At 39.7% G+C, this 72,089-nt stretch overlaps 1 protein-coding gene across 1 annotated transcript; it reads left to right on the plus strand.

The window, feature by feature from the left end:
- The first annotated feature begins 7,200 nt into the window (after positions 1-7,200).
- Positions 7,201-58,204, plus strand: LOC136872292 (probable cytochrome P450 49a1). Its single transcript, XM_068227521.1, has 12 exons — positions 7,201-7,312; positions 9,066-9,260; positions 11,294-11,427; positions 18,876-18,988; positions 20,139-20,255; positions 25,608-25,684; positions 25,774-25,975; positions 36,023-36,185; positions 44,127-44,296; positions 49,631-49,709; positions 56,570-56,776; positions 57,996-58,204. Exons 2-12 carry the CDS (start codon positions 9,077-9,079, stop codon positions 58,101-58,103), a joined length of 1,554 nt encoding a protein of 517 aa, XP_068083622.1. The 5' UTR covers positions 7,201-7,312; positions 9,066-9,076; the 3' UTR covers positions 58,104-58,204.
- Positions 58,205-72,089: the final 13,885 nt, after the last annotated feature.

The following is a 72,089-nucleotide window of genomic DNA, read 5'->3' on the forward strand; positions in this document are numbered from 1 at the left end:
TTAGAAGAACTCTCGCCAGATTCTTTATTAGGATGTTTTGTTGACGCCATACTAGACCGGACTCAGGTAGATACAGGAAAGGTCTTCACACGGCCAACTGCCGTCAAACACTGCCATAGACGTTCAAACACCTTGTCAAGCAGAGAGTGTTGCGCAAATTATTTCGGTCTCTCCTCATTTGTTTCAAACAGGTGTGCCACTAGTTAATTCGTGCCATACACCATCAACATGTTTTGTGCAAAATCCTTTGTTGCGGAAATTGCTTGATCGTGTATGGGTGTCTTATTCCAGTGAGAAGGGTATACCTGTTATAAAATGAGTCACACGCTTACTCTGTTTGAAAGAAGTATTCCACCACATAACATGTGGCGTCATGGTGAACCCTTAAATGCCTGGTAAATTTATCGCTCCTCTGCCGTTATCTCTCCAGTAGAAAAGTATCATTATGATAACAAAATATCTCCTATTACAACGATTTATTCTAGAATGACATAGAGCCAGCTTCTAAAGCCCTCCAAGTGCTTATGGTTTCACTCTTAAGTGCTGAGCATTCTTAAGGCAGCGTGCAGATACATTTTAAGAAAATTATAATAAATACAAATTTGTAACTACATATGGCATATTATATATGAATTTGTTCAGGAAGAATTACTGAATAAGATAATAGTGGGATGTTTTAATTACAAGTACCCAGTAAAAGTATAATGGATGATTAGTCATATATTTAAAAAATCAAAAGATATTCCAATGTTTGAGGTTGGTCACAAATACTACATTATCTGAGATTAAATCCAAGATATACAAAATGTGCCAAATTTAATTACAAGCACAATGATTGTATAATAATAGAAACTTCAATGAATAATAAAAAAGTCACAGGTAAAAAGTTTCGGAGAGAGTCTGTTGTGGTGGGTCATTAGGTCTAAATGTGCCTGGTAGGGTTACCATGTTTGGATGGTCTACATCACTACTTGACGCATCACTATAGTAATTTGTACCTAAATTAGGGTCATATTCTTCCCTACTTCCAGAAGAAAAGTCGTCTAATGACAAATCATCAGGAAAATCTTCTACATTACCTATGTCGTCTTCACTTTCATCACTCCCAAGGTCCTCCAATGCTTCTCTAATTGCACTTGAACCACTTATTTCACTCGTGTTTATATTATAATAATCACTAAACTAGAATAAACCAATTAAAATAAAGTAAATCAGGCACACAACAATCACAAATTGGCCAGCCAACAATAATCTTCAAGCGCTCGAACAATTGGACAGTTTGAGCAGACGTAAACAAAGACCTGATCACACCTGACAAGATCGCCGCTTACCGCTTTCCTTCCCCAACCAAAGACCAACTTGCACTGCCTACCAGATAGAGAATTTCATTTTGCAGCGAGAATATTCGTAAAATCAATTGTCATACCGATTTTACAAATCGTCTCACTGCGAGATGATAGCACTTAAGCCGCGATCCGAATCGTCTCGTAGCGAGAAGATAGCACTTGCAGGGCTAAAGCGTGTGTAATGTTGTCGATAGTATATGACGACAATGAGTAAATTGTGATCAAAAGGGCTTAAAATACAGTCGAAGCCGGTTATAACGACTCCCAAGGTATCGCCAATTAACGGTCGTTGCTGGCAATAGTCGCACAAAGCGGATTTTTTGTTGTTAAAATGCAATCTGTACGTTTTAGGGTACACTCTTACATGGTTAGTTAACAGAATAACATTAAAATTCATAAATAAGTAAAACAAGGACTCTGCTTGAAATAGAGTATTTGTGCTTTGGGACTGGGAGGAATATTTCGTCTAATGTTTCCACAGCACGTACAGCAATAATACGTCAGCTAAATGTAAAATAATAGGCGAGAAAAGAAGGAGCAACAATGTGCATTGATCAATGATAACGCGTACGATCTTGGCTAAAAAATGAGACATTCTCTCTGTCCTTACGTTGAGTGTGATGCACACAATATTCCTACACAATGCTGACGTTTGCTTCCGCATTTTGTGTGACTTTTCTTCGGTATTAAACACTTTCCCTTTAATCTGCGACATGTTCACTGCAGTGGCGAGGCTATTAGTTAAATAATGGGTAGGCAGGAAATCTTACCGTAAATTTTCTTGTAGAGTAGTTCCAAACGTCGAGTTTTCTTGGTTGCAAGATGGTCAGTCACACTTGATCACTTATCAATTTCTTCGCAAGCATTTTCTCGATAGAAATGGTATTAAGACTGCTGAGTCTTTCATTGTTCACTGAATTGCGCAAGTAGGTTTTTACCCTATTCAGAGTTCTCATACTCGTTTCAGAGGAAGCCGGGGTCACGAGAAATGTTAATATTGAACTAATAAATTTTGGCACTTCCACATACACTGGTTCGAGGTCATTGAGGACAATGTGATCTATAAGTTTTTGAGGGGACAAATGTTTTTGTATATCGGAATAAATGTTCATCAATTCATTTTCCAATCTTTACCTATTAAAAAATGGGTAATTGTTCATAAGGCTGTTCAGTTTAATAGCAGGGAAGCTCTCTTTGTAATGTATGAACTGATTTGGATCCAACAACTCAACAAATTGGATGATTTCAAAATCGCCAAACCGTATTTCCATTTGCATAATTAAGGTGTCAAGAACTTCATATGTTAACATTTTGAGCGTTCGGAATGTCCTGTAATTTACATTTATATCGTTATTAATTTGGCGACATTTTACAACGCAAGACGTTACTGTATTTCCTGATCGCATGTCCTTGAGGATACCAGTGGATTTTATAATTTCAGTATTGCACAGAATTACACCAGATGTGCTTTTATGTTGCAGTAGAGCAAATAGATGGTCTGTATAAATAAAAAAGTATGTCTAGAGACAGAGCAAATAAATGATTGGACCCGTTTGAGTATGGCAAGCAACCTACAGATTAATTGTACGACTCACTGTCCCAACCCTCATCATTCTCTGCAATGTCTTTAAAAACCTGACTTAGATCATCATAGTGTAACAATATTGTGTGGACTGCTCTCGAATGAAAGCTCCAACGGGTAGCGCATGCTTGTAGAAGTCTGAATCCTTTGGATTCCAGAAGATGAGCTTTTTTGAGGATCTACTAAAAAGAATGAAACGCTGTCAGATTATGAATGAAGAGCCTAACTGATTTTATTGTTTTGGAGCAAAGGAGAAGAACGACTTTTAATTGTGGGTATAGCAGTGTACAAATACTGCCCTTGGGCAAATTTGCTTAACGTAATGCTGAACACCCCCATGTCTTCCTGCCATTGTGGAGCATCCGTCATACTTTTGACATATGATTTTATCAATCACTTCTCACTTTAGCAGAATATCGACAATTAATTTTGATAAGCCTGGTGCAGTCTTATCAATCGAAACATCATAGAAGCCTATGAATCCTTCTGTCGGACCCTGTTTTGAGCAGAAGCGAAATATTACACTAACATGAGATCTGTTTGATATATCTAAGATCTCATCAACCTGAATACCTATGACATCACAAGAATCTAACTCTGCTTTGATTGTCTGCTAAATTATGGCAGTTACAGACTCAATTAATTCATTCTGTATATCGCTTGATGTGCCTTTAAAGCCCGATGTGGACTGAAGATGATCTCGAATGTACTGTTCCTGTTTTGAAAGAAGATCTAACACCTCTAGGTAATTGCCGCTATTGTTTGAGTCTTCCCCTTCAAAATAACCTCTAAAGCCAAGCTCCTGTTTCCCAAGAAAACACACAATGTTAACAAGTTTCTGGTAAGACCCCAACTAGAGTACGGTTCCAGTGTATGGGTTCCTCACCAGGATTTCTTGATTCAAGAACTGAAAAAAAATCCACAGAAAAAGCAGCTCGAATTGTTCTGGGTGATTTTCAACAAAAGAGTAGCGTTGCAAAAATTTTGCAAAATTTGGGCTGGGACGACTTGGGTGAAAGGAGACGTGCTGCTCGACTAAGTTATATACCGGGCGAGTTGGCCTTGCGGTTAGGGGCGTGCGGCTGTGTGCTTGCATCCGGTAGATAGTGGGTTCGAATCCTACTGTCGGCAGCCCTGAAGATGGTTTTCAGTGGTTTCCCATTTTCACACCAGGCTAATGCTGGCGCTGTACCTTAATTAAGGCAACTGCCGATTCCTTCCAACTCCTAGGCCTTTCCTATCCCATCGTCGCTATAAGACCTATCTGTGTCGGTGCGACGTAGAGCCACTACCAAAAAAAATGCTAGGTTATATGTTCCGAGCTGTCAGTGGAGAGATGGCGTGGAATGACATCAGTAGACGAATAAGTTTGGTTGGTGTCTTTAAAAGTAGGAAAGATCAAAATATGAAGGTAAAGCTGGAATTCAAGAGGACAAATTGGGGTAAATATTCGTTTTTAGGAAGGAGAGTTAGATACTGTTACCAAGGGAGATGTTCAAAATTTCCAATTTCTTTGCAATCATTTAAGAAAAGGCTACGAAAACAACACATAGGGAATCTGCCACCTGGACGATTGCTCCAAATTCAGATCTGTAATGACATTGATTGACAGATTTATTGAAGTCTCTCAACAAGCCTATTTTCTTTCACGGGTTCGTTATTTTTAACGGCTTGAATTCTTGCACCTTCAGATGAAGAATGTTCTATCCTCCCGCGCCCCAGTAAACGGAATCTCTCTTCATTCTAAATATGTTTATTTGAATTTTGATGCTCCATTGCTTTTCTAAGAATTTTTTTTAACAATTACCCCATTTAAATGCCATTCCTTTTAACCACCAGACAAAACACGCTTATAACACAAAAGCTTCTTGCATTCGGAACAGGCTGTTAACCATGAAGAAAATTGAAATTTTCTCGCTATTTTACGATAAAATATCTTAATCAGGTCTGATTGATTTTTATGGCGTGGGGACTGGGTGTTGGCGTTTGTACCAAAACTCTCCTCTTCACATTCCGACAACACACCCAACTACCAATTACGACGGAAACACGTAATAGTGATTACATATCTTCACATAGGATTTGCACCGGGAAGAGCATTCAGTCGCAAAATAGGGCCAAATCCATATGTACATCAGCGACCCCACAGTTGTAGGAAAATATGTATTATTATTATTATTATTATTATTATTATTATTATTATTATTATTATTATTATTATTATTATTATTCATCGCTCAGGTGGCTAGGGCTATACAATCCACCGGTGGTCCCTAACCCGTTAGAGGAGAGATCCACACTTGGACTATGTGTAAGAAGGGTAGCATCATGCTTCATTAATTTACCTAGATCAGAAAATTTTAAGCAAGCCTCGGACCTATGGGAGTAACGGACTACCACTCCCATTTTACAGGCGAGAATTTCCTTGGAAACAAATTGGCGAATGAAATGGAATTCGATGGGGAGCTATCAATATTAATGGGGCTTATAGAAAGAAAGTATTGGATAAAAACATATCTGTAAGCCAAATGCGGAATAATATCCAAATACCCGTATGTGAAACAAAAGAACACTACCACCCAGCGTGCCATATATGGCACGGGCCTTTTCTCGGAAGTTACATGTCGAATAAATAAAATTAAAGCTTTTCCTGGATCTTCATATGCACATTATCCAACGGTAAACTTTACAAGTTGATTCTCAAAAAATAAAATCTTCGGCGGATCCAGGTAGAAAATACAAACCGGGGACCTCTGAACCGATGGCCATTACGGAAAAAATTCGTGTAAGTAGTCAAAAACCGTACGTAAATACCGATTACAATGTATAAATGAACGAATAAATCATAATTAAAACCAAACAGGAAAATAACTTCCTCCATATAATCACTGCGATTTTACTCATTTTGTTTGAAGAACTGATTAAACTCTATAATATTAGATTCTTCGGTTTTCACCTTTCAGTGATTTATTATCCGCACACTTTATCTTGGTGGATTTACACCCTAGTGCTGAATCGGTCGACCTCGGCGATCTTCGAGATTCGTACTGGCAACCTTTGAAACACAAACTATAAATCGCTTAAGCATCGTTGTGCGACATCTGGCGTACACTTTACGTACTAGTACTGTTGTTGTTTACACAACAAAGCCAAAGTATAGAATTCATGCTAGGAACAAGATTCGCATCGAGAAATGTTTTATAAAGTTATATGATGTGTATGTGACATAGTTGTTGTCTTAAGATGATAACGATTTAGAAATTTCATATCGATCGATCATATTCTCGATTCAATTCAGATTTCATTTTCATTCAGTTGGCAGCACCAGGCAGCACTATCGATACCGGGACAGCTCCCTCCTTACTCCTCACCCCCGTACACAAATTCACCAAGATAAAGTGTGCGGATATGTGGGTTTCAGGAGTGTTGCCCATAAAACGACCTATGGCTCAGTTTTCCATGCCTGCACTGCTCTGGACCTAAGTGAATGGTATACACATATTAGAATGGTTTGTTATTGAGCAATGTGTTATTAACAAGGAGATGTTGAATGTTGAGTTTTTACTGAACAACGTATATTTTAGAGCAGACTAGTCAAGGTCCGGCTGTGAGGTGTAGTGGTTATTGTGATTAGCTGCCACCCGTGGAGGCCCTGGTTCGATACCCGGCTCTGCTACTAAATTTCTAAAGTGGTACGATGGCTGGAACAGGGTACACTCAGCCTCCGGAAGTCAGCTGAGCAGAGGGGACTTTGATTCCCACCTCAGCAATCTTTAAAGTGGTCTTCTGTGGTTTCCTGTGGTTTCCCACATTTTCTCCACGAAAATGCCGGGATGGTACCTAACTTAAGACCTCTTCATTCCTTTTCCTTGTCTATCCATTCCAAACTTTCCATCCTCCCAAAAGGTCCCTGTCCAGGATAACAGATGAGGCCACCTTGTCGAGGTACTATGCCTCTCCCCACTTGTAACCCCGACCTATAATCTCACGTTTCAGGCCACTGCCCTTGTGGCGGTAGAGGTAGGATCCCTCGCAGAGCCCGAGGGAAATACCAACCCTGAAGGGTAAACGGATTAAGATAGAAAGGAAAAAAAAAAAGAGTAGTCAAAGTGAACTTTGCACGTGCAAGATGCCTGAAGATTTTCGGGAACTGATTAAACTCATAATACGTTCATGACCTTGTGGCAGATCTCTTTTGTCTCAAGTCATCTTGTTTACGTACAGAAAACATCAACTGATGAGCAGCTCACTCTGCTGATAAGAACGATACCACTGTTTCCTGCTTATGGGTAGCCACAGTCTAGTTCTATCATCAGTCAGTGAAAGTAATAGGTACTGTACCGTGCCAGAAAAATTGTAATTTTAATTGAAATAGAAGTTTGAGGTAAGGTAATAATAATATTGAAATTACTCAGTTGAAAATAATGTATAATATAATTGTTCAGATTCGGTTGTATGATACTTCTGTATAATGATGGTCTGTTTTAAAGGTCATTTCTGTTAAAACAATAGTAGTCTATTACATTTTCTGATACGTTTGGAAAGTGTGTTATGAACATCAGTGTGTATTATTCTATGAGAATTTAAGCTGTCAGAAGACCATCAAATTGAAAGCCAACTGACACGTATTAAATGGAAATAGTTGACCAATGTATGGCAATGTTGGGTTCTACACTAAGCGTCAGAAATCGAACGACCGAGAGAGTTGACCGTGACCTTGCATTCGGAAGATAGTCGGTACGAATTCCACCGTCGGCAGCTCCAAACTTGGTTTTACGTGTTGTACCATTTCACACCGGGCAAATTCTTGGGATGTACCTTAATTAATGCTATGGCTATGCTTTGGGTGGGGGCGGTAGAATAACACCCACGGTATCCCCTGTCTGTCGTAAGAGGAGACTAAAAGGGTTCCCAGGGGCTCTTAACTAGGGAGCATAGGTTGGCGACCACGGGACCATTAGCTGAGTCTTGGCATTGCTTCCAATTACTTGTGCCAGGCTCATCACTTTCACCTACCCTATCCGACCTCCCTTGGTCAACTCTTCCAGTTACTTGTGCTAGGCTCATCACTTGTCTGACCTGGGCGGTTTTAGGTTTTCGAGGAGGCCTAAGGAGTCTTTCATTTCCACGCCCTTCATGGCAGTTGTCTTCCTTTAGCCGACACCTTCATTTTTCGAAGTGTCGGATCCCTTCCATTTTCCTCCCCGTTTGGTGTTATATAGAAGATCTTTGCCCAGTTATACTTACTCTTAAAACAATAATCACCACCACCACCAACGCTACCTTTCCATCCTTCCGTGGCCGAAAAATCTTAGATGTATTTGTGCGAGATGACAAAAACAGAAAAAAAAGAATAAATCTAACGGAGACGTAGAGAAGGTAACAAAGTGCTTTTGCAGAACTGTATTTTTCACTCTGTAGTAGGAAATTTTGTCGTCCCGCCTAATCCACCATAGAACCACAAATAAACCAAACCTCGCGGCACATAACGCCCTTGAAAGGGCTTTGGCTGCCCAGCGACCGCTGCTCAGCCCGAAGGCCTGCAGATTACGAGGGGCGGTATGGTCAGCACGATGCATCCACTCGGCCGTTATTCTGGGCTTTGGAGACCAGGCCACCACCTCACCGTCACATAGCTCCTCAATTCTAATCACGTATGCTGAGTGGACCTCGAACAAGGCCTCAGGTCGAGAGAAAAATCCCTGACCTGGCCAGGAATCGAACCCGGGGCCTCCGGGCGAGAGGCAGGCACGCTACCCCTACACCATGGGGCTGGCAGTAGCATAAATGGGGCGTTATATTTTTCTTAACTTATATCTAGTAAATTTAAAAGTTCGTTTAGCTCAACAAAAAGAGAAGATTCTTAAAACCTTAGCATGCGTTGTTCTGGCTGCGTACCTGCAAGCTTGGATTCCGGAGATGGTGAGTTCGATACCACCATCAATAACAATGAAGATGTTTTTATCTGGTTACCCATTTTTATACCACGTAGATGATTAAGATCCCAGCTGCATTTCTCCCAGTTCCAGCCCTTCTCTTCCCCATCGTCCCCTAACACCCTATCTCTGTTGGTGCAACATTAAACTACTAAATTGAGAATAGGCCTATTAGAAACTGAATGTCAAAAATTTTGACAGTTTCAGCTAAAATGATACGCCAAGCAATCTTGAAAATTGGGAGCCTACACCCAGAGTGCGTGCTGGCGCTTAACAGATACACCAGCGCGTCTGCAGTACAACATGATCTTAATGATGTGAGACCCTACCAGGAGATACCAGGACCCAAGCCACTACCATTGGTTGGAAACAATTGGAGATTCGTTCCAGGAATTGGTGAGTACCTTTACATATCCGTTAAGAAAGTGTTATCTGTGTCTAATATTCTTGATGTGAATGCTGATGCGATTTATTGGACGTAAAGCCAGAAACGTTAGAATTTACGCTGTCTCAGCAACAGTTCAACACACCAAAAGAAACTATTGAGGAGCAAATGTTGTCAAGCACTTTCGATGATTATTTAAACCATAGATATACTGTAGTATTCATCATCAATTTCGGGTGGTATTCACTTGCCTATAGGTAAAAAATACCACTTTGCCTACTATGCACAAGACCTATATAGATGTATGTATGCGAGGATTGGTACTATATTCCGAAGTTGCTACGCAGAATTTCAAAACTAAATTTTGAGACGTTTGATTTGAGCACATTTTTTGTAATATATTTTTAAGATAGCTAGGGACGCCCGAATTCCCGATATCAAATCACACAATATGAAGAAACTTAAATGACCAAGTCCAGAAAATTTTTAATCCATTCAAACCATGTGGGCATTTCCACCTTGTAACAATTTAAAAAGGATAAAGGACTTGAACACCGAGCGAGACCCATCGTTTATTAACAAATCATCGATATGTTAGAAATGTTTAATAAACACTGCTTTGGCAAGTCCGTACGTCCGTCTACTGGAAATGCCTGCCGGTTAATCATCAGGCATTGACATATCTCTAAGTACAGCCAATGTTTAGTAATCCTAATATTAAATCACTTAATGACCATTCAAATAATAGCAGGTGAAGGCTTAGCCTAGCCAGCAATACATTCTTTACTTAGCGGGTTGCAAACAGTTAAGGAGCAATATCTTATTCCGACTCCTTAAGAAGATTTAGTTTTATTTATTTAGTTTTATTTTTTTAAATTTATTTATTTATTTATTTATTTATTTATTTATTTATTTATTTTATTTTATTTATTTATTTATTTATTTATTTATTTATTTATTTATTTATTTATTTATTTATTTATTTATTTATTTATTTGAGGTGTTATAAATATGCAAATATAAAGGTCTCTAGATTTAGTTTGAACTTGCTTATTATTTTAGGAAATTAGTATTATTTATTTAAAGTGTATTTGTTGTATATTTCGTTTTATTGAATATCTTTAACTGGGAAAATAACCTTTTGATGATAAATAAATATACGTATCTATCTATGTGGAAAGTCAGCCTAGCTTCGCTCACATGGCCCGGTTTTGAGTTCCGACCAGGCCAGTGATTGAAAGAGCGTATGTTAAATCTTATGGCTCGGGGAATATGTGTTTGTGTTCGTCTTATCTCACTTCTCTTCATCTAAGTACAACACAACCACACTAACTACCACAGACACACGCAATAGCGAATATACCCCTCCCAAGGATTGGTGTCAGGAACATCATCCAATCGTAAAAATGGACTTAATCTAGATTAGTGCCAAACCAGATCATTGAGAAAAATGTGCAGAATGAAATACGGGCACTGAATAAAATGCGTAGAAGTAATCCGAAGATTCCGTGGAAGTTCCGACAACGGCTGCAAAATTTACCCCAGCATGTATCTCGAGTTAAAGTCCTGTGAAGAAGAAACACAAGGTAGGCTAAAAAGAATTGAATAATAATAATAATAATGTTATCCGGTTTATGTCCCACAAACTAATTTTACGGTTTTCGAAGACGCCGATGTGCCGGAATGTTGTCCCACAGTAGTTTATTTACGTTCCAAGAAATCTACCGACATTAGGTCGGGGTATTATATCACCTTCAAAATACCACCGGGCCCAGACGGGATCGAACCCTCTAATTCGAGCTCAGCAGGCCAGTGCAAAGGAATTGAAACATGTAAATTAGGTTGAGGAGGTTTTTACGATTTCAAGGTGACCCAGACATGAAATGTTTGAGAAACACTGCTCTAAGGCAGATTTTGGCCTCTAATGTTTCAAAATGTTCGTATATCTGGGATCCATTCTACTTTATGACAAATAAGGAATTTGTATATTAATCATATAAAATGAATCAATCATTGAAAGTGAGTGTATATTTTTATCTTTCAGGAAATTTAGCAAAACTAAATTTCAACAAGCAGTTAGAAGAACTTTACAAACAGTACGGAAAAATTGTCAGGTTGTCTGGCCTACATGGTCGTAAAGATGTGGTTTACCTGTTTGATCCACAATATATTGAGACGGTGAGTTTCATTATGTGAGAAATTTGACGCTACTCTTAAAATTTTTATCGAGTTTGAAATATATCTTGAGTTTTGGTAAATACTGAAAAATAATTTTGAGTAAGTATCCTCCAGAATAAAAATATGTTATAAATTTATTAAATATATTTCGCTCATCTTTGGTAACATTGCAGTACTAGAGCATGCGTTTTCTTAAAGTAGCTCATCTTTGACACAAATTTACTGTATCCATAAACGGTCTAAGCACCCTTTTTAAAGTTCTCGCAGGTCATGTGTCAATTGTATTAGAAAGCTCATTATTGCAGCCGGAGTTGCTGACTTTGTTATATCAGTGAAATTAAATGGCGTATGGCTTTTAGTGCCGGGAGTGTCCGAGGACAATTTCAGCTCGCGAGGTGCAGGTCTTTTGATTTGACACCCGTAGGCGACCTGCGCGACGTGATGAGGATGGAATGACGATGAAGACGACAAATACACCCAGCCCCAGTGACAGCGAAATTAACCTATTAAAGGTTAAAATTCCCGACCCTGCCGGGAAGTGAACCCGGGACACCTGTGACCAAAGGCCAGCACGCTAACCATTTAACCATGGAGCCGGACAGTTATTTCAGTTATGTAATTCTACTTACCATATCTCATTTATATATTTAAAGAGTATAATAAAAACAGTCTTGGCAAATTGGTCCGTCCGTTCTACTGGACCGATTTCCTTCATTTAAGTTTTATTCTCTCCAGAATTACCTGCCAGTGAATCATGAGACATTGATAGGTGTCCAAGTTCAATCAACTTCGAGAAATCGTAAAATCAAACAATTTAAGCACTCCAATAATTCCAGGCGAAGGCTTACCGTAACCCGCAATATATTATCTACTTAGCAGGTTGCTAAGTGACTGACACTTTCATTAATATTCTGATATTTATGTGATTTATGTCCTTAGTAATGTCATTACATGCAGTTTTGTTTGATTACTACCCTGTAAAGCCAGAGAGTATACACTTCCTCAGATTGTGGAAGAATGCTATTTTCTGCTATATACTCTTTGATTTTCTTCTTTCCTCAGCTTCTGTATATGCTCAACAAATGGCAGAAAGTTCCTAATTACTTACATGCTGCTAAGAATAAACAGTCTACGTACGTACAGACGTGAAGGTATTAAGTCGACTAGCCTTCTGTACGACCATTAATAAAGCTCAGGGACAAACTCTTGAAAACGCGGCTAGTCTACTTACACGAACCTGTACTGAGCAGCGGCCAGTTGTATGTTGCACTATGTAAGGCAAGATCGTTCGAAAATATTAAAATCCAGATACGTACTAATGGTTGATGCATATATAATATTGTATGTAAGGAAGAGTTATAAACGTTACGAATAAATAAATTATTATCTGCCAGTATTACATGTTCATGAAACTATTCAAAAGGGCAGGCGAAACAATATGACTGCGAGAAGCATATGAAGACGAGTTATCTGGCCTATTTATAAGAAATTCTTTGGAGCAACACGGGTCCTCTAGTCCAATTTAAATTAAAATATATTTGAGTGGGGTAATTTCTGATTCGAGGTCAAACTTCGGAACGGTATGATTTCAGGGACAATCGAGGTATACCGGGCAAGGTATACACACTCATATTAGGAAAGAGGGGACGATCAGTTATAGAGCGTAGAATAGACGAAAGCCAGTGTGGTTTCAAAAAAACAGAAGGCCTCTCAGCACCAGATTTTTTTAAATGTGGAAATAATTGAACACCTTGGTGCAAGAAGAGGTTAACTCACATTTTTACAGATTTTTCAGGAGGCACAAAAAACTAATTTAAATAATCTAGACACGATATTTCATGCTATATTTTATAATATTTGATTTTTATCTAAAGTTTACTTTGTAGGCACAAAAGCAACACCATTAATATATTGATTTTTAGGTAAACAGCAAATAAAAAGTGTGCTTATCCCTTTCTTGAGCCTAAGTATGAAAAAATAACTATATAGCCTAAATTGTTGTATATACATTCTGTAAGACATTTGTATTAGAAACACACGCTAAAAATCATTATTATAACGAACTCTTTTAGAAAATATTTTGAAACACAGTTTTTTTTTGCCTGCAGTATTGTTATTCGTATGTACATACAAATGATATATAAGAAGCAATTTTAAAACATACATTTTCTATCACTTTTAAGATGAATGTGACAATCTCTAAGAAGAAGAACCATCACCTTTGGAACAAAAACCCGATTCCGATGTTAGAGATTTATATTACCACATGTTACACTTAAAAACGTACCTCGATGCAAGTTTCATTGTATCCTTGGGTTAGGCATCTTTAATGGGAAGCCTACTGTTATATGCTGATTCGGTAGGGAGTGTTACTTGCTGTCCGGGCACTGGATTTCCCTTCCTTTCCTTAGGGCCGGTTCTACCACCTACTGGTAAAGTAGCGCGTAACTTGCCCTCCGCGTAAAAGGAAGTTTCCGTTCGACCACCCCCAGGTAGCGCTATCGGCAGCATAAATCGTCGTTACCCGGCGCGTAATTTATCGGCCACTTCGAGGGCCCGATAAGACTTTACCTGCCGGGCAAGTTTTGAGAGTTGAACTTTATTAGCTGTATTTCTGATGACATACAACTTAAATTAGTTTAGGATACTGAAAAAAGCCGATATTGTATTGCAGGATCTTGAACATAAATGCTTCCCTTGAGTTGCAACGGTCACACCAGCCTCTCGCATCGGTAGCTTAGGGAACACATTTTATAAGTCAAGCTTCCGTAAAGAAACTTTAAAAATGATATAAAATAGAAATCTATTTGGAAATCATTTCAAATGGGCTTTAATTTTTTACTTTTTCAGTTTTCAGACACGAGGTATAAGTTAATGTATGTATCCTAACTTGCTGAAGCGTTCTCGTAGCGTAATGGCTAACACGCTGAATGACGAATCATTTTTATTTCCATTATTAGCGTTGTGTTAATCTGTATGCCTCTTTTCATATGTTCTTTTGTTAATAACATATATTATGTCTACTAGGAAATTGCTTTATATATGTGCTACTTATAGAAAGTGATGTTATGATTAATAGCACATAGGACTGTCGCCCAGGTAGCAGATTCCCTATTAGTTGTTTACATAGTCTTCTTGTAAATTATTTCGAAGGAATTGGAATCTATTCTATTCCCGAATTCCTCATCCTATGAATGGATATTTATCCCGATTAGTTCTTTACATTTACAGTACCTTCCAACTTTATCTTCATACAGTTAAACATTACAATGAAATGCTTTATAAATAAATGGAAGCATGTGGAACTAAACGAGGTCACAGAACTGGTTGCAAATACAGTATCGTGGAGATACTTAATCAATTCACAGAAGCCTGCAGATAGAACGCTCAAAGGCAGTAAGTCCGTAAAGATGTGTGTGTGTATATATACGTATATGGAAGCGCGTAAGAGAGAGTTAAGAACAACGGCAGGGAACGAAAATACATTTTAAAATGTAAATTAGAAATACGATGAAAACCTCGGTACTTTCTATTACGGAGCGAGCGACTTGACCAATCTACTACGAGAATACGGTACTTTTCAAAAACGCTGCCTTACATGACAGGTTATAACGGACGTAAGAAAATGTAATCTCGAGATTTTAATCTCAATTAGGTATTGATGTTGAAGATCATAGATTAAAATCTCAAAAGCTTGACATAAATTGTTGTCCATGACTCTTAAGACTCCCCTTATTGGGCTTTTTGGTGATAATCAGCAGACGCAAGCACAAGGAAATAAGACAATCGAAATGAGTTTCATGCATCTGACGATAGATAGCACCACACTCGAAAGCGAGAAGTCGCTGAAAATCAGTCTAGCCAACTTCGTATATCGGTATCTAGCTCCGGGTAGCTACCTAGCGCTTGCGCGGAAGTGGTTGGACGCAAGCCAAAGTACCAGTCGATTTACACCTCCAGGTAGTTTACCTCCCGGGCAGCTGCCAGCCACTTTACCAGCAAATGGTAGAACCGGCCCTTAATCTTCTATTTAGCGCACTCTCCTGAATCACTATCCGTTTCTGACGGAACATACTCAGTACCCGAATACTCGAAATCGGTAAATTCGTCACTAATTCGCACCATTCTTCTACCAATTGATGCAAAACGGCGCCTTCATCTCATCAAGAAATACGTGCTGTCTTCTTGCGGAAGTTCACAAAACTATATTCCGTGCAAAATAGGGATATCTCCAGTATTCATCACTTTCTTCCACCGAAGTGTATTATAAGGGTAAAGATATTTATTTATTTATTTATTTATTTATTTATTTATTTATTTATTTATTTATTTATTTATTTATTCATTTATTTATTTATTTTACGTCGTACCGACACAGATAGGTCTTATGGCGGCGATGGAATAGGAAAGGCCTGGGAGTGGGAAGGAAGCGGCCGTGGCCTTAAGGTACAGCCCCAGCATTTGCCTGGTGCGAGAATGGGAATTCATAGAAAACCATCTTCAGGGCTGCCGACAGTGGAGTTCGAACCCACTAACTCCCGGATGCAAGCTAACAGCTGCGCGCGCCTAACCGCACGACCAACTCGCCCGGCAAGGAAAAGATTCTAAACCTTATAGAGACTGGTATGTGTAAATGAGATATCTCCTTCTTCTAAGAAGGAAGCGTTTTTTCCTATACACAGCATTAAACATGTACGAAAAAGGTGGAGTTATCCCCTTCTTACACCGAGGTTCTCAATTGAGAAATACTGGGAGAGGAATAGACTTTTATGTAAATGATTCGTAGATATAGAGAAGGTAGATGACAAACGTACCTACGGAAAAATATGTTTATCTTACTGAGGGATTATGAAATCGGCGGAAAGTGATTATAACCGATCATGTATGTTGATAATCAAGCTCGAGTGAGAACCGATGGTAGAATGCTTTGTACTACTTGGCTCATATTAGTGTTATACAGTCCGGCTCCATGGATAAATGGTTAGCGTGCTGGCCTTTGGTCACAGCTGGAGGACCCAAGCCATAGAATGTTCTACTGTATTTGATTTCGGTTATGTTCAAAATTGCCAAGGTCTGTGTTATGAAATTCCAAGATGCAAAATATTCCGTAAGGTGAGAAATTTCTCGTGTATGTGGTTCCTCCAGCTAAACAATACTGTAATAATTTTATATATCATAAAGACCATAAGAGAAGAAGAGACCGGGTGAAAACTTTCAAGTTTAAAGCATCAGCTGTTCCATGCATAAAATGTTATAGCAATTAATGCAGAGTTTTCTTAAATAATATTCCATAAACTAAAGAATAATATGTTCACATATTCAAAAGCTTAACTGACCCACTTACAAGTGAATTACCGTCTTTGAAACTAGGTGATTCATGACTTAAGGATTCAAGATCGAACAACGTCACAATTGAAACACGTTATTTTATATTCCAGTTATAATTGCGTACATTAACAAAGAATATTTTTTTTAGATTCCCCCATCTTCCGTGCAACCCATATTTGTCGAAAAAGCCATATGTATCTTTCTCAATCAAAATATGAAATATTGTTTCAAGCTACAAAATATAAACATTCTCGGAATACATTTGTTTAAATCCTTTCAGCGAGTTTTTATGTCAACACTTTGAGAGACTCTACTTGAAAATATTATGATTGGATTAAAAGAAACTCACATGGTCATAACAGAGGAAAAACTCAAATAATGAGCGTTGTTAAAAGTGTAAAATTACTATTAGCCTACCATTTTCAAAAACATACTAAAAAAACTCATAAAGTACAGTAGAATATGTGGACTGCAATAATTGTTTCGTTGAGGACGTAGACTTGACTCGTAAGTTTATACAGCACGCTACTTTAAAACTCACAATTTCGTTTTACGATGTATTTTAACTTAATAGTCTATATTGGATCACATAGTCCAAGAGAAAGCACCAAATGGGAGTGCCAGTATTATATTTATAAAACGCAGACTTTAAATGGTTTTACCGTGATATCGCAATATAAAGTAAATTTGTTAAAATGTCTCGCAACTACTAGCTCGCTGCACTAATTAAGAAACATATTCGTTCGAATACATTAACCACACTATTTACCATTATTCAAGTATACATATTCTTAGTAGTTAGCTGAAATATTCCACCTGTTCTAGTTGTACTTCTTACCTGAATTTCATTTTTATTAAGGATCCCGGGTTCGATTCCCAGCAGGGTCGGGAATTTTAACCATCATTGGTTAATTTCCCTGGCACGGGGCCTGGGTGCATGTGTTGTATTCATCATCATTTCATCCTCATCACGACGCGCAGGTCGCCTACGGGAGTAAAATGAAAAAACCTTCACCTGGTGAGCCGAACCCGTCCTGGGATCTCCCGGCACTAAAAGCCATACGCCATTTCAATGTTATACAAGCCTGGAACTTTTTGGCCTTGTTAACAGTTCGTAGAAAGATACCAGATGGAAGGCAGGTATTAAGTTGGGTTGGAAGCTCAAAAAAGAAGTGGTGTGATTATAATATACGCCGTCTAACGAACCATTCTCTTTTGTAACAGCCTTCCAGATGTTAACGGGCGCTGCTGTAAATACGCACCTCTCTCAATTCAGTACAAGTAAATAATATTATCGAATCCTGGCTCTCCATAATTCTGATCTTAATTATGTGCGGTGTCAGATCTGTGGAATTTAGCATAGTGGCATATTTATTGATAGAAATTCAGGTGGTTCCAGCCCTGGGAAAGAGAAGTTTGTCAACCTATGACGATTGTTCTGTTGATCCCCTCGTTTCCATCTCACCCCCTCCAGGTTGTTGTGCTTGGGATTGGCGGTATAGTAGGGGTCTACATGATTGAAATAACGGCTTGCGGCTCAATTTCTACTCGGGGAATTCGTTCCTTCCGGAGCAATACGGAGTTCTCACGGCCTAGGCCACGGCCGTACAGGGTACCTCCCTTCACTCCCCACGACACCATGGCACGCTAAATAAAATTATGCAGTGTTCTTATAAATATATTGAAGCATATTATGATATGATTCAGTATATCATATCATTGTTGTCCAGGAACAATATGACATTTAGTTTCAAGTGTATAAAGCAATTTTGTAACGTTTCTAGGGTGCCTAAGGTGTATTATATATTTTATGTTATCAAATGTCTGGCTCCATGGCTAAATGCTTAGCGTAATGGACTTTGGTCACAGCGTTCCCGGGTTCGATTCCCAGCAGGTTCAGGAATTTTAACCATAATTGGTTAATTTCGCTGACACGGGGACTGTGTGTACTTCATCATCATTTCATCCTCATCACGACGTATGGGTCACCTACGGAAGTCAAATCAGAAGACTTACATCTGGCAAGCCGAACTTGTCCTCGAACACCCCCGGCACTAAAAGGCATACACCATTTCATTTTCATTTTATCAAATTAACTATTACAGAAATTTATATTACAGGCTTACAGAAATGAGGGACAGTGGCCACTCAGAACAAACTCCCCATCAATTACAACATATCGACGTGAACTGCGACGTGATTTCTATAAAGGAATTGAAGGAATTGTGGCTTCGTAAGTTGTTAATAATTTGTACTTGTCATCAGCTACATGGAAAGGTAATGAAAGCTGTACTAAATACATATTAAAATAGTCCAAAATATAACGCTCAAGATGATGGGGTTAGGTTTGTAGTTTTAGAGAATAACATGCCTATTAGAACGTGCATCCTGATATGTGTTATATCACAATTAGCTGCAGCTGTTGAAGGTGATAACTGTTAATATTTACAGGAGTCATGAAGGAACAGGGTAGCCCACTTGTATTGTTACTGACTTCTCACAACGGCTGTCCTGGTTGGAATCCTGCAAATTTTTGAACTGTAAAACCAATTTCAGTGGTCTGTATTCCATGTATAAGTGACAGTCAAATGAAAACAGAACACCCGCTACAACGTGAGCATGGAATGGTTTTACTCAAAAGTAATTAACAAAAGCGCTAATACGTTAACCAACTGGGAGACGAGACGATCAATTCCAATTCTGTAGAAAAAGGTAGGTTGCTGACGGATCCACAACCACACCCACTCTTGCACTTCCTCATCCGACCGAAACTGACGTCCCGGAATGTCTTTATTCAGGTCGCCAAAAATGTGAAGATCACAAGGTGAAGGATCCAGGCTGTACGGAGGATGTTGAAGTGTTTCCCAACCAAATCGCTGAAGCATAGACTTCGCCAGATTGGAAATATAGGGGCGAGCATTATTATGCAACATTATAACTCCATCCGACAGCATTCCAGAGCGTCTTGACTTTCTGGTGCGTCGCAGTTTCTCGAAAGTGTCTTCATAGTGCTGCGCTACTAGAAACGAATCACAAGTCTCTGCTCTTCTTTGCTTGCCTCCATTTGTATAGCTGGACGAACTCACTAGACCAGTCCGCGCACCAACAAAAACATAACTCAACAACTGCGTGCACCTGTGAGTTGTCACTATGCAGTTCTCCTAGCATAGAGATGGCAGTATAGATACGTAACAACACTGTTGCCACCTTTCACGCATAAAATGTGTTATGGTGTTCAGTTTTCATTTGACTGCCCCTTACAGATGTTGAGGTCCATGATCCATAGAAGTTTCATAAAGCTAGTTATTTCTTTATTACTATCATCATCGTCATCTCTCACGGACACGTATAAAAGAGTTAATAAGACATCATTTTTGTTGCAGCCAAGGCAAAAAATGGCAGGATTTCAGAACCAGAGTTAACCAGCCCATGATGCAGCCGCGCAACACAAAGTTGTATGTTGGACCAATAGACAGCGTGGCCAAGGACTTCATTGAGAGGTAAGTTGAAAATACTGGTATTTTCAGTTCTTCATATAAGAGGAACAAATTATAATAACCAGGTATACTAAATAAATACTGTGAAACGTGCCACATCCATATCGGGTGACTAATTATATCCGGAATGAAATCAAAAATAAGTTTGTAAGCAGCGTGAATTCGAATATAATGACAAAGAATGGTTGCTCGTTCTATCATCAGTCTAGAAATAGATTTTTTGCATTCCTGCACGTCACCATAATTTGTTTTAACCTCTTAAGCTCTTCTTTATTGCAACCCATAAGCACTCTGACATGTTTGTATTTTTCACGTGTTGGCCTACATCTAGCCATTCATGCCATTTCTAGTTCCCGCCACAAACATCTGAAAAACGTTTCCAGTCTCATACTAATCAAATTTCATCGAATCGTTCACTTTTCACCACTTAGATTCATTATCCGCTCATTTATTTTTCGTTTGACCATTCTTAACCACAGCATTCATCTCTAAAACGACATTAAGAACAAAACATGTATTTGTTCTTGCGGCAATTCACGGTGTTTATAAGCTTTCATTAGAAACTCCTGAGCTCGTTGAAATGATTGAGTGGACGCAGTTTTGAAAGGGGAACCATATTTGCTAACAACAGTGACAATCCAGAGTGTAAATCTCTCGCATTTTCTGGGCGACGGTGCGATAGTAATTTAATTAGTTATGACTCACTGTATTTCTAATAAAAAAACATACACTAATGTGCAATATGGTGCCATATTAATATTTCTTCCTCGTAAAAAACAGCATTCACTAATTTGACAACAACATCCCACGTCAAAGAAGAAAAATAATGGAACTCTTTCATATCTGTCATATAATGCTTAAATAAAACAACCTAATTTCCTGTTCTTCAAATTATAGTTACCAGCATACTGGTCCACTTCAACAGTGATCCAATGTGACCACCACCAACTTAGAAGCAAACGCTGCACCCACGAATCAAATTCTGGTACATTCACTTGATCACACCTGGTGTCTGTTGAATTAATCCTTCACTCAGTAGAAGTGGAAGATTTAAATAATTGATTTGTAGACAGTTTCCATTCAAAACGTTAAAAAGTCCCCTCTACAAATTCTGGAATACTAAGAAGTTTCTTATTGTAAATAATCACAGAGAGTAGAACTATAATTTATCATTTTTTTAAATTACTTACTTACTTACTTGTGGATATATAGCCATGGTCTGCATTCGGGAGAAGAGTCGCCTGTCCTGATAATGGCTTTCCGTGGTTTCCTATTTTCACTCTCTGGCAAATGATGGGAGAGATTTTATTCATAGTCAGCCGATTCCTTTCGCCTCCTCACCAAATAAGATTCACCCTCATTAATTTTATATGTATTAGCATCTCAACTGAAATTATTGCCAGGAAGGACATCCATCTGTAAAAGTATGCCACAAATATCTTCCGACGTCATCCCCGATCCGAAGATGAGACTAACGTGTAGATATGCATACATTATACATTTTTACACTCCATACAAAACCCTACAGAAAGTAATTTCCAGTGCGTTTACCTATGATTCAGGTGTGCACATTTTTTAAGGAACGGTTCATTGTTTGTCATAGTCTACGCTAGAGATTCACTTAGGTTTCTCTGCACAACACTGGAGTACCAAGAAAATGCTGGCTGGCCTGTGTCACAGAAATAATATGTGGGGAATGTACGAACACAAAACAAACCTGGCAAGAGTTTATTAACTTTATTAATGCTATTTATTTACCTTATATAAGTGTGAATTTGCAACAGAACCTAAAATACTGGGGAAAGCGTACCTTCTACACCCTTTATGTTAAATTCACGAAGTTGGTGCTCCGTTTCCCCAGAAACTACTGAATAAATTTCTTGATTTCTTTTGGTGTATTTATAGACTTATGTCCTTGCTATCTACGGACATGTATTTAATAATATTGGAATGAAAATATTTATTTATTTCATTTTTTTCCGAAATTCTCTTTTTAAAGTCCATTTTGAGCAATGGAATGCCTCATCACTTAGTCTCATTTAAAGGTACGACTTTGAGGAATTGTGCATTGTTACAAATGAAGGCCTACTATATTGTGTTAACATTTAAAGTAGCAAACATTTAGTAGCCTATGTCCCTGCACCATAAAACTGTTCACCTTCCTCCTCCAAGTCTTTCCTGGCCATCTTCAGGTTCCTAGATTTCTTCCTAGTCACATTCAAGGTATAATATATGTCTCGGTCAGCTCTTAGTCACCCGAAATTTTTCTATTTCGGTAAAATCTCACTTTATTGTTGACTCTGGTGTGATGCCCATTCTTCTAAAAATTTCCATCTCTCCTGAATTTCCGAAATTGAATGCCTGCACTGAATCATATACACATAACCTAAAAGCTTCAAAACCCACAAAAAAAATCGTACTGTGTACCACATAACAATGTTGAAGGGTTCATCGGGGTTTTGAGTCCTTCCGTGAAGACATTCCTTCAAGAGGTCGGAAAAGCTTGAAAACGCTGCCACAGTTTCTTATTATGGCCAGTTCGTAATAGATCTGCAGTCTACCTTTACCTTTACCTCCTAGTGGCTTGTTCCTTCCATATAACTCTTGAATATAGGTCTGATATCTTCTATCACTTCATAAGGCAAGGCATACTTGTGAGTATATTGTTCACCTTTCAACTTGGCAACATAACTGATGCACCAAGAATGTTCATCCTTCGGACAACGGAAGTGGCAAGGATGTTGGTAGGAGGACGACATATGGAACAGGATTGGTAAAATGTCTTTCGGCAGCTTGAAAACGCTGCCACAGTTTCTTATTATGGCCAGTCCGTAATAGATCTGCAGTCTACCTTTACCTTTACCTCCTAGTGGCTTGTTCCTTCCATATAATTCTAGAGCTTCTTGAACATCCTAATCGATCGCATCATCTTTACTTTTCTGACCTTCAAGTAAAACAAAAACAAGCGGGAATAATGATTAATCAAAACAGTAAATAAATGAAATGGCGTTTGGCTTCTAGTGCCGGGAGTGTCCGAGGAAAAGTCCGGCTCGCCAGATGCAGGTCTTTTGATGTGACTCCTGTGGGCGACCTGCGCGTCGCGATGTGGATGAAAATGATGATGAAGACACATACACCCAGCCCGCGTGCCAGCGAAATTAACCAATTAAGGTTAACATTCCCGACCCTGCCGGGAATTGAACCCGGGACCCTTGTGACCAAAGGCCAGCACGCTAACCATTTAGCCACGGAGCCGGACAGTAAATAAATGAAGTCTACATACGCAACGAGGTTAGCTATCAGTATGATAAGGAGATACTTCGTCTTCTAAGAATGAACGTACGCAAAAGTCCACGAACGAAACAACGTCAAAAATCGGCCTTAATAATCAACGTGGCCGATGGTGCTAAAATACACATTTTATACATTTACAGTTGTACTGGGGGGGGGGGTGAGAAGCATAATTACATACTCAAAAAAAGAGCAGACTCTACGCGACCAATTTCACACAAAAGTAAAAAATCTTTAAAGAATGTTTGGTTAGCAATTAATTGTTAGTGGAAAATGTGCGCTGGTTTACTTTTGTCGAGTTGTTTACTACAGGGAAATATCGCTAACAAATGCACTCCTATTATCTTCTGTTCATTACCTTAATTCTCAATGGTACGGTGCTGAACATTTAAGTAATATAGATAGGCCACGAGTTATCGCCGTGTTCCTTGAGCATTCCAGTGGTTTGTACATTCTAAAAACCAAGGTTCGTGAATTACCGTGTCTTCTGCTTAGCTTTTAAAATCCTTCTGATGCCCACCCAATATGCCACAATATTCAACGAAGTGAAGCAGCATGCCAGGAAAAAAGAAAGGAAAGTCAGAGAACCTGTGGTCAACGCTATGTATTCTCCATCCTTCTGATATCCTTAGTTGCCACTAGTACACAATTAACAATATTCATCCATTTCATCCTCTTATTTTACAACGTCATTATCATCATCCTTTAACCGTCTCCAGCGCAGTACAAGAGCGCTCTCTATCTTTGTTAATCCAAGAACATTTCTTCCTTCTCAACTTGATGCCATTGCACTCCTCCTTCTTCCAGGTCCTGCTGATCCAGCGTTTCCTTGGTGTAACTCGAGGTCTTTTGCTGTCCCCATTTGATCCATCCTTTTTACATGCCCATATCATTTGAGTCTTGATGTTCTTACATTTTCACTTATCGACATCTTTGCTTGTGTATTATGTCGGATCTCTTCATTTCGGATCTTATTTCTCCTTGTTTTCTTTTGCATTTTACCAACAATATTTTTCGACAGCGTTTCCATTATTTTTGTTAATTTTTTGTTTCATTTTATGTTTATTCCTTATCTGCTAGTCTCGCGGCATAGAGGTAGTGGGCCACTCTCTTACCAGAGGCTCTGGCCTTAATTCATGGCCATGATGGAGACTTTAACGTGGATCTGAGGACTGATTAGTGGTCAACTCAGCTTGGGTGCGAAAAACTGAGAAGCTCACTGACGGTGATATTGCGACCCCATTCTAGAAAGTGAACAATAACGGCCAAGGGGACTCGTTGATCTGACCACGAGCCACCTTGTAATCTGCAGTCCTTCCAGCTGAACAGCGGTCACTTGTTGGGCCGAGGCCCATGAAGGCTGTAGTGCCAAGTGAGGGTATTTCTTATCTAATCAGGTGCCATTCCGGTTGAGAAAATATTCTGAAACAAGTGGTTCATCAATGAAATAAATCTACGAAGACATTCAAAATTATGAGAATTTTTGAACGAAAACTAAATCAAATATGTATGTATGTACTGTATGTATGTATGTATGTATGTTCAGACCTCAGCCCGAAGGCTGGTTGGATCCTCAACAGCTTCGCCATCAGCAGTCATAGGTCACCTAGGCATCACTGAAGAGGCGTACTAAGGAAATGAGGAGTGAGGTAGTTTCCCGTTGCTTCATTTACTGAGCCAGAAGTTGCTGTTGCATATCAGTCTGCCAAGCCCACTGAAATGCATGCACCAACCAATCCTATGAGCAACAATTTCATATCATTCATATTAGGGACTGACTGCATACGAAATGGCATTAATAGCATCGCTCATACCTCGGTCATTTTCATATTGTCAAAGCCAAAGGTAAGACTGAGACAGATCAATGAAAGTAACACAATTATTCTAGCCCACACCAGAAGACAAAGTGCACACAAACACTAGGTCCCACCAGCAAGGCCATAAATAAAATATAGAAAATATAAATTAAATTGTTATCTACAAATTAATAACTTGTAAAGAACAGATGGTATGTCATATTATTCCTGTTTCTAACTACGTTACACTTTATTTTCTGGTCCCCAGAATGAAGGATCTACAAAACAAGAACGGAGAGCTGCCTGATGACTTCATGAACTATATATTTCGATGGGCATTAGAATGTAAGTTTATCATACAAGAGGGAGTCGCCTTCTAAATGTGTATTTATATGTATATTTACTTCACGGAATTCTTTGTATCTGATTAACAGCAATATCCCTTATCGCTTTGGATACGCGACTGGGTTGTCTGCAGCCAAATAGTAAGCCAGATTCAGAAACTGAGAGGATGATCTCCGCTGTGCACGTTACGTTGAAGGCATTGTTCAAGATCGACGTACAACCTTATGTCCTCCCATTCGAGAAGAAGAAATACTGGAAGCAGATGGTAGATTCTCTGGATCTCTTCAACGAGTATGTTGTATTCCTTTAATATTTACTTTCTAGATTCCTTGATTTTTATTACAGAACTTTGCACTACATTAATATGCTTCTCAAAATAGTGACAAGGACCACTGCGAAACGTCCTTGGACCCAAGGCTCTTTTGCAAATATATGAGATTGGTTTGACTGGTTTCTCTTTCCATTTGAAATTTTGATGGAATCTTGGCGTGTGGAATTAGGTAAGAACACTGCCATATGGCTATTTACCTGTATAAATGATTTTGAACGGTTCATTTAATTTCTTGAATAATTAAAAATAGCTGTGTTCAACCTTGTGAAAACTTAGAGCCAGTAATTTGATAAATGTATTGATGAAGGCAGTAAGTAATTATCCACCGCCCCAATCGTGAATGTTACCAACTAACCCAGATAAGGATCAAGATTTTTTTGTTAACATCTATTTTTTTCAAAAAATACTTTTAAGTATATAAAAGAACACAATGAACTTGGCTTATCTTTCTGGAAGGAGGTCAGCCGAATACTTATGCCCTGATGGTCTTTTTGGGGGGTAGTCCGTGGATAACAGCAATTGTGTACTTAGAAGTGATCTCTGACTTAGGCTTTAGTGTGATATTGAATAAAAAATGAATCGTGGAGAGGAACCTCTCATTTCATACACTCTGTCGTGGTTTTCTTCATTCAGTGATAGCAGTGAAGCTGCTTCCTTTTCACCGTAATCGTATTTGATGACAAGTCTGCTACACAATTATCCCATCACTAGCTAAACCCGGCCATGCTTCACTGTGGCTCAGTCTGTTATGTTATTTATCGGTAAGTAAATGAATGTATTCTAGCAAACATAGATTCATCGAGAAAACCCATCATTCAATTCAATACCCTGCGTTACATTACTGTGGCTATGCTGTGGAAAAAAGGAAGGGAAGATAAACGATGTTTTCCGCAGAAAATCATTTTTAGTAAAGCTAGTGGATTGAGTACAATTTTTGTTTGTCGGTGTTTTGCATAACCATAAAGATCAGACGGTTTACCGATTCTGGAGCACGCGACCTATAATTGCCAATGAGAGAAGCAATCGCTCTTTAAGTTCAAACCGCACACCTGCAAAGATTGCCCATGCGCATTATTGATAGTCATAGCGAACGCAAGGCGTATTGGAAATTGAAGTCGTTTGAATTCGAATGCTATGTCGGTCGGAATATGCGATATTCATGGAAGCAGCACGTCTTCACTTTTATGAAGTCAAATCAGAACTGTTGTTTCAATTAGGCTGTTCATCAATTTTTAAATACGAATGGTGTGCCATTGCTTAACTTTGGCTAATTGATGTTTCGGAGTAATATAATACTGGCACACTAATTTTCACATTCAGAATGTGTGACGGCAATCCTGAAACATTCTATAAATAATAAATTTCCTTTCGAAAATTCAGTACTTCGCTTTAGTTCATCACGAAGTCAATGGATTTGTATGTCACTGTTTCACCTGCGATTCCGTTTAGAATGATATTGTTCATATCGTGTACGTCAACACTTTTAGCCGCTAGAATGGCTCCTCAGCTCAACCATGCGTGATTTTCACAATGTGTTTCGAAGCTTTCTAAAACCGCGTCTACTAATTCTTCGTTTGAATTCACGATGATGCAGAAATTAGATAGGAAGGTGATTTTTCCTGTTTTTGGGTTTGTAGGTACAGTGAAATTATCGACCTAGAGTAATTGTCTTGTAAATATGTTAGCTGTTGGATCTCTTTGAAGCTGAACTCTCAAATTTGTTGTTAAATGCATTTTTTTGACTGCGCTCCAAAGAGCTTAATATTTCATGCGGACATGCGATTCATCAGCTGGTGTTGAGCGAGGTATAACTGGAAGCGTTTGCCTGAAGTCACCAGACAGTAACACGAATGCTCCACCAAATCGAACCTGAGTATTTCAAAAGTCTTTAATTGTATGGTCTGATATTTCCAATGACTTCTTTTGAGCCATTGTGCACTCATAAAATACAATTATTTTGTGCACCTGAAGGACCTTTCCAATTTCTAATGTTTTTGAAATGTTATATGTTGGTTTTTCCTGTGAATTGCATAATTAGTGACAGTTTAAGAGCTGAATGCCTGAAGAAGCAGTAGCTAATTCAATATGGCTATTTGAACGAATTTTAGTCAGGATGTAGGGAATTAAGAAGGTTTTTCCAGTTCCATCCGGAGCGTCCACAAAGTAGAATCCACCAGATTGGTCGACCACAGCTTTTAAAATGGTATCAAATTCTATCTTTTGTTCTAGGAGTTTTGGTGTGTTTTCTTCGATGAACAGCTGATAGTCATTTTTCTGTTGTATTACTGCTCTCTGAGCAGTTCTCTGTCGCATATTGCACTGATGGACCAATTTGGTGCTGTCATTCCCAATTGTGCCAACAACATGCCGCACATTGCAAGGCAAAGATACTCAATGAAGATTAACGTTTGATTGTATATATCTCCGGTGAAATCCAAACCATGATTTCGTGTTTATTGACGAATTATGTACAGAATATCTTCGGCCATGTAGTTTGTATATTTCTCCCAAAATTGTACTGGTTGTGATGGGGAATATGTAGATACAATGATTGTGAAAATCGTACGTATTTGAAATGTATTAGACGTGGCGCATGAATGTTCAATTGACTTTTCCCAATAATCGTCTTTTTCCAGCATATGAATTGCCTCGCACACTCTCCGATGCGTATTATGTGCTATTCCATCCACTGTTCGTAAATGTATAAAAGATGTCGGACCATGAACCGTAATGAAGCAACCGTAAATAAAAGCACTCAGCGTTGTTCGGATGCACAGTGTATTTTCGTACTAAAGTATTTGATGAAAATATTCCAGGTAGTACAACTACTGTTTTGCCCCTCATCCTTATTTCAAAATTCCTTCGTGTTGCGTTCCAAGTATAATAAATTGGAATGTCTGCGTACATCAAAGTTCTTGAAAAATCATCTGTTTGCCATAAAGAAGAACGCTGTTAATGCTTTGTGCGGTGGATTTTTTGCTCTGTCCTGTACGTTTTGTTGCATGAAATACACTCTTCTTCCGTCTTCCAGATGGAGAGTAAGATGAACAACTTTCCAAGACTGATTGGGGTTTGTACTTCCAATATGCTGTGGTACAATGGATTAGGTTATTTTGTCGGGCTAATTTCGGGTGAATGATTTTTGCAATTTCGTCATGTCTGTTCTTGTAGTCTGTGTCTGCCATTAATTGACAACCTGAGGTTATGTGCTGGATGGTTTCTGGAGATGTATTACATCGTCGGCACAGATCTGAATAGACAGTAGGATCACGCAGTATATGCTTTCTGTAGTCCCTTGTGGCAATGACTTGATCTTGTATGGTGAACATGAAGCCCTCTGTTTCTGGGTATATATCCGAATGTGTCAGCCACTCATGCGACGCTTGTTTGTCGATATATGGATGATTTAACTCATTTGGATAACGCCCATGAAGAGGTTTCTTTTTCCATAGAACGATCTTTTCCTCATTTGTGGAGAATGACATTTTAAGTGAAGCCGGGGTGTTCATATTGAGTGGTGTAAAACCGTTATCTGCTACAACCATTGCACTATGTAGGGCAGAGGTTTCTGATTTATGTTTGAAGTAGCACTTTAATGATGTATTTTTTTCATTGTGTAATTTCTCAAGGTCTATTAGTCCACGACCACCATCAGAACGAGGCAGAGCGAGTCTTTCTGAGGCTGATTTTGGATGATGCATGTTGTGTTTTGTCAGTAACACATTCACTTTCGTTTGAAGTTCCTTCAACTCCGTTGTAGTCCAGTTTATGACTCGAAATAAGTATGTGAGAACAGGTATAGCAAACGTGTTGATGGCCTTAACGATGCTTTTTTCCTGTGAGCTTAGAACGCACGATTCGTCTTACTCGTTCAATATATGTCAGTCTCAATGCCTGTTTTGTGTCCTTGTGTTGAATCCTGGCTGATTGGTTATATCCAAGATATCGATATGTTTCATTAGTTGTCAGTGGTGAGATATCTGTTGCTTTAGAGTGGATGCCTTGTGCCGTGAAAGAGCCCCTCCTAATTGTCTGAATAGCACATTTATCGAGTCCAAATTTCATGCAGATGTATGTGGAGAAATTGTGCGTAATTGAAAAAAGGTGTTCAAGTTGTCTTTCTGATGCAGCATATAGTTTCAAATCATCCATATACAGTAGATGTGAAATTTTGTAGATTGTTCTTTGCTTATTTTTGATACTGAATCCATGTGTTTTTGAACTCAGTCTGATAGTGGGTTCAGAGCAAAAAAAAAAAACCATAGCGGACTGAGGGAATCCCCTTGGAAAATGACTATTTTAATTGGTATGAGGTCAGTTATCACATATTCTTCTCCGTTGTGGAGGTTAATAGTAGTTTTCCAAGTCTACATGGTAGTTGCTAGAAATATCACTATTTTAGGATCAACTTTATATACTCTAAGGACCACAACAAGCCAGGAATGTAGCACTGAGTCGAATGCCTTTGTGTAATCTATGAAACAAGTGTGCAAATTTCGGTTGTTATTGTATGCTTGTTCCATGATTATACTATCAATTATTAATTGTTCTTTAAAGCCTTTTGTGAACCCTTTGCAGCCTTTTTGTTCCTCAGCGATGATATCATTGACCTTGCAATGATTCTGGATTCTATTTGCTACAAGAGATGTTATAATTTTGTATAAATTTGGTAGGCATATGCTTATTATTATTATTATTATTATTATTATTATTATTATTATTATTATTATTATTATTATTATTATTATTATTATTATTATTATATATAATTCGCTGGGGCCATCAAGGACCACGTTAAGTCTTGTTGCATTTGACACTGAACTTGGCCTTCTTTAGATCCCAAATTTCCCTCATTCTTTGTGAGTGGGCCTGCTTACGCTCCTCTGTCCAAGGGGCACCGTGTCTTCTCTTCGGCTGCTAGTCTCGGTTTAGCCCGTTCGTCAATATTTTCTTGCGGAAGAGATCTCTGTTAAGGGCGTCTTCAGCTGAGATATGTAGCATTTGCAGGTCTTCTTTGATATTTCTAAACCAGGGAATTGTGGTTTTGGGGTTTGAATCAAAAAAAGTGAAATATTTATTTAGTTAACTTTCTTCCGTCCATTCTTTTCATATGACCTTAAAATCGTGCCCGTATTTTTCTGATTGTGTCGGTAATTTTCTCTACTTTGCTGTAGACTTCCTTGTTGGATCTCTTTTGATGGATTCCATTTCTGTACTTTGATCCCAAGATTCCTCTCACAATTTTGCGTTCTCTTTTCTCCAGTTCTTCAAGGAGTCCTTTGTTGGCATTTAGAGACAGGGTTTCGGCTGCATATAGAACTACTGGCTTCAGAACTGTTTCATAGTGACGTATCTTGGCGTTTCGGGAAAGGCATTTTTTGTTGTAGATTGTGCGGGATGTTTGGTAGGCTATTTCCAGTTTGCGTACTCGCTCCTGAAGTGCTTCTTTGTCCAGTCCATTTTTCATGATGATCTCACCCAGGTATTTGAATTTGTCTACTCGGGTGATGTCCCCGTATTTTGTATGGAGTTTTGGTGGAGCCTCTTTGATGTTAGTCATTACTTCTGTTTTCTCAAACGATATCTGCAAACCAGTTTGTTCAGCAATTTCCTTTAAAATTTCAACTTGAGCTCTAGCGGTTTCTATGTCGTTTGAGAGAACAGCAATATCATCGGCAAATGCTAAGCAGTCTGTTGCGATCCCCTTGGGTTTGGTTCCTATTCTCAATGGACTGTAGTTGGTTTCCTGTAATCTCACCCGCCAGGTTCTGATGATCTTTTCAAAAACACAGTTGAATAGTATCGGGGATAGCCCATTACCTTGTCGGACTCCTGTTTTGATGTCAAACGAATGCGAGAGACATCCGTGGAACTTCACCTTGGATTTTGTATCGGTCAGGGTGGCTCTAATTAATGCCAGCAGTTTCAAATCAACTCCAAATTCATTTAAGATGTTTAGCAGGAATTCCCGGTCAATGGAGTCGTACGCTTTCTTAAAGTCCACAAAGACAGACACATACTGCTTGGACCTTAGTGTACAATATCTGATGATCGTTTTGAGATTTTGGTTCTGTTCAGCTGTTGAACGACCTTTTCTGAACCCTCCTTGGTATTCACCTATTTGATGTTCGACTTGTGCTTCCAAACGCTCCAGGATGGCAAGTGACAGAATTTTGTAAGTCACGGGCAGCAAAGATATTCCTCTGTAGTTCTTGATGTTCTTCATGCTGCCTTTTTTTTGTAATGAATGGATCAAAGCTATTTTCCAATCTTCGGGTAGGGTCTCCTTGTTCCAAATTTCTTCTATTTGCTTTTGCAAGATATCAAGTGATTCCTCTGGGGCATATTTCCATAGTTCTGCTACTACTGAGTCTTCCCCCGGCGCTTTGTTATTTTTCAGACGGGCAATGTGGCGCTTGATTTCATCTCTGTCGGGTGGTCTGGAATCTGGGTACCTGAGTAAGGGTTCCTTGGTCTCAATGGCGCTTTGAAGTTTAGAGCAATTAAGTAAATTCTTGAAGTAATCTGTCAGAATGCTGCAATTGTCTTCATTTGATGTCGCCAGTGTGCCGTCCTTTCGCTCAAAGCATAGAGATGGTGGTTTATAGCCAGTGAGTTTGCGTTTGAAGGCTCTGTAGTACTCTCTGCTTTCATTCTTCCTAAAGTTTTGTTCTATCTTTTCAATGAGAGATTTTTCGTATTTACGTTTCTCAGTTCTGAACACCCTAGCTGCTTGGGCACGTTGGGTTTTGTAGGTTTCCCAATCATTTTCTGATTTTGTAGAGTAGAACTGTTTCCACGCATTGAGTCTTTCTTGGAGGACTAATTCGCAGGTACCATTCCACCAGGCATGCATTTTGCCTTTCTTGATTTCTGCAACGTCTTTGGCGGCCTCAACAAGGAGACTTTTGGCGTTGTTAAAGTCAGTGTCATTTGGTCTAGCCTTCTCCGGGAACTCCTCGACCCTTTGCCGAAGTTTATCATCGTCAAAGCGTGTGATCTGTTTGGTTGTCTTCCTTGTGTTTGCGGGAATTGGTTTGAATTTGATAAGAGACATATAATGATCTGAGGCCACATTGATGCCTTTCTTTACCTTGACATTCATAATCTCAGGGCTGTTTCTCCTGGAGATTGCAACATGATCAATTTGGAACTCTCCGAGAGCTTGGATGGGAGAACGCCAAGTCATTTGCTTTCTGGGTAGATGGCGAAAGTGGGTCGACATGACCTGCAGGTTGTGATTTTCGCAAATGGACACCAGTCTTTTGCCGTTGGGATTGGTTCTTTTGTGAGCAGGGTAATTTCCTATAACTCACTTGTACTTCTGTTCACGACCTAGTTGGGCATTGAAGTCACCCAAAAGAAGCTTGACATGGTGTTTGGGGATTTTGTTTAATTTTTCATCCAGTAGGTCCCAGAAATTATCAACTTCGTCTGGATCAGACTTGTTCTTATCGTTTGTAGGAGCATGTGCGTTAACTAGGGCGTAGGTTTTGTTCGCGCATTTAATTGTGAGTATAGACAATCTGTCATTCACAGGTTCGAAATTTGCAACCGATTTAAGGATCTTGGTTCTAACAGCAAACGCGGTTCCAAGCATCACAGCTCCATTGAGGATTCCTCTTTGCGCTTTGCTCTTGAAAAATCGGTAGCCTTCGGATTCAAAAATCTCTTCATCTGGGTACCTTGTTTCCTGTAGGGCCATTATGGATATCTGATTTTCGTGAAGAGCTTTGGCGAGGGTTTTCAGCTTGCCAGTTTGTGTAAGTGAATTTATGTTGAAAGTTGCTAGAAAGGTTTTAGATTTTGGCCTGAGTTTTTGACTCTCCGGGGTACACCGAGACGTTCCGACTCGTCTCTTGCATGATGTCGAGTCTCCCCCAGAATCCGAACGAGACTCGTGCGCCGTGGCGTTCACGACGAGGGATTTATCCGAAGATTTACCCCCTGGGGTATGTTTCTTGAAATGTTGTGCCATCATGCTTTTTGACTTGACTTTGCTTTGGACGGGTACCCATCCTTTTACAACTAGGGTTGTTAGCCCTAGAGGTTGCCTCAAGATGTTTTCTGGCTTCTGGTCATTTACCAGTCTTCGCCGTAACCCTGGCAAGCGACCAGTTTTTTTTTCACGGTGGTATTTTATTTCCCTACTACCCTCTGACTCTGCTGGCGGCAGAGCCAGAGAGCTTCCCCAATTCCAATGGGACGTGCCCGATGGAGGTAACCGGTAAATCCCCACACGGGTATTATTATTATTATTATTATTATTATTATTATTATTATTATTATTATTATTATTATTATTATTATTATTAAAATTGTACAGAGGCAAAATGCTCGATTGGACAGATTGAACATTTTGAAATGTGCTTCTTACAAAGTTTAAAGGTTATCGAATTAATGAACGTAGATTTTCGTGGCTCACTGAAATAAAATAAATATAATTAACTGGATTTAAGCCACTTTTTATAACTAAAACTAAGCCCATTTATTATTAAATTATTAAACAAGGCCAATCTAATTTGGCGGAAAGAACGGCTTTGTTTTATAAATAGGCTTTGTTTCAGTTATAAATAAGTGGCTTAAATCCAGTCAATTATATATATTAATTTTGCTTAAAAATAACTTCTGAATACAGGATCAGTCAGTCAATCAATCAATCAATCAATACTGATCTGCATTTAGGGAAGTTGCCCAGGTGACAGATTACCTATCTGTTGTTTTTCTGGCCATTTGTACTTGCAATCAAAGCTCGTTTCTCTTTAAACAATTTTTCGTGATCCTAGTTATTATAGCTTAGAAATAACTTCTGAATAACAGTACTTACAGTACAATTGAAGCTCATTGTTATATGGCTTACTGGTGTATTGCAGGGAGTGGCCAAGGTAAAATCACAGGTCTGCTGGGCAAGTTGCGGAGTTCAGGCGTTGAGCAGGTAAACGTTGCGGATTTCGTGTGAGCCGGAACCGCCGTGTTCAGAGATGTCTACCAATACTTTCAATGCATGGACATTCGTTTCTTCCATGTTATCACACATTTACTGGTGTCAAGATGGTAATGCGAAGAAAGGACAGAATATGTCGTGCAGTTATAACCATTTTAAATAATAGGTCTCGTGTTGTTATTGTGTTAAGGCATACATCTACGATTTAAGAGTTCTGAATGCACTTAACTCCGCTTTGACAAAATTTCATACTTCTAGCCTTTCAGTCAAGCAACTCAATGTTAGATACACCTCACAGAGAGAAGCTACGAATTTTAGGTAAATAAAATACAATAAAGTATGAGAATATATTCTTTATTTATTTATTTATTTCTAAAAATTACCATACTTATCAGGTCGATCAGATTAGCTGTTTGCTTTCTTCTACGACTACGAGCGCTAATGTAAGCCAATGCAGCGTTTCATTTAAGCGCTTATAACTACATTTGATGTGGACATTTTTAAAAAATCAAAGAACTCATGGGGATATTGAACCAAGGAACTCGTTGCAGAAAGAATATTTACATAATTTACATAATTTACATAATTTGGATTTGGATTTGAATCAAAAAGAAAACGAGTAAATAAATAAGTGATTTTACGCTGGTTTTGAGGAGCTGCATTTAGGCCGGATGTGATTTTCAAAATTTGCTTGTTTAGCTAGGTAGGGTTACCCAAGACTCACAATTTGAAAACTTTTCGGGTACTTTAGCTCTTCAAATTTCAGCACAGTTGAGGAAATTGCTTAAATTTACGTTTTTCGTTGTATGTGGACACTTTCTTTGTCACCAAAGAAATGTTTTCAAGATTACAACTGAGCTAATGTTGTTTATTCATCCATAAATTCATGTACTAACAGTATTTCTGTCGGATGATGAATTTTCTACAGGGATGATGAAGTAGAAAAATTAAATGACTAAAGCATAAAAACGTCAAATATTACAATTCACACAACTTCTCTGCAAAATTAAGGATACTTTAGGATCACAGTAAGAAATCTAACATTTGATCCCCTTCCTTCCAGAGTGGCCATCAAGTACGTAAAACAGGCTCAAAGAAGAATAATGCAGAGGTCACCCGACACTCAAAAGGATATGAGTGTACTGGAAATTCTTCTTCTCAAGAATGAAGATCCTATGATTGCGTGCGTGATGGCACTCGATATGATGCTTGCTGGGATAGACACGGTGAGACAGTATTCTTCAAATGAATTTTATTTTTTTCCAAAGTCTGTATAGTACACATTCTCATAGTATTATAAGTCTGTAGCATATTCAGATAATTATGAGCCTTGGCCTGCCTAAGGGATTGCTGCCCAACCAAGTATTCTGAATAAATTGGTTTGTGACGTGGTCAACGTCGTTAGTTCTGTTACTCGATAAGTTTCATTGTCTGCTTTATCAGACTTCAATCGGTCATTGACAAAACAAAAAATGATCGAACTCCGTTGGGATCATGACCTCAACTCTTGATATAGAATATGAACTACGTGGTGGGAATTGTCGAAATAAAATATCTTGTGTGTACGAGTTTTATATCCTGTCATTGACATTTTATTTCCCACTATGATGCGCCCGCAGCTTCGCCCCCGTTTATTAATTCAACCGCATTAGATGTTATTAAACCGTAACAGTTGCTTGCTGATGATGCTAACAACTTCCTTTCTTGGAGAAAAAACACTGTTTGAAACAGCCATGAGTGATCGGTGAAATGCTGTGCCCACGTACGTTAAATATTTCAGATCTCTACGTCCCATAGATTTTGCTGGGCATCGCACACACAGGCAAACAATTCAGGATATCACGGACAGAACGAAAATGGCTTCCTATGGCATGGACTTAAAGCGGCATCTTGAATGTATTACTATGATTTATTTTGTACAAAACTGGTTTTATGTAGCGCCGACGCAGGTAGGCCTTATGGCGAAAATCGGATCGGAAAGGGCTGCGAGTTCGAAGGAAGTGGCCGTGGCCTGAATTAACGTACAACCTCAGCATTTACCTGGTGTGAAAATGGTAAAAGTTTGGTCAACCACGCAAAACTATCTTCAGGGCTGCCGACAATAGAGTTAGAACTGCTTGACATGTGTTCCCTACCTATCTTAAGTACATTGCCTAGCGACAGTGAATCTATACATTTAATCTTGGTGACAGCATGTCGGATTGTTATATCCCAACACACGTTTCCCGACGGTTTTTCGTTCATAACTAACCAACGATAGCGAAAATGAAAAATGCGATTTCAAGGTGCATTCGTACTTCTTTTCATTTACCTATCTTCACAATTGCAAAATATCTACGTGCCGTAGATTTGGTTGGGTATCTTAAACACGTACACAGACAGACAGACAGACAGACAGGCAGACAGACAGACAGACAGACAGACAGACAGACAGACAGACAGACAGACAGACAGACAGACAGACAGACGCTTCATTTTATTATCATAGATTTCTAAGCAAAACTTTCACATCTTCAGGACGGAGTCGACACACAGTGGGTCTGTGATATGAGAAATAACGTAGATACAGAAACATGATCGATGTCAGTATTAAGGGCGAAATTTAAAAATCTATATTTGGACCACGCAGAGTGGTGGGAGCTTCCTTCAGCGTACCTGGCCCTCTTCATCATCACTACGATGAACAATATCCACACCCATGAGTTCCAAATTATGATCAACATCTGAAAGAGAAGATGTGTTCGGCTGGAACTCTAGCAGTGTGGACCTCGCTTAATGATATTCCGCCACCTTAAATTTAAAACACTTCCAGAAATTCTCCATGTACCACTCCTGAATAGTCCGTGGAGACTACTGTAATAAATCGGGAAAAAATTACACGGATTGCAAACTCTGGCGCAGGATTATTTTACACCCACGCCAACTATTGTGGGATGTCGTGCAATGGCAGTTGCTGTAAACAAGCAGCTTCTGACTACTTAAAGAAGTTACAAATATTTGTATCTAAAAGTACTCTAAAATTTCAGGCCGTCATGTCTTCACATCCAGAATGATTTCTGAGTTTCATTACGTGAAATGCCTTCGGCGTCACCCGTGCTGTTTTCTTCCACTATGCTAGTTTGGTAGTATAAGGACAGATGCCAACTGTAAGAAGTCGAAGAGGTAGCAGGTGACAAGACTGCATGGAGAGCTGCCATGTAAAGACCTGTCCCACGGTAGAACACTAATGATGATCATGCTATGGAGTATCCATCGTGACGTCCCTGTAACATCATTTGTTACATACCTGTACTAATGATTTCGACCTTACTTAAATTTACTGAGACATAATATCTAAATAATGTTCCATGTGGGCAAATTATCTTATATTTGAGTACAATTTGAGTTCTACTTACGACGAAATGGCTCCAGTTCCCTTCAAAATATATTTTCCGAATAAATTCTAATTAAGAAGAATTTAGTCAACTCTGATATGGAGATTAAATTCCCGAAGCTGTTCGTCTATGCACAAAAGATGGCATTCCCTCACACCTACATCTCTCAGTGTAATTTGGAACCTGAGACATGTGGTACCTTGAGATTATCGAACGCCTCCAAAAACACATGCGTAATGATATTACACTGATTGACAGAGCAAATGCAACACCAAGAAGGAGTGGTCAGAACTTTATGCCAATTGCAGGGTAGACTGACGTCACTGAGGTATGCTCATGATGTGAAATACGCCGCTGTGCTGCGCACGTAGCGAACGATAAATGGGACACGGCGTTGGCGAATGGCCCACTTCGTACCGCGATTTCTCAGCCGACAGTCATTGTAGAACGTGTTGTCGTGTGCCACAGGACACGTGTATAGCTAAGAATGCCAGGCCGCCGTCAACGGAGGCATTTCCAGCAGACAGACGACTTTACGAGGGGTATGGCGATCGGGCTGAGAAGGGCAGGTTGGTCGCTTCGTCAAATCGCAGCCGATACCCATAGGGATGTGTCCACGGTGCAGCGCCTGTGGCGAAGATGGTTGGCGCAGGGACATGTGGCACGGGCGAGGGGTCCAGGCGCAGCCCGAGTGACGTCAGCACGCGAGGATCGGCGCATCCGCCGCCAAGCGGTGGCAGCCCCGCACGCCACGTCAACCGCCATTCTTCAGCATGTGCAAGACACCCTGGCTGTTCCAATATCGACCAGAACAATTTCCCGTCCCGTCGATTGGTTGAAGGAGGCCTGCACTCCCGGCGTCCGCTCAGAAGACTACCATTAACTCCACAGCATAGACGTGCACGCCTGGCATGGTGCCGGGCTAGAGCGACTTGGATGAGGGAATGGCGGAACGTCGTGTTCTCCGATGAGTCACGCTTCTGTTCTGTCAGTGATAGTCACCGCAGACGAGTGTGGCGTCGGCGTGGAGAAAGGTCAAATCCGGCAGTAACTGTGGAGCGCCCTACCGCTAGACAACGCGGCATCATGGTTTGGGGCGCTATTGCGTATGATTCCACGTCACCTCTAGTGCGTATTCAAGGCACGTTAAATGCCCACCGCTACGTGCAGCATGTGCTGTGGCCGGTGGCACTCCCGTACCTTCAGGGGCTGCCCAATGCTCTGTTTCAGCAGGATAATGCCCGCCCACACACTGCTCGCATCTCCCAACAGGCTCTACGAGGTGTACAGATGCTTCCGTGGCCAGCGTACTCTCCGGATCTCTCACCAATCGAACACGTGTGGGATCTCATTGGACGCCGTTTGCAAACTCTGCCCCAGCCTCGTACGGACGACCAACTGTGGCAAATGGTTGACAGAGAATGGAGAACCATCCCTCAGGACACCATCCGCACTCTTATTGACTCTGTACCTCGACGTGTTTCTGCGTGCATCGCCGCTCGCGGTGGTCCTACATCCTACTGAGTCGATGCCGTGCGCATTGTGTAACCTGCATATCGGTTTGAAATAAACATAAATTATTCGTCCGTGCCGTCTCTGTTTCTTCCCCAACTTTCATCCCTTTCGAACCACTCCTTCTTGGTGTTGCATTTGCTCTGTCAGTCAGTGTATATACCACAGAGGTAACAATGGTGACGCGCTGATTACAACTACTAAAGAAATGTGTTCAATGAATACATACTCACATACATATATATAACTCTTCATTAGAGACTGTAATATGTTTCAATGTTCAATCTGAAAAACTTTATTAATAAACAATGCAACTCTACAATCCTTTACTTGTAACGATCTCTTTGACATCGTTTACTTATTTTCGTCTCATCTTTATATCATTAAAGTCTGAGTCTAAACTTCGCAGTCTTGGACTACCTCTGCTTCATTACCCTCCATCGTCGACTCACTATTCTCCTAGGTAACCCATCCTCCTCTATCCGACTCACATGTCCCCATAATAAAGCTGTTTTATACGCACAGATTCGTCCACTGCTCATTCAACCTTAGCCCTCATGGTTCTTATGATGCCATTTTGTCACTGTTGCGATCTATTTGTACCAGAAATCGTTCTCGCTAATTTTATGTCTGTTAATTTCAAATTAAGAGTATGATATCCTGAATAAACCCAGCGTTCACTCCCTCGCAGGAAAGTAACTCCTAATGCAAAGCGAAGGAAGAACAGTTTAATGTTGAAAAGGCATCCCGATCTTCGAAGGAATACCACCGAAAATCTATTATTTAATACTGTTACGTCTTATAACATACTCTAGGTTGTTCCACATCATTATCTGTACATCAACCTCTAGAGACCTAAGGTATAAAGTAATGCTATTTTTGAAGTAAAAATTAGATATATTGCTAATTGGGCATCACATATCACAGATACAATAAAAAACTATGAATTTTTGAAAAACATTTTTGAAAAACTGCATGTGTCGTATGTGACACATTGGTACTCTAAATTACTAAAAGGCACTTCATAGTCTTGAATGAATTACTGGGTTCTTGGCAAAAATTTGCAAAATCTACCACACGAAACACTGTTGTATGTTCACTACTGCAAGATAACAATATTTGTCTATGTTCTGAGAACACTTTAGGATACTTGACCTCAAATTGTGATCATGAAAGTGTCCCCTGTCATTTGGCAACTGCTGCTGTTGCTCAGTTCCTCTGGTGGTACCCTTTGAAACAGTTTCGCCCAGAAACAAGACACAGATGTAATCCACATACTGTGCAGAAAACTCGAGCTCGCACACTTTTGCAGCCTGGCATTCTGCCTCTGTGTGTTTTGCCATCATCTACCATTTCTGGCATGTGAAGTGCACCAGACGTCCTCTTGGCAGTGCTTGGATGTGGTGATGAAGACTTTCTTTTCTCACCTGGCAGGCTGTGTCTTCTGGTGTTTCATTTTATTCTTCTTCTTCTTCTTCCCTGATGTTTGGTTGTTCTGAATTCATGAGCCATTCGGCTACTTCGATTTTGAAGTCCAGGTAGTCATGATGTCTTTCTTTGCTTTCTTCAGTACCTTGCAATCTCCTCGGTACTCTATCCATCCTGCTGCACAAGCAAAATCAAAGAAGTGTAGAATGAGCCGCACAGTCCATTTTCTGGTTTTTGCATGTTGCATATAGTATGACAGCACTCTGTCGAGGAAATCGACTCCTCCCATAAATTTGTTGTAATTCTCAACAATGAGAGGCCGCTTCACTTTCTTGTAGATTTTGTCTTTTTTGCACCAACGGCGGCATTCCCCAACTGGATTTGTGCCTTCTATGGACGAGGCAAGAGTAACTGGCTTGTTATCTAACCATTTTACTATGCACACTTGCCCATCGCCACGAACAAATTGGTCAATTGAGCCCCTGCCTTCCCTCTTCATTTCTGCATCACTTCTCAGTCTAACTTCACGAGGAATACGGGAAAGTTGTATTGTTCCCGTTCCTTGGCATGAAGCATCAGAATGTAGGTAATCCAGCAAGGTTTCAGACGTAAAATACCTGTCCATGCATACTACCGTCCTTGGTTGTAAAGTTTGTGACAGCCTCATCACAACTTTCCCCTTAATGTCCAGGTCATCATACCCATTTACAATTGTGTCTCCTTTCCCCTCGTACATGAAGAAATCTGGTGGTAGACCATCAGGAGCACAATATACAAACTTTTCAATCCACACGGTTCAGGCTTTCCCCTGATGTACTGTCGCATTGCAGCATGACCCCAGAATGGCACCATCCGTTCATCAATGCACACCTGCGTCGACCTCGCATTTTTCAAGCACCCATCACGAACTGACTCTAATAAAGGCCTCACCCTCCAGAACTTATCATTGCGGCGTTCAAGTTGGTACATCATCATCAGCTACAACTTTTAAATTATGTCTGATGGCAAAGAAACGATTTCGGGACATCTTCGAAGCTATGTGTTCTACTTTAGTAGAACCCGCCCACTACATCTTCAGCCTTAGGTATCCCGAGTATGACATTGTCATTGAAATGCCAAAAAACCTTTTGATTTCTTCGGCAGTTGTATTGAGAGATTTTCCCAAACGCGATAGAGACATCACATTTGTACATCGAGATACAACGCTGTAAATACTCTCCGACACATATTTCGAAAAATATTGAAAGGGCTGCAACTCCTCAAAATCACGTGGGACCTCATGTAAAGCTGGAGCAGGTGGAAGAGGTTCAAATATATCGGTATGTCTCCATGGTGGAATACGATGATTCACTGGAATCCCTAATTCAGGAGTAGGATCCTCGGGACTGTCGGAAGGAACATCTTCGTAAATGACTTCATCGGGTGTTAAAACGTCATCACTTTCCGAGTCCACACCCTCGAGATCAGAGCAGTTGCCATCAATTTCAAGTTCTGATATAATTTCCTCCACGGACACTGTAATGCAAGAGATCAAATGGAAATTCTAAGTTCCCATGAAGGGAATTAGATTCTTTTCCACCAATAGAGCATATCAAAAATCAGATCAAAAATTAGATGTCTGGCTTATCCGGCGTTTGCTCTATTAACCAGCGTTTCGTCTTAGGTCTGACACTAGACTCTTTAGAGTGGGATGTGTCAGACCCTACCCACTGACGCTGGGGTGTATGCAGGTGAACTTATCAGAAGCTTATTTATGAAGCACAGTCTGATAACTGCATACGGGAGATAAAACTCCACAATGGAATTAATGCCCGCCTAGCAATTCCAAATGGAAATTCTAAGTTCCCATGAAGGGAATTAGATTCTTTTCCACCAATAGAGCATATCAAAAATCAGATCAAAAATTAGATGTCTGGCTTATCCGGCGTTTGCTCTATTAACCAGCGTTTCGTCTTAGGTCTGACACTAGACTCTTCAGAGTGGGATGTGTCAGACCCTACTGATGCAAGAGATCGTTAAAAATTAAATGCCAGAATGTATTTGAATTATGCCAAAGTCACACTGCTTACAAAAATGTCTCAGTCTCGCAAGAAGACAAACTTCTTAACTACCTATACTTGTTAATTCAAATCTGTTGTCACTATTTATTACTATTTTGCTCTAATTGTCTAGAAATTAGTGTACTCTAATTTCTTTGACGGTCGTAAGAAAATTCTAAACCAAATCAGTATTAGAATTAAGGTTCAGTTCCAGTGTGTCGTATGCGACACGATTCCAAAACACTTCGTACAGTGAAGATAATTCACAAAATTGTAAATTATACTATATCAACAGACTCTTTAATGTGTGGCAATTATAAATCAATTGAAACAAATCAGATATGTTACATGCAAATAGAAACAGTGAAAATCACTTACATGCAGAACGCGCCATTTTCAGTTCAATTTCTGAGGATACGATCTCAAACAATGACATCCCAGTCACGCAGTTCCCGCTATTTGGGCTCAAAACTACTTTCAGTCGTTAACTGCACTCTACAGTTGGCCATGAGAACTAAATTTGATGTGTCGCACGCGCCACACCGGTTCCCTAGCCTTCAGAACATTGCTAATTTTTGTGTCGTATAGGACACGCATGATCTGTAGAGGAGGGTGTTCCACATCATTATCTGTACATTAAGTAATACTTTAGTATTATGTTAATATAACGTCAGATTAGTTTCGTTTAAATTAATAAAAGTCACTGCATATTGAAGCGTGTGTTTAAATAATGTCACCTTCATTGGGACGAAAGAGCCTAGCAGTGTACAATGAAAAAAATAAATAAAAATATGTAAATTCCTTTCTGTTTCAGACTAGTCACTTAACTGCAAAAACAATTCACTTGCTGTCAAGGAACCAAGACAAACAGGAGATACTTTATAAAGAACTTAAAAGAGTACTACCGAGTAAAGATCAGCAAATCACGGCGAATAATTTAGAAGACATGAAGTACCTTAAAGCATGCATCAAAGAAACGTCAAGGTCTTAATCTTAATCTTAATCTTAATCTTAATCTTAATCTTATTCTTATTCTTATTCTTATTCTTATTCTTATTCTTATTGGCCTATGCCGAAGACTTGGTCTCAATAATAGACTATACTAAAATCTTGCAATCTAACATCTTCGAACTTGAAAATAGTTGCAGTGAGTATGATAGGAAATATTAGGATTTTCAAGACCGAAACTGCCGGACGGTATAGCTCAGTCAGTAGAGCGCTGACCTTCCGACACCAACTTGGCAGGTTCGATCCTGGCTCAGTCTGGTGGTTTTGAAGGTGCTCAAATACCTTGGAATCATGTCGGTGCATTTACTGGCAAGTAAACTAATTCCTCGTACAAGTGCAGAACTCAAGAATGGCAGAACTGCCGATGAAGACGGCATATGCGATGAGTTTAACCGGGAAGGGGCGAAACTTCTAGTAAAACCACTGTAATTTTCAGTAAGAACCTGGAAACAAAAATCATTCTAGAGCAATGGAAATCAAGCAGAATCATCCTACTATACAAGAGAGGACCAAAAACCAATCTAAACAATTACAGATCAATACGCCTTATGGCCAGTTTTTTAAACTGTTCTCGAACGTATTACAAGGAGACTGACGAAACGACTGAATGAGGAACAACCATGTGGAAAACAGGTTTCCCCTCTGGCTTTAGCGCTGCAGACGGCATTCATACCCTCAACCAAATCATAGAGAAGACAGAGGAATTCAGTCTACCGCTGTACCTACATAGCCTTCGTTCAGTAAAGCAAGGCCTTCCACTCAATGGAACATTCTAGTGTAGTCCAGGCACTAAGCAACATTGGAAGAGATTCTAAATACGTCAACATTCTGGAAAAAAAGTCTACAGTCAGAGCATTGCCAAAGTGAATACCGAAAAAAAGGGACAACTCTTCCATCCAGGGCAACAAGAAAGGAGGATCCCATCTCCCCCAACCTATGGCTGAAATATGTTTATAAATGGGCACTTTTTTGCGTTCCACCTGCGGTAAAAGTTATTAAGATATCGCCCCTACATTAAACAATGGTATGTCGATAAGCGGGGTTAAAAGTCAGGTTGTGAGTTTCACAAATAGGAAAAGTCCTCTCAGTTTTAATTACTGCGTTGATGGGGTGAAAGTTCCTTTTGGGGATCATTGTATGTGTCTAGGTGTTAATATAAGGAAAGATCTTCATTGGGGTAGTCACATAAATGGGATTGTAAATAAGGGGTACAGATCTCTGCACATGGTTCTGAAGGTATTTACGGGTTGTAGTAACTATGTAAAGGAGAGGGCATATAAGTCTCTGCTAAGACCCCAACTACAGTATGGTTCCAGTGTATGGAACCCTCACCAGGATTATCTGATTCAAGAACTGGAAAACATCCAAAGAAAAGCAGCTCGATTTGTTCTGGGTGATTTCCGACAAAAGAGTAGCGTTACAAAAATGTTGCAAAGTTTGGGCTGGGAAGAATTGGGAGAAAGAAGACGAGCTGATCGACTAAGTGGTATGTTCCGAGCTGTCGGCGGAGAGATGGCGTGGAATGACATTAGTAGACGAATAATTATGAGTGGCGTCTTTAAAAGTAGGAAAGATCACAATATGAAGATAAAGTTGGAATTCAAGAGGACAAATTGGGGCAAATATTCATTTATAGGAAGGGAAGTTAGGGACTGGAATAACTTATCAAGGGAGATGTTCAATAAATTTCCAATTTCTTTGAAATCATTTAAGAAAAGGCTATGAAAACAACAGATAGGAGATCTGACGCCTGGACGACTGCCCTTAATGCAGATCAGTATTGACTGATTGACTGATACAAACCTGCATGAAATGAAACGGGGAAAATGATGGTATTATTGGAATTTCTGTAGATCTATTGGTTATTTCACAAGCAACCTCCAAACTTGAGAGCACGTAATATTTGGTCGAAAATAGTGATGACCGCACTTCTCCGGAAGCAGACACTCCTCGGCCGACACAACCCGGGCACAAACACACCTCAGTGACCGCAAATGTCTGTGATTTTATGGTGACCGAAAATATCCGGACACCGTGTAGTAGGCACCCTTCAACTCTTGCATTGTTGTTGATATTCGGTAGCGCTGCTGTCATTCCCATGTTGATGTGGGTGGAAGTTCTCTCACAAAGCTCGTGTTGTGAAGCGGTCAGACTTCCACCAGGATGGTCACCCACATTGCTTTACAGTTTTAATCCTGATACGGTGCGATTTTCTACTAAGAATTAATATTTTCAAACCTTTATGCTTATTTCCAGTACAGCAGAAAGATTTCCTCCAGCCTCTCCAGATATTTGTACCATCGATTTTCATTCTTCGCGTGTGTACATCTCAATTAAATCTCGTACGAGGGAACCATCGATTTTATAACCGGCTGGAAAGTTCTGGAAGCATTTTTTTTCTGTAGAATAATAAGACAACATTTCTCGAAACACGTAGTAATATGACATTATTACGGAGATCTACGTGATATATATATAAATGCAAAGCAAGACCAAAGTCGTCTCCGTACAGGCCATGAAGGCCCTTGGAGGGGTGGAAGGTAAAGGCTTCCACTATCCGTAACCTCGGCACTTGATGGGGTAGAGTGATTAGCTCTACGCCCGGCCGCCTTTGCCCCCAGGAATTAACTTGGTACTCATTTTTGGTGTAAGCTGAGTGAACCTCAGTGCCATGTGCACCTCCGGAAGTGGAAATCTCGTTTCTTAAAGTTTACGACTTTCTGACAGGGATTCGAACCACGTCCTTCCTGGCGAACCGAGCATGCCTTTACCGCCTCGGCCAGGCAGCCCCTACGTAATATATATATATGGTTTAATAGTATGTAGGAGGCAGAGGGATTCGATCGGATCTTATTCATTAGAAACACGTCATCCTGCCGACACGTACACAGAACACAGCTCCATATATGGAACTTGATATTTATTCATTACGGACGAGAAGTATGTTTACTTTTATTATTGTTATTGTTACGTAATATTTGATAATCAACATGATAAGACTGTATGAGGTGGTGATGGTGGTGAGTATTGTTTTAAGAGGAAGTAAAACAAGGTAACCATCCTCTGTACAATACCAATCAGAGAGAGAAAATGGAGGGGAACCGACACATCGAAAAACGAAAGTATCCGCAAAAGAAAGACAAGGTCCACGAAAGGCGTGAATATTAAAGACTCCCTAGGCCTCGAGGGCTCTAATACTGTCGGGGTCGGAACAGAACTAGCGTTGACCAAGGAAGTCAGGTAGGATAGTTGAAAGTGAGGAGCTTGGCACAAGCATGTGGAAGCAATGCCAGGACTCAGCTAAAGGCTCCGTGGACGCGAACTCACGATCCTAAGTTCAGATCGCCTGAGGCTTCTTTCTGTCGCCTCTTACGACAGGCAGGGGATAACGTGGGTGCTATTCTACCGCCTCCACCCACAGGGGGTTACTGTATGGATTAGCGATAATGAATTATCAATGGATAATGAACATATGTCGATTGATATAAGAAAAAAGTAACCCATGACAAAACAGCCCCGAAGGGACATGGCCTACCAAGTGACCACTGCTTAGCCCGGAGGCCTGCATATGAGGAGGTATAATGTGGACAGCTTGACGTATCCACTCGACCGTTATTCTTGGCTTGCTAGACCGGGGCCGCCATCTCACCGTTAGACAGCTCATCAATTGTAATCACGTAGGCTGAGTGGACGTCGAACCAGACCTCATATCCAGGTAAAAATCCCTAATAATAATTAATGTTATTTGCTTTACGTCCCACTAACTACTTTTTAAGGTGTTCGGAGACGCCGAGGTGCCGGAATTTAGTCCCGCAGGAGTTCTTTTTACGTGCCAGTAAATCTACCGACACGGGGCTGTCGTATTTGAGCACCTTCAAATACCACCGGACTGAGCCAGGATCGAACCTGCCAAGTTGGGGTTAGAAGGCCAGCGCCTTAACCGTCTGAGCCACTCAGCCCGGCGGTAAAAATCCCTGACCTGGCCAGGAATCGAACTCGGGGCCTCCGAATAAGAGGCAGACACGCTACCCCCACACCGCAGTTCAGGCACAGATTGATATAAGAAACAAAGTTCAATGTTAGTATACCAAATACACTTGCTTCGTACCCAGCAACAGTGTTAGAAATTGCAGAAAACCAGTTTTAAATGAAAGAACTGAAACGGAAGCAAATAGTCCTACTTTACGCTAACGGCCAAACCACACCGTTCTACTGCTGCCATTCGGGTTGCTTATTCGAAAAATTGGACGGCAATTCTGAGACAAGTTGTATACGAAATTGTCAGATTTTTAGGGTCACATTTTGTAGGCTAATACGATTTATTTATTTATTTTATTTATTTATTTATTTATTTATTTATTTATTTATTTATTTATTTATTTATTTATTTATTTATTTCTTCTTCTTCTTCTCCTTTCGAATGGGCCACCAGAGGCCCACGTGCCAATTTCAATTCCTTCTTCTTTGTTCTTTCCTTTTCTTCCAGTACGCTTTCATCTGTTCACTATGTTTCTTCTGTCTTCAGACCACTTTGAACCAGTCTTTTTTTACTTTCCTACCTTGGAATCCTTCTATTCTTTTTCCCGAAAGCCTTCTCTATTATTTATTTCTTCTATTGTTATATTGTTTTTTTTCTAAATCCTTTCTTACTTCATTGACCCAGCTTGTCGTTGATTTCTTACCCCACAAATATCTGAAAATCTTACTGGTTAATCTATTATCTTGCATTCGATATAAATGTCCAAAAAACATAAGTCTCCTTTTCCTCATTACATCTAATATATTTTCTATTTTTTATATATATTTCAGCATTACTTCGTAATTTCTAACCCTCTGCTGTGTTTTGTGGGCCTAATATTTTCCTCATGATTCGCCTTTCTAGTATTTCTAGTTTATCTAAATTATAGTTTATTTATTTATTTATTTATTTATTTATTTATTTATTTATTTATTTATTTATTTATTTATTTATTTATTTATTTATTTACTTTACAGAATCAAACAAGAGAATAATAACAACTCTAGACCATCTTTGTCGATTGAGTGTCACTATATTTACAGAGCAGTCTGTACCTCACTGTCAAGAAACCATTTCTCTTTGTCATTAGTTTCGTAAATATTGGTGCTTAACACAATTTGGGAGTGTCAGAAGTTTCTGAGATGTATAAGAATTTCGACGATCTTTCATTATTACTTGAATGCGATAAATTCATATATATAACACATATCACATAATGTAGATAAATATTTCTGCATTGGTACTGAATAACAGTTACATATCTCATGTTGATGTGCCATTGTATCTTACAGAATTGCTCCCATATCGCCAATTAACTTCAGAGAAACGCCCGCTGACATTGTCATCGGCAACTACCAAATTCCGAAAGGGGTAAGTTGAAACAGATAATAATTGATAATAACATCCTCTTTGCCATACAAATTTGGTTTTAAAATAATAGGCCTATTCAATGTGATATTTGATGGATAACTCACGTCGTTGCTTGAACCAACAGCCCTCTCGCCACGTCGGGCATGTTAAGAGTTACTGCCAGCAAGAAATCCGACCACTCCTCGCCTGGAAAACAGACGCTTTTTATAGCCAGCCAACTGGATGGTGGTGGTGATAATTGTTTTAAGAGGAAGTACAAATGAGCAACCATCCTCTATCAGCACTAATCAGAGAAGAAAGTATTGAATGGATCCTACACTTCTAAAGAAAGACAAGGGCCACGTAGGGCGTGCCAATTAAGGGTTCTCTAGGCCTCGAATGCTCTAATAGAGTCGGGGTCGGAAAATTTTAGTGTTAACCAAGTGAGGTCACAGAAGAGAGATGAAAGTAAGGAGCTTGACACAGGTAAGTCGAAGCAAAACCAGGAATCAGCTATTGGCCCTGAGGTCCCAAATTAAGAGACCCTGGGGTCCATTTTATCAGTGTCTAACGACAGTCGGGATATACTGTAGAAGTTATTCTAATGCCACCATCCACAGGGGGGGGGGGGCGACTTACTGGAGTACGGACGATTCGTTCAAAGAGGTTATAGCAGTATTTCCTCTACTACGACCCATTAATACCCTATAAGGGCTTATCCACCGGAACCCGTTTGCTATAACGGGATTTCGTGTTATTTACCACCATCAAAATCTCACTGGAACGCAATTCTCTTGAAGAAGGGTCTTGTCTACATAACGATAGCTGTCTTACAGAATCACCACAACATGGATGCGACGGAACGAGGTTATGAATGCCCTTTGACACAAATTTCAACCCGTATAAAGTCCATAATTTAATGAACGGTGGTAAGATCGGTTGCACTTTACAGCACAGCGTTCTGATTCGACTCGAAAAGAGCTGAATGTTACGCAGTAGAAAGGGAATTTCTCTTCGCGGTCATGTTTGTAACACAACAATGGGACATCGGATCGGGGTGGCAACAGTTCATACAAAGATGCGTGAGTGCAAACTTCGCTGGTACACACATGTCGTAATTGCAGCAACGGACACTGCCATCAGCACTGCATGCCAGCTTAATGTTGATGGACGAAGACCACGTGGACGACCAAATTTTTCGGAGGTTGGACACTGTCAGTAGACCTAAATACCCAGAAGATGCGTCCAACAGAAGTGGCGTTCATTGATCCATACAGTAGATCCTCTGCGGACAGTATAACGCTTAAAATAAGAAGACACTGGATTTTAGGAAAATATATGAGCGCCTTTGATTTTTCTGTATCTAGTCTTGGTGTTTCAAAATAATTGATGCTGTGTTTCCGGTAAAACAATTATTCAGTGAAATCGGAAGCAACTATACTAGACTTAACTAAAGTTGGCGTCTGACAGGTAAGGTTGGAGGGAGGAGCACTGCACGTGCCATTTCGTGATGTTGCCACATTCCAGCATTCCTTTCTACATACTCTTACCCCTCGCTGCCGGCTCACTTGTTCCCTCCTTCATTCTGACCGCTGTGATCTGTTGTAGACTACCTGGCCAGGCGGTGTCGTCCCAATTGCGATCACTCTTATACAAACAATCAGGTTCTTATCAGTGACAGTGACAGGTTTGGCAACTCCCAGCAAGACGAGCTGCCCTGCAGTTTCATCTCCATGGCAACCGCAGTCGCCCCACCCTCGTTTCCATGGCAACCACACAGCCACTCCCTTTATCCCGCCTTGGCAATCAGTAAACGGACCTCCCTCTAAGAAATGTCAGACGCCAACTCTTATTATTAGCAGTATAGGTGTTCGGAACGAAATAAACAAGAACGTTATTTTAGCATCTATAAGAGGAGTTAGAACGTCCGAGGTGGTAACAGCCGAGTGGCATTGCCACGGGCTCCTCTCCAAGGGACCGCGGTTAGAAATCTGTCCGATGAGTTTGAGACATTTAGAATGAAAAATCAGTCCCTGTGGATCTGATTCCATGAAAAACTAGAGGTAGGTGTGGTCTTGATTTTGACAGTCACCCTGCTTGTGTGCCTGCTATATCATCAATGAGAAAACTGATAAACGTTTCAACCTTTATCTTTAATACTTTAGCAGCTACAAATTTCAAACTTTCAGAACTGCGTTTAACATTTGTAGTAGGTTTCATCAGCATAATCTCGTCAATGCAAAGTCTGGTGGACTAAATGGAAGTAAAGAATTTGCCGTCTCTCTTCAGCCAGTTGTTTCATTCCCTCATAAGGTCGTCCTCATCTTATGCTTTAGAGCAAACCTGCTCCAGGCTTTCTCTGTAGTCTGCCTTCAACACAAATTTCCAGTAGCATGGTTCACCAACTAGAGTGTTTTACAAAATGTCCGATAAGTTGAATTTTCCTTTTCTCAGTGGCATCAATTATCTCTTCAATTCATTTCTTTTTCGTTCAGTCTAATATAACATACACTGCGTCGTCAGCATCACAACTCAAATGCTATTTCTCAGTCATTCTGATGGTCCATGATTTAGAGACGTGCTGTATGCAGCTACGACCCACACATATAGTTTTATAAATCTCTTCCGCGTTGTTAGTGACATATTTTACATGTAAGTAGAATTTTCTTTTTTTTTGCAAAATGTTTGTTTCAATAGAGCTATCCTGGTTGCATTTTATTTTGACATCGTCTGTCTGGTAGCATGAGACTCTCTAGATTATCGAACGATTATATTTGCAGCAACTTTCCACCTTCCAACAAAATGTGAGCCCTCTGATTACAGCCAGGTTTAAATTCCGTAATTTGATTTATTTGAATTAATTTCATCTTAAAATATTACTTTCAAATTCTCTTTCGTTCATAAGATCTCTTCTCTGCTATTTGCTTTACGTCGCACCGACACAGATAGGTCTTATGGCGACGATGTAATAGGAAAGGCCTGGGAATGGGAAGGAAGCGGCCATGGTCTTAATTAAGGTACAGCTCCAGGATTTGTTCATAAGATCTACGACTTCTTGTAGTCCATGTTCCTCTTTTACCTGCAATAAGAGCTATGTCATCAGAAAATCGTCCGAGTATTTTACCTTAACATTCTGCTGCATACTCTTGCCATTAGGCAACAAATAACTTTTCACCTGTATAAATGGATAGACAGGAAGGGACAGGGGTAGTTTTATGGCACACCTTCAACTGTACAGTCAATTAAACACATATACTAGTGATGCCTTGTTTTTTAAAAATCTAAAACACTGAACGTAACTTGAACATTAAAGCTTGAAATTTCCTTCACCAAACGAAAACGAAGAATATTTCATGCAGTAGAGGGTTAATTGCTGGTGCAAACAGGTGGGAACAATGGCAACAGGGTATTCAAAATGAGGAGATAAATGCTAGGTTAGGAATGAACTCTATGAATGAAGCTTTTCGCATTAACTAGCTTCAGTAGTGGGGTCATGTTAGGCAAGTGGAGAAGGATTAGTTAACCTAGGTAAATAACGGGCTCAGTTATGGAGGGCAAGGGGAGTAGAGAAAGACGTAGACGATCGCTAGACTCACCTATCATTCTATCATTCTATCTCATTTTCTCGACACGTTTAGCCAAATCGATCTCCTCTTACCAATTCGATTCAGTACCTCTTCGTCCGTGATTCGATCTATTCATCTCACCTTCAGCATTCTTCTGTAACACCACATTCCAAAAGATTCTATCGTCTTTTTTCTGATCTAGTTATCGTGCATATTTCACGCTCCAGATGAAAATCTTCAGAAACATCTTTCCAATTCCTATATCAATGTTTGAAGTGAACAAATGTCTTTTCTTAAGAAAAGTCCTCCTTGCTTGTGCTAGCCTATATTTTATGTCCTCCTTACTTCTGCCATTGTTAGTCATTTTACTACCCAAGTAACAATATTCACCTACTTCCCTTAATATTTCTTTCCTAGTTTAATATTTCCTGCATCACCTACCATCGTTCGGCTGCAACCCATTACTTTTGTTTTGGACATATATTTTCATCTTTTACTCCTTACCCAAGACTTCCTCCATACCATTCAGCAGCTTCTCGAGATCTTCTGCAGTCTCAGATAAAATAAGAATATCATCGCCAAATCTCAAGGTTTTGATTTCCTCTGCTTGGATTGTGATTCCCTTTCCAAATTCCTATTTGATTTCCTTTACAGCCTATTCTATGTAAAGATTGAAAATGATGGGGAGACAAACTGAAGCCTTGCCTCACTCCTTTCTGGATTGCTGCTCCTTTTCCAAACCCCTCGAATATTATAACTGCAGACTGATTTTTATACAGATTTTACATAATTCTTTGTTCGCGGTATCTGATCCCAATCACCTTCAGAATCTCAAGTAGCTTGGACCAATCAAAATTATTGAATGCCTTTTCTAGATCTACGAATGCCATTTACGTGAGCTTGTCTTTCTTAATTCGATCCTCTAAGGTCAGACGTAAAGTCAGGACTGCTTCACGTGTTCCTACATTTCTTCTGAAGCAAAATTGATCTTCTCCCAACTCAGTTTCAAATTGTCTTTCCATTCTTCTGTAAGTAATACGTGTTAAAAGTTTTCAGGCATGAGATACTTAACTAATGGTGCGGTAGTTTTCACACCTGTAAGCACCGGCTTTCTTGGGAATAGGTACAACAACATCGAAAAATCGGATGACAATTCTTTTGTCTCATACATCTTACACACTAAATGGAAAAACCTTACCAGGCTGGTTTCTCCAATCAGTAATTCAGAGGGAATATCATCAATTCCAGGTGCCTTGTTCCTATTTAGGTCTCTCACAGCTCTGTCAAACTCTGACCTCAAAATTGGGTCTCCCATTTCATCAGCATCAACTGCCTCTGCTAGTTCCAGAACCAAATCATCTTCATCCTTACCTTGATGCAACTGTTGGATATGTTCCTGCCATCTTTCTTCTTTGTCTTCTTCCCCTAGAATTGGATTTCCATCTGAGTTCTTAATATTCATACACCTAGATTTCCTTTATCCATAGGTTTCCTTGATTTTCATGTCTGAAGTATCTAGCTTCCCTAGGACCATACAACCTTCGACATCCTTGCACTTCTCCTTCAGCCATTCTTCCTTAGCTACCTTGCACTTTCTATCCACTTCATTCTTTAATCGCCTGTACTCTTTTCTGCCCTCTTTATTTCTAGCATTCTTGTATTTTCGTCGTTCATCAGTCAGCTCTAGTATCTCGTGAGCTATCCACTGATTCTCAGTTAATCTTTCCTTCCTTCCTAACATTTCTTCCGCAGCCCTGCTGACTTCATTTTTCATGAATATCCACTCCTCCTCTATTGTGTTTCCTTCAGCCTTTTCATTTAGTCCTTGTGCAACATGTTCTTTGAAACAATCCCTCGCACTCTTTTCTTTCAACTTGTCTAGGTCCCATATCCTTGCATTCTTTCCTTTCCTCAATTTCTTCAACTTCAGATGGCATTTCATGACCAACAAGTTGTGGTCAGAGTCCACGTCTGCTCCTGGGAAAGTTTTGAAATCCAACACCTGGTTTCTGAAGCTCTGTTTAAGCATAATGAAGTCTATTGGATACTTTCCAGTGTCTCCAGGTCTCGTCCACGTATACAGCCGCCGTTTGTGGTGTTTGAGCCGAGTATTGGCAAGGACTAAATTATGATCAATGCAGAATCCAATCAGCCGACTTCCTCCTTCGTTCCTTGGTCCCAATCCGTATTATCCTACTGTGTTACCTTCTCTTCATTTGGCCGACCACTGCATTCCAGTCTCCAATCAAAACTAAATTCTCGTCACTTTTACATATTGTATGAAATCTTCTATCTCTTCACATATTCTTTCTATTTCCTCATCATCCGCAGAAATGGTAGGCATATAGACCTGTACTATTTTAGTGGGCATTGGTTTGGTGTCTGTCTTGACAACAATAATTATTTCACTATGCTGGTCGTAGTAGCTTACCCGCTTCCCCTATTTTCTTATTCATTATTGAACCAACTCCTGCATTTCCCATATTTGATTTTGTGTTGATAATTCGGTGGTCGCCTGACCATAAATCCTGTTCTTCCTGCCCATGTGCTTCACTTATACCAACTACATCTAGCTTTAGTCTTTCCATTTCCCTTTTCAGATTCTCTAACCTACCACAATGATCCAAACTTCTGACATTCCACGCTCCGACTCGCAGAATGTCAGTATCCATCTTCCTGATGATCGCCCCCTCTCGTGTAGTCTCCACCCGGAGATCTGAATTGGCGACTAGTTTACCTCCGGAATATTTTACCCGGGAGGAAGCCATCATCAGTACATCATTCATACAGAGAGAGCTGCATGACCTCGGGAGTTAGTTACGGCTGTAATTTCCCATTGCTTTCAGCCGTGTAGAAGTATCAACACAGCTAAGCCATGTTGAGTATTATTATAATGCCATATCAGTCAATCATCTAGACTGCCACCCTTGCAACTTCAGAAGGGCTGCTACCGCCTTTCGCTGAACCATTCGTTAGTCTGGTCTCTCAAAACAGATACCCATCCGATCTGGATGCACCTTCGGCTCGGCTATCTGCTTCACTGGGACACGCAAGCCACCCCACCTCGGCAAGGTCACATGGTTCGCAGGGGAGAATTTGAAGTTATGAGACTTAAAAGTAAATTCTTAAGATATACCTCACAAATTGATTAAGAAATTTCTTTATATAGTTTATGTAAGAGAACAAATTTTCAACTACAGTATTTTAATTGTTATAAATCTTTCTTATGAATATTTCTTCCGTGGAAAATAAATGTGCACCGTTAGAAGAACTTCAGAAAATAACTTATAATTTATAATATACTTTCCCTTACAGACTGAGCTCATCATGGGACACAGAGTATTATCAAATCTTGACGAAAATTTCCCGGAGCCTACTAAGTTCATCCCAGAAAGATGGCTAAAAGATAGTGATCAGTTTCAGAAAGGGCATCCATTCGTAGTATTGCCTTTCGGATTTGGACCTAGAATGTGTATCGGAAGACGGTTCGCTGAGTTAGAGGCGGAGACACTAATTGCAAACGTAAGTACTTTAAATTTTTCAATCATATTTGAGAAGAACATTAGTCTATTTAATATATATGTGCACATGGATTATGAAAACGGTTTGTTCTGCTCAAATCATTTCGTTTCATTTTACACTGATCTGCATTTAGTGCTTTCGCCCAGCTGTCATATTCCCTATCAATTGTTTGCCTCTTCTTTTCTTAAATGATTTTTAAAGTATTTGGATATTTGTCGAACATCTTCTTTCGTACATTACGGCAATCCCTAATAAGTCTGTGTTATAAGGTAAATCCGGGACAGATGCCGCCCCGGTAGAGATGCCGCATACACTGTAGCTAAAGGTTCCCATCGTTACAGCTAGATGGCAATATGTGTGGTTTTTCAGTTTCTAAGGAAGAACTACTGTCTGCGAGTGTGACGAAATTTGCTCGTATATTACGCCAATTATAGCCGATATCATGAGGCGAGTACATGTTTCCTCCTGACAAAGTTTTTGCGTGTGTTAATTTATTGTATATTAAGTTGGCTTCAAATGCTTAAATCAGACGTTTTTAGTACAGTAGACGTCAGAAACATAACTATAGTTGAGAGTAAGCTAATTTTGGGCCATAATAGCCTTGAGGTATGAAAATAGGAGGGTGCGGCGTCTCTCCCTGATAGTTGGCCTTCGGGCTGACCAGCGGACGCTGTGCAGGCCAGAGCCATTTGAAGGGTGTTAAGTGCCGTGGGGTTTTATATAACACAGTGAAGAATCCATTGCACATGCACATTTATAGTAAATCGAAATTGAAATATGATTTTAATGTTGTAAATTATCAGATAGATTTTTTCCATTGAATGATTATATTATGTGGATATAATTGTCTTGTAGTACGTTCTAGTGTTCGGTTATATTAAAGTTGAAGAAATTGGCTTAAATTTGATTTTGTCATTAATTATTTTACTCGCGGCATCTCTCCCGAGCAAAGTCGGCATCTATACCGGGATCCAGGGAGAGACACCGCAACTCTCCCGGAATTACCCTATCATTTTACCTTCCTGCTGCCGAAAAGGTATACGAAAATGCCGTATTAATTTTATGAAAATCAACGAATGGTGTGTTCTACCTTGATATTTCTTCGCACTTTAAGGGTTTAAACGTGTAATACCTTCTCTGTGTGAATACAGCCATCCTTACATGGTCGCTTATTATGTTTGTCGGATACTACTAAATACTTGTGTTCCATGTCTTTCAGATTTTTCGCAATTTCCGTCTGGAGCATGACGAAGATTTGAAGGAAGAAGTAATAGGTTTGGCTGCTATTTCAAACAAAATGAACTACAGACTTGAAGTGAGATCATAGTCTTACATAATATTGATCTCCACCAACGTTCCTAGGCAGAGAAACATTAGATTAAAAATATATTATCTACATGAGTGAAAATTTTATTAAAAAATAAACACAATGTGTTATCAAAACCTTGTAATTAAATTACTTTAACCTGACACACACATACGTTAAGAAACTAGTTGAATGAATCAGTGGATCAGTTACAGAGTATCGTCTTCCAGAACTCATGAACTTGTGTCCAAAGCCGCCAGAGGTAAGCGAATAGCTGAGTGAGGGAATGAAAATGCATTCAAGGACAGTGTCATGTCGTATGATAAAAGATGCCTGGTGACAGATTTGTTGCCTTGTACGGTAACTTGCGTGCTATTTTAGTGGAGGATAGCGTTGTGCGTGGTGTTTAAGTTACAAGGGGGTTGGAGGCATCAAAAATCATAGTCTCAGAGCCAAGTGTATTAATAGTTTATGATTAAAATTCCTAGACCCCACTGGGAATTGAACTTGGGGCCTTGCGTAGAGAGGAGCGAGATGTTAAGCACTCACCCTTTCATATTAACTATGAGGATGGTAAAAAAAATTAAATCATAGATTTTCATTATAGACTGTTATGCCTTTCAGCGTTCAGTCTGCAAGCCTCAGTGCATTTACTAAACGACACCACAATCCTCTACTGCATTTATAACTAGATCTGTAGCCTCGCTTATTTTTATACCTCTTGTCTTTAAATCAAAAGAAACTGAGGCTAACCATAGTCATCTTCTTCTACCATTACTTCTCTTACCCTCCATAGTTGAGCCCATTATTCTCCTAGGTAACCTATCCTCCTGCGTTCGCCTCACGTGACACCACATCCGAAGCCGTTTTATGCATACTACTTCACAGATCTAATTCATTCCAAACTTTGTTTTTGTTTCCTCATTCCAAGTTAAGCAGTCTTCGGACTTATGGTGTAACGAAGTCCGTCTTCCACTTGACTGGCGAGGTACTGCTTGGAGGCAAATAATAATAATAATAATAATAATAATAATAATAATAATAATAATAATAATAGCCGGGCTGAGTGACTCAGACGGTTCAGGCGCTGACTTTCTGATCCCTACTTGGCAGGTTCCATCCTGGCTCAGTCCGGTTGTATTTGAAGGTGCTCAAATACGTCAGCCTCGTGTCGGTAGACTTACTGGCACGTTAAAGAACTCCTGTGGGACTAAATTCCGGCACCTCGGTGTCTCCGAAAACCGTAAAAGTTCGTTAGTGGGACATAAACACAATAACATGATTATTTATTATAACAATAATAATAATAATAATAATAATAATAATAATAATAATAATAATAATAATAATAATAATAATAATAATAACGAATCGGGGTAGGAGATCTCCAGGAGGAGAAAATTAGACAGAAGTACAAGGATTTGATTAGTGGAACGTCCATTTATGTCCATATGCTATTTTTATTTGTCTAAGTGAAACGGTGCAGTTATAAATGAACCACATATTCATTGTAAGGCGTGTTCTTTTCTGTCCCGCATTCTTATTTTCATATTTTCTAAATGTCCCCTTCCTTGTCATAAAAAATAAGTCTGATTTCTCTAGCTTAAAGGAAACTGCTGACCGTATAGGTATTTGTGGAAGTTCTTTAGCGACAACACGATAGCCCGTAGTTAACGCTGGGTCAAAAAGTAGTTGATCTCAGTACTGGATAACTCCTTACTGTGGTATTATGTCAGACTTTGCTGTCCAACCTCGATCTACATATATCATAACCAGGGCTCGGATGATTAAGACCTAAAAATAGCCCAAATAAGCAAGCAAATATGACCTAAAATGTAACGAAATATGACCTCAAAAGTGACGAAATATGACGCAAAAATGACAAACTATGATCCGAAAATGATTGCTCTAAATATGGTAATTTTAAAATAAATTAAAAATCGAAACGGCAATTCCTTTGATACACATTTCTATTTATTCTTACTTTCATATTGATTTTCTGAATAGACATGTTTAGCAGTTAACCCTTGATTCACTTATCAAACATTTGTGATTACATACCTATAAGTTCGCTAAGATTATCAGATCACACAGTATTTTGAAAGTCAGAACATATTTGCAACCTGCATTGATGGTTTGAAATACGAGAAAACTAGAAATTAATCTACTTTTAAAAATATTAAAATAGATTTCATTAATATTATTTAATTGAGTTAAAGTTTAAATTGTGTACCACGAACAAATTAAGTAGATGTCTTTCAGTACATTACGGCAGGGCCTATAGTGCAAACTCACGTACGTTCTTCATTCTTCTTCACAGCTGGACTTGAAGTGCGACAAGATTTATGTTCTCTGAACACTCGTTCGCATTCGATAAGTTGAAGACGATTTTGCACAGCTACAGCTGTTGTCAAACCGCCGAAATATGACCGAAATATGACGTTACTACGAAAATAGCTCAAAATATGACCTTATGACAAAAAATAGCCAAAATATGCATTTATATGACAAATAAAGATCACTTAGTTGTGACCATAATCACCTGATTTGCACCAAAATCCAATCAAGGAAGAAAATAGAGACAAAGAAAAAAAATATTTTTCCTTATCATCCAAGCCCTAATCATAACCTTACCAATCCCAATATTGCTGGTGTCGTGTAGACAACGAACTTCTCTCCACCCATGGGAAAACCCAGGATAGGCGCTGAACACAGGGGCTCCTTAACTGACTGGAATGTCGCCTCTGGCAACGGCGACCATTGGAACAGCCCCTTCTCCTCTGTGAACTGCGTGAGTGACCTCTAGATGTTAGCCAGCCGGCCATGGACTTCCTACACTCGCCAAGAACGAAACTTCCGCTTGTCCTCCAGCACAGGCCAGTCTCTAATGGCTTCTAGCTTTCAGAGTCGGCAATTCCTTCCTCTGGTGATACAATGCGGCGTAGGTGCCTCCCATTTCCCATGGTTTAGTCTTTTGTGAGCACCTCGTATTCTCTAAAATACTTCATGGGGAATTTCCATATCCTCCTGAAACGTGCTTCCTACCATGATGATATCCTTGGTAGGCCACGCAGGCGTCGTTCGAGAGGCTCATCAGTATCATTTTCTCGAATGTCGCAGGTGCCGTTCACAATTCCAAGGCCGTAACGGTGACTGCCACAATCCCCTGGCTGGCTAGAAGGTAATGCCGTCTTCTCCCTGTCTTCCGCGTGCAGCGTCACCTGCCAAAATCCCGACCTCAGATCCACGGTTGAGAGCCACTGACCTGCAACTAAGGATGTTACAGATTCCCTATCAGTTGATTACTCAGTGTTTCTGAAAAAATTCAAATTAGTTGGAAATTTATCGAACATTTCCCCACGTAGAATATTCCACTTTCTAACTCCTCTTCCTGTAAATTAATGAAATGAAAAGGTCAGGGTTGGAATGAAAGAATCCCCCTTCTTGCGGCGAGGTTAGGAATTGTGCCGGTTGCCGAAGCCAGTCGCACTGCTCTGGGGCAGATGAATTGAAATGTTTGTTGCTGGAATGGAAGATGACAGAGAAAACCGGAGTACCCGGAGAAAAACCTGTCCCGCCTCCGCTTTGTCCAGCACAAATCTCACATGGAGTGACCGGGATTTGAACCACGGTGAGAGGCCGACACGTTGCCGTCTGAGCCACGGAGGCTCCCCTCTTCCTATACCGTAAATTTATATTTGTCCCAATTGTTTAGGCTACAATTCAACACTTGTTATATTAGCAGTAACGAAGCTGTATGGCGAATTCTTGGTTTCGACGTTCATGAACGCTTTCCTACTGTCATGCATCTCAGTGTTCACTTACAAAACGGTCAACGAGTTTACTTCACGGAAGAAAATGCATCCCAGAGAGCTGCAGATCCACCAAATACAACGTTGACCGCTTTTTTCCAATTGTGTGCAACTGACGAATTCGCAAAAACATTGCTGTATCACGAAGTCCCACACTATTACACTTGGAATCAATCTGCGAAGAAATTTTGCAGAAGAAAACGAGGCGTCAGACATTCTTCGATACTGGCATGTTTTCTACTGGCACATTGGGAAGAGTATACACTGTTCATCCGAATAATGGTGAATGCTACTATTTGCGAATGCTGCTTCACGTGGTCAAAGACCAACATCGTTCGAAGCAATCAAAACCATCGATGGTCAAGTGTGTCAGATATACAGAGAAGCATGTTTCAAACTTGGTTTGCTTGAACATGATCAACACTGGGACAACGCATTGACTGAAGCATGTGAATCACGTCATGCCTACCAAATACGAACTGTTTTCGCCATTATTTTAACAACATGTGAGCCTTCTGATCCGAAAGATCTATGGGAAAAACACACAGAGAATATGAGAGAAGACATACTTTTCCGAGCACGCAGAGAAAACTCCGGCCTGGATCTACAGTATTCGGAAGACATTTTCAATGAAGCACTGATATCACTTGAGGATATGTGCATGTCGATTAATAACAAAATGCTCAATCAGCTTGGGCTCTTTTCACCGCAACGTCACAGAAACGATGTTGTCGATATAGACGTACTGCGAGAAAAACAATATGACGTCGATGCGCTGCAAGTTTTTGTTCAGGCACAGAAAAGGCTCTTTACAAACTATCAACGACTCGCGTACGACACAGTTATGGAGCATGTAAGAGATGGAAATGGTGGACTTCTATTTCTTGATGCCCAGGAGGCACCGGAAAAACATTTCTACTCAATTTGATACTCGCCGAAATTCGAATGAAGCATGAGATTGCTCTGGCTGTGGCATCATCGGGGATTGCAGCAACGCTACTTGATGGAGGACGCACGGCGCATTCGGCTCTCAAGCTGCCATTGAATTTAAATCTAGCTGCAGATCCCATTTGCAACATTAGTAAAACATCTGGAATGGCAACTATATTGAAAACATGCCAAATCATTATTTGGGATGAATGTACCATGGCCCATAGGAAAGGACTTGAGGCATTTGATCGTACTCTGCGAGATTTTCGAAATAATCAACGTCAAATGGTCGGAGCCCTGATATTGCTCGCCGGTGATTTTCGGCAAACTTTGCTCGCCATTCCGAGTTCGACACCAGCAGACGACTGAACGCATGTCTGAAGAATTCGGCTCTCTGGAGATATGTGAAAAAAATTACACTGTCGACCAATATGCGTGTACATTTACTTGGTGATATTTCCACACAAACCTTCGCCAAGCAACTTTTGGATATGGGCGACGGTAAACTTCCGGTTCTTCCTGAAACACAGGAGATATCGTTCCCACTGAACTTCTGTCAACTTCAGTCATCAATTGAAGATCTTGAAAATAACGTTTTTCCGAACATCGCGAACAACTACAGGAATCAGGATTGGCTATGCGAGCGAGCTATCTTAGCTCCAAGGAATGATGACGTCAATCGAATCAATTATAAGATTCAATTGAAAATTCCTGGTGCGGTTACGAAATATAAATCCATTGTCACAGTTAGAGAAGAGGATCAAGCTGTTAATCACCCAATAGAATTTATCAATTCTTTGGAGCCTGCTGGAATTCCACCGCACATATTTACGTTGAAAGTTGGCTCACCTATACTCCTCCTTCGAAATATTAACACGCCAAACTTGTGCAACGGAACCAGACTTTCCGTGAAGAAACTTATGCCGAATGTGATTGAAACAACAATAATTAACGGCAAATGTAAAGGAGAAGATAAGCTGATTCCGCGCATTCCAATGATTCCGACTGATTTGCACTTCGCATTCAAACGACTACAGTTTCCTGTGCGTCTTTCATTCGCGATGACAATAAACAAAGCTCAAGGCAGTCACTGCGTGTTACCGGATTAAATTTGGAAAATCCGTGTTTTTCACATGGTCAACTATATGTTGCTTGCTCCAGAGTAGGAACTCCAAAAGCTCTTTACATCTATACACCAAATAAGAAAACCAAAAATATTGTTTATCCACTCGCGTTACGCTAAATGTTAGCATTAGTTTAAATGATATCAAGTTGGTTCAATTATACTGCATGGCGAATGGAATAGTAAAAAAATATTGTTCATTCGCGTGAATTATTAATTTAAAAATGTACATTGTTCATCATGAATTTATATCAATGAATTATAGATTCTAGATTACATACAGATCATCCATTTTTATATATGCTAAGGTAAATAAATGTACACAGCCAGGACAACGTATGTCGGGTTTTGCTAGTATTATATAAAAACAAACTCATTTTTCCTTATAGAGCTTCCGGGTAAACAGTATTAAATGTCCTTCCATTTGGAGGTAAGATATATAGGTAGTGTGTTTGCCTTTCTAACTCTCGAACAACTTAGCTATAGTACGCGCACTTTTTAGTGATAAATTTTTGTACTCGTTTGAGGAGTAAGAAGGGAGCACTGGCGGTTCCGGTAGTATAGCCAACTGAATGAAAATTAAATCTGAATTGAATCGATAATATTATCAATCGATATGAATTTTCTAAACCTTTATTATCTTACGCCAACAACTGTGTCACACACAAAATATATAATACTATATAACATATTCCCGATGCGAAACGTGTTCCTAGCATGAATTCTATAGTTTGACTTTGCTGTGTTAACAATAACAGTACGAGTACATAAAGTGTACGCCAGATGTCGCACAGCGATGATAAGCGATTCTTAGTTTGTGTTTCAAAGGTTGCCAATACGAATCTCGAATATAACCGAAGTCGACCGATTCAGCACTAGGGTGTAAATCTATCGCTAAAAAGTGCACAGATAATACAGTTGACTGGGAGAAACACGGTTTCCCAAACTGGCGTCCTACAACATCAAACAATATGCCTTGTGCCTTGTTGATTCACGTAGCGAAATTCAAAAAAAATCTGCAAACGTCCAAATTGAAACGGTAAATATGAAAGGATGATTTGAATCTGATTGATGAGTGCAACTTCGCCTGCGGCATGTCCACTCGTGATGGTGGCTTCAGTAAAATTCGGCATCAGTTGAGAATCGTGTTCCATTGCAGAAGGAAGGAAGATTCATATTCGCTGAGAAGGATGATCGGTGCCAATATCAATTGCTCCAAGTTGTTCGAGGGTACTCCAGTTGACTCTAAGTTGTTCGAAAGCTTTCTCGTGTAGTTAACAGCCATGTCGTCGATTGACTTGAGAATTTGTAGTACGCCGGGTATATCTTGTAAAAGTTGCTTGTTAATGACGTTAACCGCTACATTTATTGGAGCAAGAATTGCTCTTTGACACAGCGGTGAAATGCTGTGGCCAACTGTGATAAATTTAACACCTCTGCGTACGGTGGATTTGGCTGGGCATCGCACACATGCACACGGACAAACACTTCTGAATATCACATACTGAATTAAAATCGCTTTTTATGGCATGTTCCTAAGTGATATATGTGTTACTATTATCTTCACTGGTGTATACAGTACTATTTTCTTCTTTACGATTACCTCTCTTACCTAATGTATGTTTCCTCCAAATAAAATAATAAAATATAAGATTAGGTTAGTTGAAAATGCCCTTCACGTTTTATTGCTGATATAGCGAAATCCTCGTATCGAGTAAATATGAAATAAGTAAGTAAATTAGTGCATAACTTTTTGTTAGTTGCTTTACGTCACACCGACACTGATAGGTCTTATGGAGACAATGGGACAGGGAAGGGCTAGGAGTGGGAAGGAAGCGGCCTTAATTAAGGTACAGCCCCAGGATTTGTCTGGTGTGAAAATGGGAAACTCCGGAAAACCATTTTCAGGGCTGCCGACAGCCTGCTGTATGTATATTAATAAGAGTTTATTTAATGTAAAACCCGTAATTAATAATATACAATTTAGTATTACCTGTAAATATGATGTATAAATCCAACATAATATTGTGCAACACACGGTGGTAGTCCAGAAAACGTATCTTTGGCACTTGAGAGAGTTATAGAAAATTCCATTCATTTTAAATAGATTATTGGAAACTCTAGAAATTACGAGAAAACGTGTTGTGTCATACTTTTCTAGAAGCCTGGCCAGGCAATGTATATGAAGAGGCAGTTTTCTGAATTGGAGGGAGAGTTGTTAGCGAGAGTTTTGAGTGTAAGTCGTTTAACGAGTATGAGAATTCATGTTGTGATTCTGTTGCGTTGTTAGTTCGTTGACATGCTATTGTGGCAGTCTTCTTCATCTTCTCCTTCTTCGTAGCAGTGTTTTGTTCAACACTGCAGTTTATTAGTGTGATAAAACAGTGTATACAACTGACAACATCTCCTGTGAGCATCTTGTGGTAACAACAAAATGTACGTGAAGTGGTTGGTAGCATTTTTATTTTTTTGGTAGCCTTTGGTGGGGGGGGGGGGTAATATGTGTGTGGAATTGTCAGTCGGGATTATTTCTGAGTCATTAATCAGGTATCCGCGTCCAAGGGCTGTGGGGAAGTGTCAGTGTTTTTGGCAGTGTGTGGAAGTGTCAGTGTGGCGAACTGTCCAGACACCGTGGTTAGCAGCCACCACTGACTTGATTATATGTAAACGTCATCCTAGTTAGGAAAATATACCAATACAAAATTGATACAAGTTATTAGTTAAATTATTTTAATGAACAAGAAAGGAGTCTTACTTAGTATGTTAGTTAAGGTGACACCACGGAGATAAAAATATAGTTTTACCTAATGCATGGATTTTCACGAAACTTTGTGGGAATATCACCTACATAAATGTAGAGATATCACAAACATTTCATTCTTATACAATTAATAGTTTTTCGAAAATACATTTTATTTAGAATTTTTTAAATTCCATTATTTTCATGAAATTTAATTAACCTGTTAATGTAAATTCGTAATTAAGAAGATAATACTTCTTTTAAAAGCACTACGTAACTATTTTCCTGTACATAATTCATATAAGGAGATATATCGTACATATTTTGTTACGACAACCATTTATACCAAATGATGTCCGTACATAAGTACGTAAATAATAATAATGATAATAAAACTAGAAAAATAATAGAGCTTGATATTTTCATTATTTACCCATGGGTTAGAGAATTTTTTCTAAGCTATACAAGTCCATTACACTTTCATCAATTAATTATACATTACTTGATGCGTCTATTTAATACTTTTCAGCTATATATTATTGTGTGTAGTACACTCAAAGTGAGAAATTTCCAAGGACTCTTCCCCATACTAGCCTTTGAAGTGTATAAGTCTAGCGTAATTTTCACGCCACCACTATGCCGCTCTGGTTATTCTACGCTCTGGACCAAAAACCAAAAGTACAAAAAAAACCACACAAACAAAAATTACGAAGCCGAAAATGCTGATTTTAAACACCCCAAAATGATCAATTCTCTTATTATTTTGCCAGTCCACAGCCTGGATAATGTGTGATGGAAATCAGACTATTTGTATTCATTTTATTTTGATGGAAATTACTCTACATCAATGACATTTTCGAGGTCTATCTCCCGAATACTGGATACTGGCCGCACTTAAGCGACTGCAGCTATCGAGCTCGGTAGTACATAATTGAAACAATGAAAAGTAATATAAATATAATTAATGAAAGCAGGCCTTTGTCTGCATTAACATTCATCTAAAATACACCTAGGCCTACGTTGAAAATCTCAGAGTTGTACATCCCGTGGATTTAGACGGACATCGCCAAATTCAGACAAACACTTCGATGCTTACTTCTAAAACCTCGCATGTCCCAATGCACTTCCTGTCAATTATATGCCATAACACTGGTCACGCCTCCCTGCCACATGTGGATATGCAGCCCATCGGAACAGTTTTCGTTGTGTTCATTTTCCCATGGTGATGTGTAAAGGAAAATGAACCTTAAATACGATATACTGTAGGAGTACGTAAATTCTCTTGCAAACAACATCCCTGAAATAGGTATTCTAAGGTTTATTTTCCTTTACACTTTGGCGCAGGAGAAAACTACGAAAAACAAGGAAGATTATTCCGATGGACTGCATATAAATATGGGGCAGGGAGACGCGACCAGTCTTAAGGGAAATAATGAGTAGGAAGAGCATTGAGGCATACGAGGTTTTTGAAGTAAGCCGTCGACTTCTTGATATCACGAATTGAATATGGCCCTTCGACTGGAGGAACCAAAGTGGCTTCCTACACCACGAAATTAAAATGGTTCCTTGACTCGTACTACCTGGCGGCAGTGAATCTTTACAGTATTAATCCTCGTGACAGCACGTTGGACTGTCATATCCTAACAAATGTATTCTGCCGGCTTTTCATTCATTACTCCACAACGAACGCAAAAATGAAAAGTCTGAGTTTCTAGGTGCATTTGGATCTCCTTTCATCCACCGATGTTAATGATTTCAGAACTCTGTGTGCCGTAGATTTGGCTGGGCATTTCGCGCACAAAACTAAACACACACAAACACTTCCTTCATTATTATTATTATTGTTCATTCATTCAGTCAACTTCGCTAATCGGCCAACTAGGGACCACCATAAGCCTCACGTTACATTCTGGCATTTATTCATTTTTCTCTTGATCCACATCGTCTTCATTAGCTTACTGTGTTCAGCACGACGTTCTTATGTCCATTTAGCACCAGTTGCCCGTTTTTCGTCCCGCAAAGTCCCAAAAGTCTTGATGGCTGCTCTGAGAAGATTTCGGTCTTGTGCATCTTCTTCTTGTAGGCCCAGTTCTTTAAGATCTTTCTTGACATTAACATACCATGGCATTGCCGTTTTTGATTTTGAGTCAAATATACTGAAGATACGTTTTGACCATCGATTGTCGATCATCCGTCGTATATGATCGTAGAAGCGAACTCTGCCTGTAAGCATTGTGGCCGTGATCTTCTCTATCTTAGAGTATACTTCTTGCCTGGATTTTCTAATGTAGATGCAATTTTTGTAGTTTGGTCCAAGTATGGTGTGTAGGATCTTTCTTTCTTTATTTTCTCTCAAAATCCGCAAGCAAACATTTCTCGGATGGGATAAGGCATTCAGATGCATATAGCGATACTGGCTTGAAGACAGTGTTGTAATGACGAATTTTTGTGTTCAGGGAAAAGCACTTTTTTGTATATTTTTGCGGGTAGTTTGGAAAGTGATTTCCATTTCCTTGATTCTTGCTGCTATGGCCTCTTTGTCAAGTCCATTTTGCTGAATCCATTCCCCAAGGTATTTAAATTTACTAACACGGTTTATCGTTCCATATTTGGTGTTTAGTTGTGCCGTATCATATTTGATATTTGACATTACTTCTGTCTTTTGAAAGGAAATTTTTTAAACCTGTTTGTTCTGCTACTTCCTTCAACACATTGATCTGTTCTGTTGCACTTTATAAATTTTTTGTCACAAGGGCTATATCATCAGCGAACGCTAAGCAATCTATTTCCACTCCGTTTTTCTTTGTCCCGATCCTTACGGGTTTGTAAAGGTTTCTTTCTTTTAACGTCTTTCGACACTCCTGTATTACCTTCTCAAGTATGCAGTAGAACAAAGGAGGTGACATCCCATCTCCCTGTCGAACGCCTGTCTTGATCTCAAAGGGTTCAGAGAGACATCCTTGGAAATTTACTTTGGATTTAGTATTAATTAGTGTTGCCCTTATTATCGCTAGCAGTTTCTCATCGTCTCCCATTTGTGCAAGGACGTTAAGCAACACATCACGGTCGATGGAGTCGTATGCTTTCCTGAAGTCTATACTGCTAATAATAAGAGTTGGCGTCTGGCATTTCTTAGAGGGAGGTCCGTTTACTGCCTGCCGAGGCGGGATAAAGGGAGTGGCTCTGTGGTTGCCATGGACACGAGGGTGGGGCGACTGAGGTTGCCATGGAGATAAAACTTCAGGGCAGCTCGTCTTGCTGGGAGTTGCCAAACCTGTCACTGTCACTGATAAGAACCTGACTGTTTGTATAAGAGTGGTCGCAAATGGGACGACACCGCCTGGCCAGGTAGTCTACAACAGATCACAGCGGTCAGAATGAAGGAGGGAACAAGTGAGCCGGAAGCGAGGGGTAAGAGCATGTAGAAAGGAATGCTGGAATGTGGCAACATCGTGAAATGGCACGTGTAGTGCTCCTCCCTCCAACCTTACCTGTCAAACGCCAACTTTAGTTAAGACCTATATACAAATGTAGATAAATAGGTTCGATCTCTCAGCATATGGTATCTTATTTTGGTTTTTAGGTTAAGTATTTGTTCTGCACTTGATCGGCCTTTCCGGAAACCTGCTTGGTATTCCCCGAATTTGTGTTCAACTTGCTGTTCTAGTCTTTCAAGGATGGATAGTGACAGTATATTGTAGGCTACTGACAGAAAAGAAATTCCACGGTAATTGTTCACATCTCTTACATTTCCTTTCTTGTGTAAATGATGGATCAAGGCTAGCTTTCAGTCCTCTGGTAGTTGTACTTTATCCCATATATCTACAATGGTTCGGTGTAGGATGTCAATTGCTTCTTCCGGGGCATGTTTGCACAGTTCCGCAATCATGGAGTCTTCACCAGGAGCCTTGTTATTTTCCATTCTCATTATGTGTCGTTTGATTTCATCGCGATTTGGTGGAATATGGCAGGTTTTGGCTCACTGGTTTGTTTGTTTTGATGGAATGGGCTGGTTTTTCACAATTTAGAAGGTCGTTAAAATACTTAGCTAAGATTTCGAAGTTTTCTTCATTTGATGTTGCAAGAGTTCTACCTTTCTTTAGAAAGCAAAGGGAAAATGCCTTGTATCCTTGTACCTTCTTTTTAAAATTTCTGAAGTATTCACGGGTCTCACCTCTATGAAAATCTTCTTCAATCTTGTCCAGTAGTTTCTTTTCATACTTGCGTTTCTCACTGCGTATTATTTTTGCTGGTTATGCTTGTTGTGTTTTGTACATCTTCCAATCTTCTTCTTTTTTCGAGGTGTAATACTTTTCCCAGGCATTCAGACGATCCCCTAAGGTCTTCTCGCAGTTATCGTTCCACCACGTGTGCTTCTTCCCCTTATTGATTTCGACCAATCCTTTTGCAGCCTGTATCATCTGCTTTCTCGTGCTGTTGAAGTTTTTTTTTTCCACTGGTTGGGCAAGTTCCTTGAATTCATTCACTCTTTCTCTGAGCTTTTTTGTGTCAAAGCGAATTATGGTAGGTTCATTCTTATTTTTATTGAGAGGGATTGGCCGAAACTTGATTACTGATATGTAATAATCTGAGTCTATGTTTATTCGGATTTTTAGCGTCTGTTCATGATTTCCGGACTGTATCTTCGAGATATAGCAACATGGTCTATTTGGAATTCTCCTGTTGTTTCGTTTGGGCAACTCCATGTCATCTGTTTCCTTGGTAAGTGACGAAATTGTGTTGACATCAGTTGGAGGTTACGGTTATCACATAGTTCAACGAGGCGTTCTCCATTCTTGTTGGTTCTTTTGTGTGCTGGGTAGAGCCCAACAACTTTCCTGTGTTTCCGTTTACGTCCTACCTGTGCATTAAAATCACCCATTAGGATCTTGACGTGATGTTTCGGGATTTTTGCTAGTCTGGCATCCAGGACGTTCCAGAATCTATCTGTGCCTTCCAGGTCTTTTTTTGTTTTGTTCATTAGTTGGAGCATGTGCATTGACTAGCGTATATGTTTTATTTGCACAACGCAGGTATAGTAAGCATAACCTATCATTAACAGCTTCAAAATTTGAGACTGACCTAAGGATTCTGGTGTTGGCAGCAAAAGCTGTACCGAAGATAGGGTTTTTCATTGCTCTCTTATGGGATCTGCTCTTGAAGAACCGATACCCTTAAGACTCATACGTATCTTTGTCAGTGAAGCGAGTTTCTTGCAGAGCCATTACTGCGATTTTATTTTCGTGGAGGGCATTGGTCAGCTGTTTCATCTTACCAATTTTTATTAGACTGTTTATGTTGAACGTTGCCAAAAAAGGCTTAGATATGGGTTTCAGCTTTCGTGACTGTTCAGGATTTCCAAGATGCTCCGACTCGTCTTTAGTATGATGTTGCATACCCTC

The sequence above is a fragment of the Anabrus simplex genome, chromosome 4 (assembly GCF_040414725.1).
Source record: "Anabrus simplex isolate iqAnaSimp1 chromosome 4, ASM4041472v1, whole genome shotgun sequence".
NCBI classification, from domain to species: Eukaryota; Metazoa; Arthropoda; class Insecta; order Orthoptera; family Tettigoniidae; genus Anabrus; species Anabrus simplex.

Excerpts from the sequence above, each read along its gene's own strand:
- LOC136872292 (XM_068227521.1), top strand. The coding sequence starts at position 9,077 with ATGATACGCCAAGCAATCTTGAAAATTGGGAGCCTACACCCAGAGTGC. Across the intron at positions 9,261-11,293 it reads GAGATTCGTTCCAGGAATTG|GAAATTTAGCAAAACTAAAT; the intron begins GTGAGTACCTTT and ends TTTATCTTTCAG. Across the intron at positions 56,777-57,995 it reads CGGAGACACTAATTGCAAAC|ATTTTTCGCAATTTCCGTCT; the intron begins GTAAGTACTTTA and ends CATGTCTTTCAG.